This window comes from Pelodiscus sinensis, chromosome 6 (assembly GCF_052426305.1).
Source record: "Pelodiscus sinensis isolate ZL-2025 chromosome 6, ASM5242630v1, whole genome shotgun sequence".
In the NCBI taxonomy this organism is placed as follows: Eukaryota; Metazoa; Chordata; order Testudines; family Trionychidae; genus Pelodiscus; species Pelodiscus sinensis.
Genome location: NC_143057.1, coordinates 13,905,043 through 13,977,131, shown reverse-complemented (window position 1 = coordinate 13,977,131; position 72,089 = coordinate 13,905,043). Strand labels below are relative to the sequence as shown.

The 72,089-nt window shown below is 43.9% G+C and overlaps 1 long non-coding RNA gene across 1 annotated transcript; it reads left to right on the top strand.

The window, feature by feature from the left end:
• The first annotated feature begins 24,480 nt into the window (after nt 1-24,480).
• Nucleotides 24,481-42,504, top strand: LOC142830031 (uncharacterized). The gene is made up of 2 exons (XR_012905045.2): nt 24,481-24,675; nt 41,979-42,504. It is a non-coding gene; the product is annotated as an uncharacterized LOC142830031 (long non-coding RNA).
• The last annotated feature ends 29,585 nt before the right edge of the window (nt 42,505-72,089 follow it).

The window sequence follows — 72,089 nt, the reverse complement described above, 5'->3', positions numbered from 1 at the left end:
TGGCTCTGTCTCCATGGTGCCAAGTGCTGTGGTGTCCCAAGTCAGGGCAACCAAAGCAGACAGAGACAAAAATGCTTTGCTGTCCCTCAGCGAGGTAGGCAAGTAAGCAGGGAAAGCTGAGAACTGGCTGTCCAGGAGGGTCCCTTTAAGCACAAGTCTCAGATAGCCTCAAGCAGCAGCCACACAAAGTAACTACTGACCTGATGCCCTGCTGGACCTGGTTTCAGCTGGCCTTAAATGCGATTCAGCGTCCAATCAGTGTGGATGCGCTATTTCAAAACAGCAAAACTCTATTTTGAAATGCATTTTGTGTGTAGACGTGTTATTTCGAAATATCTTATTTAGAATTAACTATTTTGAAATAAGATATTTTGAAATAACGCTGTAGTGTAGATATACCCTCAGTGATCACCTGTTGAGAGAACAGTGAACCTGTTGAACCACACTGTCCTCTAAGTGATCACCTGTTGAGAGATCCACCCAACTTTTTGAAATCTTTGGTATGAGAGTATGGCTATGGCATTGGCCAATGCATGGATTCTCTCATGTTGTGTAAATAAGTATGTGAGTGTAACACACATTTTTTTTTTAGTTCTAGTTATTTTTTAGTTACTGTTCTCATTCTGTATGTGGTCCTAGAGCATCCAGATCTCCATCCTATTTATTTTTAAATTGTAGCAACACAGGTTAGACTTACTGTTATTTACTACAGAACTATCAATTCATTCACTCATCTGACACATTAAATTATATCAATACTATTTTATAGGTGAGAACAAGAGACTGGGCTAAAATGATTCCCGTAACGGATGTTCACAGAAAGGATCCCACCATTTACACATTCCTTATAGGTCCATTCCACACTGAAGTAAACATTTTTGTTTGGGAAAGGTGGTCTGAAGATGATTCCTTTCATCCTGTTCCTGGACATCAGATAGGTCTCAAAGACTAGATGGTTGGTGACAGTTATTAACCAGTCAATAAAGAGAATGAAGATACTTAAGACAACATAACTGCCAAAAAAATAGGTACACCCTACAAGGTCATAATAATTTCCGAGATTATGAAAATTTCTTGATAAATTTGGATGCTTACCAGAAGTCATCCAGAAACCTTTTTATATTAAAATTACTGTATTTGCACTGCATAAAAGGTCAACGGGTGTTGAAAGGTAGTGGGAGAGGGGAAAAACAGGCAAACTTGTAGGTTTAATTGTTTTTGAATGGGTGAAATATTTCTGTTCTCACCTAAAAAAGTAGTTTCTGATCTTTCCCTGAAAAGCCATAGTGTTTTATTAACTCTTCAAAGTGGGAAATAGGGGTACATCTAGACTACATGACTCCGTTGATGGAGCCATGTAGATGAGGCAGGACGACAAAGGGAAATGAAGCGGCGATTTAAATAATCGCCACTTCATTTAAATCAAAATGGCCACCGTGCTGTGCCAATCAGTTGTTTATCGGCACAGCACGGCAGTCTAGTTAGGGATCTGCTGACCCCAGAACCCTTTGTTGGCAGATCCTGTAAACCTCATTTCATGAGGCATAAAGGATCTGCCGACAAAGGGTTCTGGGTATTTTTGGTTGTTAGCAGGACAGGGAAGGAGGGAGAGGATCTCAAAGGCAGGAAGTATGTGCCCCCCTAAGGACTGTATGTAGGGTCTATATAGTTTTAAAAAAGGAAGAAAATCCTGTTGCGAGACTTTGGGTTAAGTTTAGAGGTGGGCGCAACAGGGGTAAAGTTGTTAGTGTCTGCTATAGACCACCCAAGCAGGAGGATGAGGCAGATGAGTCTTTCTTCAGACAACTAAGAGAAGCTTCCAGATCACAGGCCCTGGTTCTCATGGGGGATTTTAATCACCCTGACATCTATTCGGAGACAGTACATAGACAATCCAGGAAGTTTTTGGAGAATATTGGGGAAAACTTCCTGGTACAAATGCTGAAGGAACCGACCAAGAGCCATGCACAGCTTGACCTGCTGCTCATAAACAGGAAGGAATTAGTAGGGGAAGTAGATGTGGGTGGCAACCTGGGGAGCAGTGATCATGAATGAGATGGTAGATGTCAGGATCCTGACAAAAGGAAGAAAGGAGAGCAGCAAAATACACACCTTGGACTTCAGAAAAGCAGACTTTGACTCCCACAGAGAACAGATCCCCTGCTATGCTAAGATGAAGGGGAAAGGAGTACAGGAGAGCTGGCAGTATTTTAAAGAAGCCTTATTGAAGGCACAGGAACAAACCATATGGTAGGCAACTAGATTGGCTTACCAGAGAAATCCTTGGTGAGCTTAAACACAATATGGAAGCTTATAAGAAGTGGAAACTTGGACAGTTGACTAGAGGGGAGCATAAATATGTTGCTCAAGAATGCAGTGGAATAATCAGGAAGGCGAAAGCAAGATTGGAATTGCAGCTGAGGTGTAGTGATATTCCAGGCTTCGCTTTATTTGCATATTTCTTGTGCAAAACAGTGCATTAAAAACATAGCCCTAGTGTTTTTTTAAAGCCCAAGTTTCTGGAGTGAGGTTTTTAAATGTGAATCTCAGTTTTTATTTAAAAAAACCTCATGGTTATAGAGAAAATTTGGGAAACATGAATCAGGGATAGCCTAATCATTCAAAAAGTGAATACAAATTTCCAATATTTTAAAAATGCTATTTTAAGTCAACAGTGAAATTTTTATAGTTAAAACCACTGTAATTTACATATTACAAAAATATTCAAAAAGCATCAGTATTCCACATTTTGAGAAATTTCATCATACTTTGGAAAATTGACTTATGGTAACATTCAGTTTAGCTCTGAGAAAACAGATTTGGGCTTGCTGAATTTAAAAAATATGTGTAAATTATTTTTTTTCCTCCCAATACTCCTGGGAGCAAGACAACAATTAATTTCAGAAAAGAATCTGTTTCTTCAGAGTGTAGTCTCTCTTAATTAGAAATTTTTGTTAAAATTAGAAAGCCATGTTTCTTGAAACTGAACATTTTTCCAAACATTTTGTTTTGTTTTTTTCAAGTTTGAGTTTTCATGATCAAAGGCACCAAGTTAATGGTGAATTAGCCACTTTCACTGCATATAATGGTGAAGAACTGACCAGATCTCTTGCAAGTGTGCATCTATACTGCACCTGTAGCTCAAAATAAGATACGCAATTTGAGCTATGCAAATTGCATAGCTTATTTTGCATTTATTTCAAAATAACTTATTCAAAATAAATCAATATTCCAAAACATCCCTTAGTCCTCAAGGAATGTCTCCTCAGGAATGTGAGAATAGTGAGTCCATTATATTTTGAAATAATGGGCGCGCTCAAAAGACATAGAATAACTATTTTGGGATATCTCTGGTATCCTGAAATAGCATTGCAGTGTAGACGTAGCCTTGGTGCTCCAGCCTAAGGGTGCGTCTAGACTACATTCCTTTTTCGAAAGAGGAATGTAAATGAAGGAAATAGAAAATATAAATGAAGCGCAGATTTAGACATCTCATGCTTCATTTGCATAATTGCGTCCAATAGCTTTTTCGAAAAAGGTTTAGTCTAGCAGTCTAAATGTGGTTCTTTAAAAAACAACAACCCTTTTTTGAAAGAACCCTTATTCCTGAAAAATGAGATTTACAGGGTTCTTTCAAAAAAGTGTTTTTTTCCTGAAAGAACCTCATCTAGAAGGTTTTGGACTACTTTTTTTTTGGCTTTCTCCCACCCTTTATCACATCTATGGCCAACCTAGGTTATTGAAGGGCCACATGAGTGGCCCTCTATCTCAGTGGGCTCAAAACTGTCATAACCAACACTGTCTCTAAGGATAGGCTAGTCTTGCTAACTGCGCTTTCATACCTAGAATTTGCGGGCTGTGCTAATTGAACAAGAGTAGCACTTTGTAGCACATGGCTCTTACAGACAATGTTGTGTGCAATCAGCATGCCCCTCCCTTCATGATCTTTGTGCATGTCATAACTATGGGGAAAGAAATTAGCAGAATCCTTTGCATATGGTCAATGGCAAACAAAATGTATCGCGGGCTACACATAGAACCCCAATGGGCCACATGCATCCAGGGGTTGCTCACCACTTCTCTATCACTTTCACTGGGAAGGGGTTAGGTGGCAGGAGGGGGTACAGGCTTTGGGAGGGAGTTCTGGTTCAGGGGTGGAGGACGGAGTATGGGCTTTGGGAGCGGGGGTTCAGGGATGGGGCAGGGGATTGGGATGTGGGGTGCTGGCTGTTTGGAAAGGGCTAAGGGATGGGGCAGAAGGTTGGGATGTGTGTGCTGGCTCCAGAAGAAGTTTCGTGACTGAAGCAGGAGGTTGGGGTGCCATAGGGAGTGAAGGGTTCAGGCTCCATGCACCATCTTGGCACCATTTATCTCAAGTAGCTCCTGGTCAGTGACACAGTGGGACTAAGGCAGGCTCCCTATTTGCTCTGGCCCCTTACTGATCCCAGAAAGGGGTGACACATCCCTGTAACTCTGGGGGGGGCAGGGGAGGTGGAACAGGGATATAGGCACACTCCCCCTGCCTGCAGGCACCACCCCTCAAGCTTCCATTGGCCACAATTCCTTGCCAATGGGAGATACAGAGCTGGTGCTGGGGATAGGGGCAACACTCAGAACCCCCTTGTCTCCTTATAGGGCTATTGGGATGTGCCAGACACTTCCAGGAGCCAGTGCATTGTCACACTTTTATCATCCTAAAATCTCCTGATTTAGCTTCAGTAGCCTTCAGAGCATGATTCTGGGAGAGTCCTAGCAAAACCAGGAGGGTTGGCAACCCTATGTGGTAGCTAAAAGCTTGCTTCAACCTGAGTAACTATAAAAACGATTTGTATGCTGAAAAGATGCTAGTAGCTGCCCTCAGGTGAATCTTTGATTCAATGTCAGTCATAGACCTCATAGTAATGGGAGTGACAATCCCTCTTTCAGGCTCTACAGAGAGAATACTGAAGCCTGTTTGATGTTGTAGAGACAACTATAAGGAATGGCAGAACTGCTCAAGACACAAGGCAGGTCTGAATTAAGTCTCATTGGCTGAGGGGTTTGGATGCAAATACTAAGATAGTGGTGGGTAGTCAGAGGCTGAAATCCAGAAAGAGAGGTTATGAACAAGACTTAGGGATGCAGGGAGATTCAAACTTCTGCTAGAGTGGCAGACATGGCAAATTTGTGAGCAAGGAAGCTATATGCTGTTGTTCATTTGTACTGTGATCAGGAAAACAGGACTTTTAGTACAATTTTCGTTTTTTGTCAATTAAACAAGATAACCAAAAAGTATTCATTGCTCAGTCTTAACAGAAACAATCTTGCATCCTGCCAAGTCTCAGTGATTTGCTAATAGCTTAAGACAAAGGGGGAATATAATGCGGGACCAATATAAAAGATATATATAATCTCTATTCCATTAAAAATGTAGAAGGTTTTGTGATATTCCCTTGCAAATTTAAAGTTGAATCATCTTTCATCATTGTTTTGAATGTCATGTGTGTGTTGTGGAATTTCTCCCATTTCCTATTGCATTTAAAAGAAGTCCATTGCATCCTAAAAAATAGTGTCTGACTGGAAGGGGGTTGCAATTTTTCCTAATAAAGATCTCGGAAAGCACCTGATATGTATCTAGGAATGGAACTCAAGTCAATATGTAGGACTGATTCATTTCCCTTTCTCACAATATCCCCATAATCTCCTAAAGTAGCAAAATCATCATACTGATATGAGACAGAAATCTAGCAGTGTGTTAACAGCTGTGCTGCAGCAGACCGTGTTGCCATTTTTGAGTGTTCTTGGCCCTATGCTATTGGTTCATTAGGCAGCAAAGAAGCTGTTAATAAAAAGCCAGATAAAGAACAAAAATCCTGCTAGCAGCAAAGCAAATGTTGCCTTTAGAAAATCTCAAGTTCAGACATATCTTTTTGAATTGGCTGGCAAGTTATCTTTTTTAGATGAAATTTGTGATCTGTCCCATTTGTGATAACACCATGAAATGGCCTTTACATTTAGGGATGGCACAACAGCTGATTTTTTGCCCCCTTACTATCACTGTTTGTTATTAATTACACAAAGCCCCTAGCTGAATGAAAAGTTAATTTAGTTTGCAAAGTCGAACAGTGAGAAGTTAGAAATAAAAGATATTCTGTTTCCTATATAACCTTAATTCTGCTTCCTTTTGCATTCTTCCTGAGGACTGACTGATACTTCCACGCCTGTGGAAGAAGTACTGTGTGCTGATGTAATAAAAACACTAGTTCATAATGCATGTACTCAAGAAGGCCATATTAAGGCTGTCTGAACAACCTTAAATCTGTTTTTTCCTAACTTTTGAGATCCAACACTCATTGCAGAATCAAAGAAGGAGTAAGAAGGATGGTCTTGTGCAGCTGTGGATTGAGGAGGCTCTGACAGTCAATCTCCATCTCAGTCCCTTATGACCCCCTTTTACTCCTTTATTTTCCAGTAGCAGATGGTGCTTTTACAAAGCCTCTGCTGAATTCGGAGTGCAGGGTGCATGGTGCTGTAGCCCCTGGATGATTTGCTGGATGCTTTCTCAGCTGGGGTTGTTGTCTTTGTAAGGTGCTTAAAGAGCCAGGATGGTGTTGAGAGAGGCATTGATTGGGCTCACTGCTTTGAATTGCTGCTAGCAATCAAAACCCTCCTCTGATACTGAAGGGGAATTACTGAGTGAGGGGCAGGGCAGACTAGTGTCAGCTGAGCTTCTTTGGGCACTAGAAGACATGCTGATCTCATAGACAACTTTGTCATTTGCTAGATGTGCCTTTTCCTCCTGTCCCATTGCCTTCAGTTTACTGCTGCCTGCTCCTTCCCCCATCCTATTAGCTCCTCTGACTCTTACTCTTACCCACTTATCCCTCAGTTTTTGCTACTTCTCTCCTCCCTTCTCTTGGGATCCCTATGATTTTCATCCTTCCTGCTGCTGCCTCTATTCCTGCCCCTTTTACTGTTGATTCCTCCCACTCTTTGCTGACCCCACTATCAATTTACTGTCTCCTCTTACTATCACCCCTGGCTACTCCCCCTTCCCATGCTGACTAACCTGTGATTTTGTTCAGGAACCCTGCTGGTGCTCGGGAGCATAAATTGGGATCCGATGGGAAGAGTTGATCCAGCTGCTGTGGCAAGTGGTGGCTATGGCTGGCAGGAAGACATTTCTCTGAGTACAGCCCTCACAGCCTCAGGAGAGGCAAGGCTGACCTCACAGATTGCCCCTATGCATTCAGCAGGGAATTCTGGGGTGGGGACGATTATAACAATTAGGCTAACCACTGCCAAGGGGAGTTGAGGCTGGTGCCTATGAACATTAAAGAGAAGTAACTTCAAACAAAGGACTCCAATTTAATGCTTAACAGAACATTTTCATATCAGAGAAAGAAGTTCTGCAATTTCTGTTACCTAACTACCTGCATGGTTCTCATTAGCATAATATTTCAGCCCCTCTCAGTCATTAGGGTTGTGTGAGGTAGGAAATTGTTACTTCATGGCACAGGATGGGGATTTGAAGAACAGTACAAATTTATAAATTTGCTCAGAGAGAGAGTTTGTCCAGAACTGCTTTTGAGCAAGTCCAGTGTTCTATACACTAGGCCAGTGGTCTCCAACCTTTTTATGCCCAAGATCACTTTTTAAATGTCATGGCAACCCAGGATCTACCCTGCCCCTTCCCCAAGTCCACACCCCTTCCCTTAGGTGCCACCCACTCCATTTTTCCTCTTTCCATCACTTGCTCTCACCCACCCTCACTCACGTTCACTGGGCTGGGACAGGGGGTGTGGACTTTGGACAAGGACCAAGGGATTTGTAAACAGGAGGGTTGTGTCTAGACTGGCCAGTTTTTCTGGAAAATCAGCCGCTTTTCCGGAAAAACTTGCCAGCTGTCTACATTAGCTGCTTGAATTTCCGCAAAAGCACTGACTTCCTACTGTAAGAAATCAGTGTTTCTTGCGGAAATACCATGCTGCTCCTGTTCAGGCAAAAGTCCCTTTTGCGCAAAGCTTTTGCGCAAAAGGGCAAGTGTAGACAGCTCAGATTTGTTTTCCGCAAAAAAGCCCCGATCGTGAAAATGGCGATCGGGGCTTTTTGGCGGAAAAGCACATCTAGATTGGCCCGGACGCTTTTCCGCAAAAAGTGCTTTTACGGAAAAGTGTCCATGCCAATCTAGACGCTCTGTTCCGAAAATGCTTTTAACTGAAAACTTTTCCGTTATAAGCATTTCTGGAAAATCATGCCAATCTAGACGCAGCCGAGGGGTGAGAGGTGCAAGCTCTGGGAGGGAATGTGAGTGCAATATGCTGTCTCTGGGAGGGGGTTCCAGGTTGGGCAGCTTATTTAGGTACAGTGTGCTGGCTCTGGGAGGGGGCTCCAGGCTGGGGCAGAGTATTGGGGTGCAGATGAGGGTGTGGGCTGCTAAGCAAGCACCCAGGCTAAGGAGAAAACCCCTGAATGTTTGTGGGAAGCAAGACTTTGCATTTCCCCCTATCATGCAGGACAGCTTCCCCCAGGCTGGAGGACCTTTGTAAGGTTACCATATTTGAACTTTCAAAAAAGAGGATACTCCTGAGAGGAAGTGTATCTGTATCAGTATCTACCAACTCATGTTGTATTAATGTGTTATATGCTATATAGTACAACATGAATTGGTAGATACTGATACAGATACACTTCCTCTCAGGAGTATCCTCTTTTTTGAAAGTTCAAATATGGTAACCTTACAAGGAAAAGACTATGTGAGTGGGCATGCCACAGGGCTTGATGGAGGACCACATGCCATGTAACGGGGTGGTCTGGGCTGTTGCCTAACTCCATCTGTGCTTCTAGCCAAGGAGTTATCCTAGCAGAGTAAATTCTGTACTCTCATGTGAAACTGAACAATGCTTTGTATATTTTACCAGCATTCAAACCTTTCTCTCTACCCAAGTTGGGGTCAGAACAGAGTGAATTAAGAGAATGACAGTAGTATGAATCTTAACTAAGTAGCCAGGGGAAAATCAATATGTGCCAAAAGGAAAATGCCATATTTTATGTTGTTTAGTATGAATAGGGATAGCATTGTTGCACATGCTTAATCTCATATACTACCTCCTTTAAGTACTTTTTGAATGCAATACCAAGCCAGGACAGTTTGAAAATGTCATTAAATCAGTAGGCCATCAGTCTATACACATCAGAAAGGTTTTCGTAAATGGAATATTCCTTTCTCCCATCTGAAAAATTGGTGCATAGTAGCATAACATCAGCTATTTGGCTAGATCTACATGTTTTTGATATAAAATATGACTGTAATAAATGGCAAGCTGAAAAGATTGATGGACAGTCTGTGTACAGAAGACAGATCATTTAGCGAGGAAAATGGAAGTCTTTCAGCAACTATAAAAACACAGAATTAATTGCTATACGGTGTGGCATTTTTGTTTCATAAAATGTTTGTAGCATTCATTTTTTGGTCGTTCTGATGAAAGCAGATGAATGGGTACCTAAAGATTCTGTGGCAGTGTAAAAAGTGTCTAATCAATTGCATTTTCAGTAGCAATTTGGAACTATAAGTCAAAAATTAAAAAACCACATTGTATATAATCCTATGCAAACATATACAAGCTGCCATGTGCTTCAAGATAAATATTTTCAGCAATTTTGTCATATAATGGAACAAGATTTCAATCTGGTTTCTGTGTAGAATTAACCAGTGAATTAATTCAATCTCAAGTAAAAGTAATAATTTAATGCCAAATATGGAGTGCTTTTCCCCCCAAAATGTTACTTATTGTACATGTCGGCTACGTCTACACTGGCCCCTTCTCCGGAAGAGGCATGCTAATTTCGAACTTTGGAATAGGGAAATCCGCGGGGGATTTAAATATCCCCTGCGGGATTAAAATAAACATGGCCGCTGCTTTTTTCCGGCTTGGGGAAAAGCTGGAAAAGAGCATCTAGACTGGCGCGATCCTCCGGAATAAAGCCCTTTTCCGGAGGATCTCTTATTCCTACTTGAAAGGAGGATCGCGCCAGTCTAGACGCTCTTTTCCAGCTTTTCCCCAAGCCGGAAAAAAAGCGGCGGCCATGTTTATTTAAATCCCCCGTGGATTTCCCTATTCCAAAATTCGAAATTAGCATGCCTCTTCCGGAGAAGGGGCCAGTGTAGATGTAGCCGTCATGTCTTATATTATCAAGTGCCAAACACCTCTGCTCCCACAAATGCCAACAGGAAAGAAGGGTTATCAAAACATTGTGGAAGGCATTTGACAACTTGTAGAAATAAGGTCCCCACCTCCGTTCTTTCACAGCTATTCAGAAAAGACATATCAGGAACTAGATATCATTGGTATAATGCTTTGTTGAACATTGTCCAATGTGGGAAGTTGGAAACAGCCTTACCTGCTGTGGACTTTACGAGGAGTTAAAGGCACTCAGGGTATGTCTACACTACCCCGCTAGTTCGAACTAGCGGGGTAATGTATGCATACCGCACTTGCTAATGAAGCCCGGGATTTGAATTTCCCGGGCTTCATTAGCATAAGCGGGGAGCCGCCATTTTTAAATCCCCGCTGCTTCGAACCCCATGCAGCGCGGCTACACGGGGCTCGAACTAGGTAGTTCGGACTAGGTTCCTATTCCGAACTACCGTTACTCCTCATGAAACGAGGTGTACCGGTAGTTCAGAATAGGCACCCTAGTCCGAACTACCTAGTTCGAGCCCCGTGTAGCCGCGCTGCATGGGGTTCGAAGCAGCGGGGATTTAAAAATGGCGGCTCCCCGCTTATGCTAATGAAGCCCGGGAAATTCAAATCCCGGGCTTCATTAGCAAGTGCGGTATGCATACATTACCCCGCTAGTTCGAACTAGCGGGGTAGTGTAGACATACCCTCTGAAGCATTTGGGATAGCTTAGTGTTCTGCAGGATGAAAACCGAAGAGTTTAAAGCAGAGCATATAAAATATATCACAATTCTCAATATCCATATAATCAGGACTTGACAAACCCCAGTAAGAGCTACTCGTCAGCCCCGCACCGCGCATGCATCAGAGTGGCACTGCGCATGCGCAAAGCACTGGTGAATGGGGCGCATGGAGCGACCGGCTGAAATCTACTTTCCATGGGCAAGTAGATTCAGCGGTTTGTCGAACCCTGCATATAATTCACACATCTTTGTAAGATAATGTCATGGTGAAATTATGCAGTATTTCTGGGAAGATCATTTCTTGATCAAATTATGATCAAGTGATGAAGATTTAAGAACATAAGAATGGCCATACTTGGTCAGATCTATGGTCCATCTAGCCCAGTATCCTGTCTGCTGACAGTGGCCAGTACCAGATGCCCCAGAGGGAGGGAACACAACAGGAAATCATCATGTGATCCCTCTCCTGTCATCCATTTCCAGACAAAAAGAGGCTAGGGATACCATTCCTACCCATCCTGGCTCATAGTCATTGATGGACCTACCCTGCATGAATCTATCTAACTTTCTTTTGAACCCTGTTAAAGTCCTAGTCTTCGCCACATCCTCTGGCAAGGAGTTCCATAGGTTGACTTTGTGATGAATGAAGAAAAAATATTTTTGTTCCTTTTAAACCTGCTGCCTATTAATTTCATTTGGTGATCCTTAATTCTTATATTGTGGGCATAAGTAAATAACTTTTCCTTATTCACTTTTTCCACACCAGTCATGATTGTATTGACCTCTATCATATCCCTCCTTAGTCTCCTCCTTTTGAAGCTGAAAAGTCCAAGTCCTTTTTAATCTCTTTTCAGATGAGACACGTTCCAAACCCATAATCATTTGTGTTGCCTTTTTCTGAACCTTTTCCAATGCCAATATATCTTTTTTGAGAGTAGGCAACCACACCTGTACACAGTATTCAAGATGTAGGCATACCATGGTTTTATATAGAGGCAATATATAACATTCTCTGTATTATTCTCTATCCCTTTCTTTTAATGACTCCTAACATTCTATTTGCACTTTTGACTGCTATTGCATAATGAGTGGATGTTTTCAGAGAACTGTCCACAATGACTACAAGATCTCTCTTTCTCTCAAGTAATTATAGCTAAATTAGTGCCCATCAAATTGTATGTATAGTTGGGATTATTTTTCCAATGTGCATTACTTTACATTTATCCTTATTAAATTTCATTTGCCATTTTGTGGCCCAATCACTTAATTTGGTGAGATCTTTTTGAAACTCTTCATAGTCTGCTTTGGCCTTAGCTATCTTAAGCATGTTGGTATCATCTGCAAATTTTGCTATCTCACTGTTTATCCCTTTCTATTGCTCATTTATAAATAAGTTGAATAGGATGGGTCCCAGTACAGACCCTTGGGGGACACCACTAGTTAATCTCTCTGACAATTTGCCATTTATTCCTACCCTTTGTTTCTTGCTTTTTAACCATTTATCAATCCACGAAAAAAACTTCCTTTTTATCTCATGACAATTTACTTTACTTAAGGGCCTTTGGTGAGGGACCTTGTCAAAGGCTTTCTGGAAATCTAAGTATACTATATCAACTGGCTCCCCCTTGTCCACATGTTCATTGACACCCCCCAAAAAAACCCTCTAGTCGATTAATAAGGCATGATTTCCCTTTACAGAAGCCATGTTGATTTTCCCCCAACAAATTATGTTCATCTATAGAATCATAGAATAATAGGACTGGAAGGGACCTCGAGAGGTCATCGAGTCTAGCCCCCCGTCCTCAAGGCAGGACCAAGCTCCGTCTACACCATTCCTATGTGTCTGACAATTTTATTCTTTACTAGAGTTTCAACTAATTTGCTCGGTACTGACTTTAGACTTACTGGCCTATAATTGCCAGGATTACCTCTAGAGTCCTTTTCAAATATTGGCATCACATTAGCTATCTTCCAGTCATTAGGTAAAAAAAACTGATTTAAAGGATAGGTTACAAACCACAGTTTGAACATCAGCTAGCAAGGCTGGCATGTGTGTTGCAGAAAGTGGCATATTAATAAAGTTAATTGTGGACTCTAACTGGGATGTCACATGCAAGCTTAGAAACACAGAAGTAAAAGACAGGCCAAGTGATCTGTCATAAATATAAGAAGAATGGCCAGATTCCATGGACCTAATGAAATAAGTGAAACATCTCAGATGTGAATGTTGAAAGGACAGTTCTTTTCATATTGGCCTACTTTCTAAATAATATAAAAATTAGCAAATCATGAAATTCACTCCATCCAGAGAGTCAGAACAAGGTCTATATACTAATTATTTCTTCTAAGGTATTGCCTCTTAGAGGCTTCCCCAAGAATGAGACCCCATTGTGTTAGACTCTGTATAAATACTTAGTAAGAAACAATGACCTTCCCCAGAGAATTTATAAGAAATAGACAAGAGTGGCAGGGGAAATAAAACCAAGAGAGATGAAGTGACTTGACCAAGGTCACACAACAGGTAGGATGTAGAGATGGGACTAGAACTCAGGTCTCCAAGCCACAATCAGTAGACCATAATGCCTACCCTCTAGAGGACTTCTGTAGTGTGTAGGTCTTCTGTTGACCTGCTGCATTGGTGTAACTTTTATACAGTGAGAATTACTGAAAAGTCACCTTTACAGATGGCAGGACTTGTTAGAGCAGTCTGGTTGTAAAAGATCATCTCTGATGGCTATCAGATAACCAGTGCACAAATTGTTTAATTAAGGATTCTCTTGCTGAATTTCTCCATTGCTTATGTATGGCCCACTCAAAGTCTCATTGGATATGTTCGAACTAGGGAAGCTAAAGTAGGCATTCGAAGTTGCAAACGAAGCCCGGGATTTAAATATCCCAGGCTTCATTTGTATCTTCCCGGGCGCAGCCATTTTTAAATCCCCCTTAGTCTGAACTCCATGCCCGCAGCTACACGCAGCATGAAGTAGGTAGTTCGAATTAGGATCTCTAATTCTATGTGGGATGAGAGCTCTACACATGGAGTGTCCCTGCATGGAAAGAAATACAACTCAGATAAGTTACTATGTGTTGCCTTATCTAATATTACATGTCAATTTCTAATTATCACCTTTAGGGTTGACAAGAGCTTTGTCCCAGGATCAAGCCCAGTATTCAATTATTCAGAGTTGCAACACACACACTATAGGAATTTTTGTATATTTACAGTCACAAACACTCCAATTTCATAAGATAGATAGACAATGTACATCCATATTTCCATACTATATACTTATATCATTACTTCTCTAACAATCTTCTAGGCCCATCATCTTCCTTATTAACTTCACTTTCCCCATCATCACCAGGGGCCATCATTCTGCCGCCTTCCAGATTACATCTTTTTCTTCTACTGCCCCTCGGCTGGCATGCCACTTTTATAATATGTTATGCTGACATTGATATGTTTGATGCATATTCAGTAGGGGATGCTTCTAATTTTTAAGTGTCCTTTTCCTATAAGTCAATGTATCGTTGATCTCAACTTATTATCATATATGTTGTTACCATTGGCATTTGTGGTCTTCTGCCACATGCTGTGTGCAACCTGATTACTCAGCTTGTCCTGAACTGGTTATTTTTGGGATTTTCCTTGTAATGATGCATCAACTGAGTGTGAGGGTATTTTTCCTACCATCATCTGAACATATGCAAGTCATCTTTGCTATCTGGGTGACAGGACCCAGACTTAAGTTCCCCTTTTCAGTCTAGGGAAGCTATGAATAAGCTATGATCCGTGTCTTGGTGAGGGGTCTCAACCACAGAAATTTACTAACCTTAACTTCAGTTGATTTTGCAAACAGCCTATTACGAACTTCTGCAGCTTTCTTGAATTACAGCTCATAACTATTGCCTCTATACTAAATCTACCCATTAATATATTAATGAATTAATCTGAATCAACACAATCATATTATTAGCATGATAGGCAAGGAACTTAACTCTACAGGCTACAAATAGGAGTAATTTCCTTTTTGTTTTTTTAGTGTGTGGGGAAACTGCTACTGCTGTTTTTTCCAGTTGTTTTTTGGAAGAGACTTTTCCAAAATGTGGCCCATCTACACAGGAAAAAATAAAATGAGGAATACAGGGCTTCCGAAAGAGAGTGTCTACACCGGTCAGCTCCGTAGCATAGACATAGCCTCTCATTCAGTTTGTTTGTTTGTTGTTTTTGAAATCTGTAAGTATCAGAAGCAGATCACATAATGGAGATGATGGAGTTCTTAATGTTGCTATTAAAAACCACGACACCGCTTCCACATTCTTAAACTGAATACCGGACAGTCAACAAAACAATTTCTAGAGGTGACACAGATCAACCTGTTAAGAATGCTTGAAGATCTACTTTTCAAAAGTGAGAAACTTCAGTCTGACTTACCTCTTTGGAAGAGAGATTGAGGTGGTTAGAGAAAAGATTAGCATTCTACACAGCACTGAGAAGAACAGTAAAAACATAGATTGTCTGGAGGAACACTCAAAAGTCTGTGGGAAAATTTCTGGTTACCCACCAAGACTGAGGATGGGTGCAAAAAGAAGAGTTTGTGATTCAGGTTCAAATCCAAATAAAAACTAGAGCTCCAATTTGGATTGCATTAGGTTATAATAAAATAATGGTTCTGGTGAGAGTTTGTAATACAAATATGCTGTAGTAGTTTGAGCAATAGGGCTAAACAGAGAAAGCCAGGGATTCCTGTCTGCAAATAATGACTTTGATGTTAGCTTCTGGCTTTGGATAAATCAATAAGCATCAATTATGGCCACCCTGATATTAAAGGCACAATGTGTCTCTAGGAATTAATGCTATAATTGCAGTTCTTCCCCTTTCCCCAGAGCATCACTGTCTCTGAGGCAGACTTTTTATATTAGGGAAGAGGAGTATTTACCTGTCTCATACAGTTGGTGTGAGTATTAATTTGTTAATATATTTAAAATGCTTTGAAGTGCCAGGTATATTTATTTTGTAACTTCAATCAAGATTGGCATTTCCTGTGAGAATACTTTTTCAATACTTTAACAAAAAAAGTCTATAATTTCTTTTAACTTGCATCACCGATCAGGGCACTAAAATAATTTATACTTTAAAAATCTCTGTGAAAATGACAGGATCGCAAAACAGCTACCACAACAACACCTGAGCTGTAAAACGACTTGGACGTATAGGATGTATTTTATTATTATGCACACTAGGCAGAATGGTTTATCAGATGAACATGTGATGTTTTGCAGATGTATGTGAATAACACTGTCAATAACAAAGCCAGTGTCCATGTTCATTGCACTAAAGCCTCATTAAAGTTACCCTGAACCTTTTAAACTGTGGAAAATCAACTTTCAACAGCCTTTTCTGTTTAAGTTTTTATTCCCCACTTTCCCCCACTGCCTTTACTCATGGAAAAAAATTAGAGATAATTGGGAAATATACTCTCACAATGTTCATTGATTTGGAAAAGGCCTTTGACCCAGTTCCAACAGAAATTATCTACATGACTAGGACCTCCCTGGTCTGGCAACATCCGTGCTCCAGCACCAATCACAGATGTTCCTGGACCACACAGCCCAGGAACAGAGAGGTCTGGCAGTGGGGCAAAAGCACTGGAGGAGGCATTGGTGAGCCTCCAGTATGTGTGTGTGTGGCGGGGACAGGTGTCACAGCAGGGAGCTCTGGCCCCAGCAGTGGCCAGAGAGCTCTGGCTCCATCCCCAGCAGTGGCCAGGCAGCTTTGACCCCGGCTGCGGAACCAGGTTGTTGTGGAACTCTACACTGGCTGTGTAGCTCCTGCTGTGGTGCTCCAGCCCCAGCAGCAGTAGGGCAGGAGGCATAAAGAGAGTTCCAGGAGACTGGGGCAGCAGCGCAGACAGGCTGGAGCTCTAACCTGGTGGCAGGAGAGGCGGAATCTCCCCTGGTCCAGCAAATCCCTTCATTCAGGACCACTCAGATTCCAAGGGTGCGAGTGAGGTCCGAACTGTAGTAAATAAGGGGAAAAAATAGTACCAGAATCTTCTGTGAGGCTTCTGTTAGCCAACTGTGCCAAAAATCTAGCTGTGAGACAGATGAACTATTGGTAAAGGTGGGAATGCATTAGGAGTCAGTGCAGAGCAACTTCTTGGGAAACAAACAGGAATAATTAGAGGACCTGGGCACAGTCAAAGAACTATGAAGTGAATGAAATAATGGAGACTCGATGGGATAACACACATGACTGGTGTAGTGTCATGGAAGGGTATAAACTGTTCAGGAAGAACAGGAGGGGGAGAAAAGGAGGAGGAGTTGCACTTTATGTAAGAGAGCACTATGATTGCTCAGAGCTCCAGTATATAGAGCCATGGTCCCCAACACGGTGCCCGTGGGGGCATTTGTATGCGCCCGCCAAGTGCTCGGGGCTGGCTTGGCCCCGGGCACATGGCACATGGTGAGTGCAGGCCCCAGGAGCACCGCGGATTGGCCGCCCATGCTCTGGGTGCGCGGTGCTTGCAGGGGGCGCCGGGCACGCGGCGCTTGGGGGGGAGAGAGAGCTCCGGCCCCGGACGCGCGGCGCTTGGGGAGGGTGAGCGCCGGCCCCAGGCACGCGGCGCTTGGCAGGGGGAGCGCCAGCCCCGGGCGCACGGCGCTTGGCGGGGGGAATGCCGGCCCCGGGCGCGCGGCGCTTGGCGGAGGGAGCGCCGGCCCCGGGTGCACGGTGCTTGGGGAGGGAGAGCGCCGGCCCCGGATGCACGGCGCTTGGGGAGGGAGAGCGCCGGCCCCGGGTGCACGGTGCTTGGGGAGGGAGAGCGCCGGCCCCGGATGCACGGCGCTTGGGGAGGGAGAGCGCCGGCCCCGGGTGCACGGTGCTTGGGGAGGGAGAGCGCCAGCCCCGGGTGCACGGTGCTTGGGGAGGGAGAGCGCCGGCCCCGGACGCGCGGCGCTTGGGGAGGGAGAGCGCCGGCCCCGGATGCGCGGCGCTTGGCGGGGGGAGCGCCGGCCCCGGGCGCGTGGTGCTTGGGGAGGGAGAGCGCCGGCCCCAGACGCGCGGCGCTTGGGGAGGGAGAGCATCAGTCCCGGACGCACGGCGCTTGGCGGGGGGAGCGCCGGCCCCGGGCGCGCGGCGCTTGGAGGGGGCACCAGCCCTGGGCACGTGGCAATGGGGGGGCCCCGCCCCTGGCCATGCGGCTATGGGGGGGGCCACCCTTGGGCGCGCAAGTGACCCTGCCCCCTGGCGCCCGGCGGGCGCCCGGCAACCTCAAATGGTTGGGGACCACTGATATAGAGGGAGAAAAGCCTATTGAGAGTCTTTGGGTTAAGCTTATAGACAAGGGCAACAGAGGTGATGTTGTGGTGGTGTCTGCTATATACCACCAGTTCAGAAGGATGAGACAGGCTTTCTTCAGACAACCAAGAGAAGCTTCCAGATCACAGGCCCTGGTTCTCAAGGGGGGCGTTAATCACCCTGACATCTGTTGGGAGAGCAATATAGCAGTACACAGACAATCCAGAAAGTTTTAGGTATATGTTGGGTATACCTTCCTGGTACAAGTGCTGAAGGAACCAACCAGGGGTTATGCGCAGCTTGATCTGCTACTCACAAACAGAGAGGAACTATTAGGGGAAGTAGATATGTGTTTTAACCTGGACAGCAGTGATCACGAGATGGTAGATTTAAGGATCCTGAAAAATGGAAAAAAGGAGAGTAGCAAAATACATCATCCTGATGCACAGTAAGAAAAGCAAATATGTTAGGCGACCAGATTGGCTTACCAGAGAAATCCTTGGCGAGCTTAAACACAAAAAGGAAGCTTATAAGAAGTGGAAACTAGGACTAAATATATTGGAATTGCAGCTAGCAAGGGATGTGAAGGGTCACAAAAAAGGTTTCTACAGGCAAGTTAGCAACAAGAGTGTGAGCAGAGAGTGTGTGGGGGCCCTTATTTGATGAGGGAGGTAAAGTAGTGACAGGTGATGTGGGAAAAGCTGAAGTACTCAATGCTTTCTTTGCCTCTGTCTTCACAGACAAGGTCAGCTCCCAGTCTACTGCACTAGGCAACGCAGAATGGAAAGGAGGTGGGCAGCCCTTGGTGGAGAAAGAACAGGTTAAGAACTATTTAGAAAAGCTAGACATACACAAATCCACAGGTCTGGATTTAAAGTATCTGAGGGTACTGAGGGAATTGGCAAATGTCATTCCAGAGCCTTTGGCCATTATCTTTGAAAACTCAAGAAGATCAGAGAGGTCCCGGATGATTGGAAAAAGGCAAATATAGTGCCCATCCTTAAAAAGGAGAAAAAGGACAATCCAGAGAACTACAGACCAGTTAGCATTACTTCAGTCCCTGGAAAAAATCATGGGAAGGATCCTCAAAGAATCCATTCTGAAGCACTTGGAATACAGGAGAATGACCAGGAATAGGATTAAATTAAATCTAGTAAAAAAATGCCTGATTTAAATGGAGAGAGGTAGGCAGTATAGTATGTGTCAGGAAGAATAAATGGAAAGGTCTATATAATGGAGTTCTTTCTAACTGTAATGTCTGTCACTAGTTTTTGGAAGCAAAGAAGAAATATGATCAAATTATCTCTGCCATAGAAATGCAAATGTTGAGATGTCTAAAAGGTATAAGCAGGAAAGACAATGAGAGGAATGTGTATGTTTGAGCATATTGGAAAATACCACCCATTAAGAAAAAATAACTTTCAGGCTTAGATGATCAGGTCATGTAAAACTCAGTCCTGATGACTGTGGGGGAAATAAAGACCCAAAAGATCAAAATTCAAGGAAATCCAGAGGCCAGCACAAGTAGAAGTGGTGGAATTTCATAAAGGAAAATGAATTAGCAAGTGAAAGGATAAAAAGTAAGTTACTGAATTCCTTGCAAGGAAAGGAGATGCCTATTTCCTAGAACAGACCTTGAAAAGCTATCAAGTCCAGTCCCCTGCCTTCACAGCAGGACCAAGTACCATCCCTAACAGATTTTGCCCCATCCCTACATGGCCTCATCAAGGATTGAACTCATAACCATGGATTTAGCAGGCCAATGCTCAAACCACTGACCTAGCCCTGCTCAGAGTAGAGCCTTCTTTATAGGATCAACACAAGGGGGAAGATGGGTTTTCTTTCTCTCCCCCCCCCCCTTGCCAAAATGCCTCTTTTCTATCAACTTTGCTTTCTTTCTTTATGACAGTTCATATGCATAGAGGCTAAACAGAATGCAAGTCCATAAAATGAAAGCATTGCAACATGGTGTAGAAAGTACAGTAGAACACTGTCATTTATAATGGCAAAGTCAATGAGACGTGAACAATGTCTCTCTGGTTTAAGACTTTTTTAAAATTGGATTTGAATCAGTCTTGTTTCTTTTTGTTTGTTTTAAAATCTTTCTATAGCAACACCTCAAATGTAATACATATGTTTCTTTTTTAATGTCTCTAGTTTCAAAATGTGTTAAGAAAATATTGACCACATTGACTCATGTCAGATCTCCTTTTCACATTGCAGGACAATAGCAGTCTGCAATCTCTGTCTGTCTACAGTTCATTTCCAACCAGTTCTTTCATACCAAACAATTATTTCACTAGGGCTGAATGTATTGGCTATATGCAGCAGACAATTCATTTCAGTATTATTAACTATAGCTTATGCAATCTGCTAATTGTTTACAATGAAATATTCTTTGAAGTACTGAGCACCTTTCAGTTTCACTAACGTCAATGGAATTGAGTTTTCAGCATCATCTTGAAGGAAAGGATGATACGTCAATAGACTGCCTTCAACAGCAGAGCTTGCAAAAGCAAAAGGCTCTATACTACGGAACAACATTCAGTAATGGCTTCAAATGACAAATAAGGAAGCACAACAAGATTCCCTCTCAGTCAAAACATGGGCTGCGTCTAGACTGGCATGATTTTGCGCAAATACTTTTAACAGAAAAGTTTTTCCGTTAAAAGTATTTGCGCAAGAGAGCGTCTGTACTGGCATGTGCCTTTGAGCAAAAGATTTGCTTTTGTGCAAAAACATTAGTGCCAGTGTAGACGCCCTCTTGCGCAAGAAAGCTCCGATGGCCATTTTAGCCGTTGGGCTTTCTTGCGCAAGAAATTAACTTGGCTGAGAGCAAATAAGCTTGTCTCTGGGAGTGCCAGAGATAGGTTTTAAAGAGCTTATTCTGCCAGTCAGCCCCCCCCATATTTGCACGCAGAGTGTCAGATTGGGAGATTGAGCCATGACAGTAGGTGTCATGTCTCAAAAGGTGTGCTGGGTGGCAACAAGACATAGTGTCAAACATTTTTAAAAAGTTACTATGACAGCAAAGTCTGGGAGGCCTCATACAAGTTGCAAGAATGGTCATCTCCTCAGAAGTACATAAGGGAAAAACACAATTGCAGTTAACACTTACCATTTGGAACCAAGCCAACAATTGCAAAATGACTGCTCTGTAGGTGCTGGTCTCAGCTAACATTAAAGAGCCAACACTTTGAAATGCATAATGAGAAAAAAAGCAGCCGTACCATGGGGATTTTTTTAGGAGCAGGGAGTCAAAGAACACTAGGTTGTGAAAATCTTACTTCCATTGTCAAGCAAGTGTATGAATAGTTATATTGAAATCAATAGGGTTTTGGTTTAAGTACCAGTGCAGAGACATTTGACTGGTTCTGAGCTTAAGATGTCCCCCCCACTCTTTGATCCCATGGTCTCCCCAGAGGAATTACTTAGGCTGGGATTCCATGCTGCACAGCTAGTAGAATCAGCAAAGAACTCTCAGTCTAAGGAGAGCCAGGGGAAAAAAATGCCTTACCTTTTTACCTCCCTTATTTTGGGAGATGATGAGGCAGCCCCTTGCATAACTAAAGAAGTCCCAAGTAGTGTTCTAAATTATAGCAGATTTCCCAGACTAGGGAGAAGTAATGCCAAGAATGCTCATAATGCATGCTACTGCCACCACTGCTCCCAGCTCCATCTCCAATACAGTAGTATGGTATTTCCATGCCAGCTCATTTTGCCTACAGATGACTGAATTTTTCTTACAAAATAACATCCTTTCAATATAGATTATTGTCCATAGCAACGTTTCTTTCTCAGGTACCTTTGTGAGTAATTAATGGAACCCAGCTCCAGAACAACAGTAATGACCTATGTCTGTAGTTACTTCCCTCACTCTGCTGTGAAAGTACTTTTGCTTTTGACTTGAAAGGCACTATTATAAAAAGTTTCAATTACAGCCAAAGGAAACATTTTCATTTTTTAAAACTTTGCAGAATTTTACATTTTGAATTTTCAAAATTAAAATGAAAAAGATAGGAAAATATGCAGCACAATTTCAACCACTATCAAGCTGCTCAACATTTTTTAAATCTTATAATTTAAAACAGTATGACAATTTTAGAATTAAATATATATTTCTAGTGTTGCAATTCTTGCCCCTCCCACCCTGATTTTAAAACCATCTCTAGTTTCAAGTGGTTCTCAGTGAATACATGCGTTGGCAGAAGACTGGAACCTCTTGATTTTTTCTCCTCGGTTTTATAACAGATGAACCTTTTAAGGATATATTCCTTTTAACCGCTAATGTTTATCTAGCATGAGACAAAGTTAGATTTCAAGGAATGTTTATACTCATTTTGGAGTTACCAGTTGTTCTATAGCTAGCTAGAGCAGTTTCTTGGGCAAGCTGATGGTATATAGATATTTTACACCAATTACAAATGAAAGGCATCTGTCTTTATTAGCAATTGCAACCAAAATAAACTGTTTGTTTATATTATTTATATTGACTTTCCTGATTTCTCAGGGTACTAGGCTAATTAGATAATCACAAAAGGCCCAACCTGTAAATAGGTATGCTAACATGGAGATCCACGGGGCTTATGGTAGACCACATATATTCACAGGATATATGTAATTCCATGGCTGTGGAAGAACAGAAGCAAGCAGTGAGTCAATGATAGCTGGATACAGTGAGAATAAGCACAAGTTTTCTCTTCTTATTTTTTAAATTTTTGTTCATTAATATCTTGAGCAGAGTTTTCAGATGAGTGTCAACAAAAGTAAATATAAAGCACAGTGAGGCCATGGCCAAGCTAAAGAGTAGAAACGTCTGAATCTGACAGATTCTGGTGTTTAAATAATCAAAAGCACCAGAATTGCTTTCAGATTACTATAAAAAATGCTGAACACAAATAAAGAAAGTCCTCTGTGAAATCCAGAGAATTATTTTTGCAGACTTGGTGGAGTTGGAACAACGGCAGGAACTTCTCATAAAATAACTGCTGTAGTAAATCTCTGTCACTGGCTACACTTGGGTGAAATCCTGTCTCTGCCACAAGCAATGACTAGACTACTATTGAATTCAAGAGGGCCAGAATTCCAACTCTGGGCTTTTAGGCCTGACTCAGTTTTCAATTAAGTCAAAGATAGCCTTTCAATTGATTTTAGTGGATAGCAAAAGTACAACAGCCCAAATGCCAGGGGGCATGATACAATGTCCATTGCAGTTAATATAAAGACTTCCATGGACTTACGTTCACAGGGCAACACTATTCTGAGATAATTTACTTCGTGTCTACACTGCAGGCAGTTATTTCAAAACAGTGACAAAATACTGTCAAGCTAGAGGACTTTTTACTCTGATTCCTGTAACCCTCATTGTACAAGGAATACAGGAAGTCGGAGGTAGAGTGCTCTATTTCGAAATAAGTGCTGTGTAGATGCTCCCTATTTCAAAATAAGATATGCAATTGAGGTAGCTCAATTTGCATAATTTATGTTGAGTTAAGCCCTGCAGCTAGATGCATTCTAGGCTATTCTGACAAGTCCCTTAACCCTGGTGGAAGGAGGGTTGTAGAGATGTCAGAATAGTGCATCCGTTATTTCAAAATCTATTTTGAAATAATGGAAGTGTTTAAAGATGTGGAATAGCTATTTCGGGATACTTCTAGTATCCTGAAATAGCTCGGATGTCTAGATGTAGCCTTAATGAGTGCTGGATTTATCCTTTAATCTACAGAAGATTAAATATTTGACATACCATTCTGAGGACAAATAACGAATGCACTAATAAAATAGTCTCAGATATGGAAAGGGCCAGAAGCAATGTGAAAACATGTCAAGGTTTAGTAGCTGTGACATGGCTACCTTTCCACATTCTGTATCCCACAAGACTAATCACGAGTTGCAGCTGTATCACAGAAGTCGATGGAAGCTTTGCAGGCTCAGGAGGAAGGGCCGTGAATACCATTCTCTTATAGAGCTGAAGGTGGAAAATGCTGTATTAGAGAAAATGAATCAAGTCTCATCAGTATTGTCCGACTGGGTGAGGGAATCTGCAGACGGGGCCGTCCTTAGGCGTACGCAGCTGCGAAGGGCACCAGACTTTCTGGGGCACCGCTCTGCCAGACGGACGGGAAGCAGTGAGCAGGCAACAGCAGGGTCCTAGAAAGAGCCTAATGCTCTGCCTGCAGGCTGCAGCACAGTCTGAGGGAGAGGGTTGGCAGCTGCGGTCTGTTGGAAGGGGAGGGACAGAACTCACCTGTGTGGCACTCTCTTAAGGTGAGGCAGGCTGGCCGGACGGCTCTGTGGCAGTATCCTTACCTTACTTCTCCCGCCCCTTCCCCTGCGGAGCACCGCTCTCTCCCCTCCCCTCTAGCAGGGCTGGGCTGGGTTGGGTTGGGTGAGGTGCTGGAGGGGGGAGCTGGCTGTGCGCCAGACAGGAGCTGCGCTGCGCACGTGGAGGCTGCGCCAGTAGGATTATCAGGTAAAGCACCTCCCCCCAAAACGGACACAGTTGGGTTGACGGGAAGCAGAGCAGGGGGCTGGCCTGATGGAAGGGGGGTGGGAAGCGGAGCTAGGGCGGCGGGGAGAGGTGCAGCGGCGCTGGCCCGGGCAGATCACAAAGAGGAACTGGCCGGCGGGAGCAGAGCTGGGGTGGAGGCCACAGGGTGGGGCTGACCAGATGGAAGGGGGGGCAGGAAGCAGAGCTGGGGGACGGTGCAGCGTGCAGGGGGGCTGGCCGGAGTGGGACTGACCCCGGGGCGCTGCCTGTCCCGCTCAGGCTCGCAGCGATGCACGAGCGAGGGTGAGGCTTTCCCTCCTCCCCACTCTCTTGGGTAGAGATATTATGCAGGTTGTGATTACATGTTATGTCCCTATGAGCGTATCTGGATCTTTAAGTGGTAATTTCGGGTGGGGGGGGGGGAGTGGAGATGGGGAGAGGTTACAAAATACAAGAAAAATGTGCATGTTTTATTTATACGATAGAATTTTTCAAAAATGTAGGGGAAAAGCCAAAAAGGATGCTTGTATTAATATCAGAAGGAAAGTGATTATAATATCTGTGGTGTAGTGGGGGGGCTGTCTGCTCTGTGACCCAGGGTCCCCTCGCGTTGTGATGTGAGATTCTCACCGACTCTCCCAAATGTGGAGTAACCCAGACACCCAGGCTCAGCCTCCCAGGGAGGGAGACAAAGGAAGGAGGGCGAAGACCAACACCTGGCTGGGGGGCAGGGCTAGGAGAGAGTTTGAGTTTCTGGCTGGAATCATGGAGGCAGCCTAAGCAAAGGGGGGCTGGGATTTAGGGGCCCAGTCTCCCCCATCTCAAGGGGGACTGAGGCATCATAGGCCTGGCCCTGTAACTGGATTGCATCTATACTGTTCTGTATCCTGGAAAAGCAATAAACTCCCTCTATTCTACTGGCTGGTGGAGTCTGCTCGTGCCACTACAGGGGTGCAGCAGGCGGGGGAAACCCGACGTGCCGCCACAACATCAGCTATAGTTTTTTGGTGGACAATATTTGCAAGTTTTCTGTCTTTTGCTAGAATAAAAAAGGGTGGGGGTACAGGAACGAGGTCAGGGGGCTGGGAGAGTTGGGGAACTCAGGACGGGGGTGGAAGGGTGCTATAGTGAAGGCAGGAGGTAGGGGGCTGAGGGCACAGGGTTTGGTGTCGGACATTAGGGTTGGAGTATAAGGTTGCAGGGCTGGAGTCAGGACAGAGATATGGGGGACTCTTGGTAAGGGGTAGCGGTTAAGATGTGTGGGTGTAGATAAATCCCTGTCCTTTTAAATGTATCTTTAAGTGTTCTTATAGAATCTCTGTAACATTTCTCCTATAACTTTGTATTAAGATAAACTTTCCTTTTTAAGAAAAAAAATGTCTTTTGAGCTCTCCCCTTTCCTTGATTGCCCTGTTGAAATGAACCTGGTGTGAATGGAGAATGAAAGGTGAGCACCTCCAGCAGCAGTTGCAAGGGTGGAGAAGGTCTGGGAGCCAGATCCAAGATAATACCTGCAAAGTGAGCTCATTAAAAAGACTGGACATACAGAGGCCTTGGGAGTCAAGCAGCAAGTGCCCGGCCTTGGAAGAACTCTCTTTGAAGCAGCATTAAGAAAGGTGAAGTGATGACTAATTGGCTGCATGAGGGGGATAAATAGGAGATGTCTTGCAGAGGGACCCCAGGTTTTCCTCTTGTCCACAGAAGCCTGGCTCCACCCCTCCCCCATCTAACTCACCTGGCCAGTGCAGTTAGGGGGAGCAACTTTTGGTAACAAGAAGACTGTGTGTGCTTGTGTGTAAGTGCATGAGTGTGATGTGTCATATGCATATGATAAATATTGATTGATCTATGTATGTTCAATAAATGTGGTGTTGCCTTATCCCCCTGAAAAAGATCCCGGGTGCTTCTTTTAAGCATAACAGGGGGAGGAGGCTGGAAGATGTGTGGGGGCAGCTCAGGACAGAGGGTGATAGAATGAGGGCAGGAGGGGTGAATTCAGGGCACAGGGTCTGACGAGGGGGGCTCAGTGTCGGGAGGTGGGGGAGCAGGAGTCAGGGCAGGAAGTAAAGGATGCAGAACTCATGAGGGAGCTGGAGAGATTACTGGGCTTACAAGGGTGACAATGCTGTGCTGACAACTCCTCCCAGGGGGACAGAGCTTCTCTTTCCCGGGACTCCCTGTGCCCTCCCCCCACCCCGCAGGACAGCATTGCGGAGGTAAATTGCTGGGATGCAACAGCCCCTGCTGCTCAGGCAGCTTGCATGACAGCTGTCTGGGGAGGGGGAGTGCAGTCGCACACTTCCCAGAGGTGCTGCAGGATTGCCAGGAACTGATTCCAGCTGTCCCTGTCCCCTGTGCAAAAAGGAGCTGTGTAGTCGCTTCCCTTTTGTGCAAATAACCCCTCTTGTGCAAAAATAGCTGCTAATTAATTATGCAAATGAAGCAGTGATATTCCACACCATGCTTCATTTGCATAAGCTTTTCCAGAAGAAGGCTACAGTGTAGCTGTAGCCTCAGTTTCACTGCTTAGGAAACATGATTACATTATTCCAGTTGCTTAGTAGAGACATTCAACTTCTTCCTTATTTATTAATGCTAATTTCCTTGGCAATATTACTAATGTACAATTATGGTGCATATGGATTTTAGAGCACTTAAATATGCTGCTTGTAAACCAGAAATTTTAGTTTCAAGGGGTCAAATCTTCTACAAGCAACCCCTGCTGAATATAAGGACCATGCACTAGATAAGGCCTCTGAAAACTGCCAAAGGTAGAGCGCTAAATGTACAATACATGGGAGATAATCGAGTGCAATGACCAGATATGTTACTTTGGGCTACCCAGTTACCACCAAAATTTACTGTCTGTTGTTTCCAGAGAGCACATGCACTTTTCACTCTTTTAGTATTCTCACTTTGACATGTACTGATCTGGAGTTACAGACTTTGCCCTTAATAACTTCATCAACATAACCTCCCCATCAAAAAATGGGGAAGGAGGGTGCCATGGACTAGCTGAGTATAATGCAGAACAAATAAGATCACTTTGGGGTGCATCAAAGCAATAATTTGAGCCACAGGAAATCTCCAAAATGTTTGACTGATTTTGTAAATTTCTGGAACGTGGGGGAGAAGTTGGTTGCAGAGAGAGCATTCCAGGAACCATTGGTCAAATAACTCTAAATTTGGTTCACTAATCCCAACCCGCAACTCATATCACTCAGCAAACCCAAGACAACCCAAGAAACCACATGGATAGTAAGGCATTTAGAATAATCATCCTTTAAACTAAACCAAACTCCAGCAGATGTGCCACTTCACTATAATGATTGTGATGGAACTGTTCAAGAGTTACGTGGCTGGTGCTAATGTTGAACTACATTCAGATTACATATAATAGAAGCTTCTGGAGGATGGGGGAATCCTATGAGCAAATAGTTTGTATGCCCCTGCTTAAGAATAAGCATCATTTTTACCTGTAGCAAATATTGCTACCAGAAACTGATGTGTAAGTTGTCCCAGACGCAGGCCAAAATCGCTTTGGGCTTTTCTATAAATATTGCAAAGTTCACTGGAAGGTTATGATTTGTGAAGCACTCTAACATGTTGTGTTCTTACCGCTGTGTGTAGAGCCTGCTGACTTGCCGATGGTGGGCTGCCTCACAGATTTATTACTTTGAGTCTGTGGTATGGTGCCTGCAGCTCCCATTGGCTATGGTGCACTGTTTCCAGCCAATGGGAGCTGTAAGAAGCACTGTAGGCCACAGGGAAATGATGAAACATGGCCAATGGGAGCTATGGGCAGCTATACCTGTGGAAGCAAGGTGAACAACCTGTCTGGTGGCCCACCAGCAGCTTGCTCTGATGAGCCATGTACAGCCTACAAGCAGCAGATTACCCACTACAAAGAACTCACTTCTCATTAGTGTAACCTATTATCATAAGTCTTGTCTGAGTAAATCATTTCCCCAGCATTCAGCCTTTCCTTCCATTGCATTAGGAATTCATGTCCTCCCATTTCACCTCTTGTCTTGATATGCAAACACATCAAATGTGGTCAGAGGAAGCTCAAATTTCAATTTTGTCTGAGTTGGCCTGTATTTTTTTCCTATGCTATCTCAAGATTGTTAGGAAGGCAGCATTCATCACATTTTATTCTTCTGTATTTTTTAAGTAGAAAACAAATTAAACAATTCACTGCCCTGCATAATTTGTACTATTTTTCATTCTGCATCCCAAAAGATCAGTAATGACTTTAACCAACACAAAATATAACAGGTCAGGTAGGAGCTAAAAGCTTTCTTATCAGGTAAACCCTTTCCTTCAATATCTTTTCCATTTATTTATTTATTTATTTATTGTGGGGTGGCATATATAGAATATATGCCCATCATAAGAAATATTTCATAATACAAAAGAACCTGCAGAGACCTCTGAGATTTAAGGATGTCTTAGGACTTATCTGCATTCAGAGGTTACATGCAGGTATGTAATTTCCAAAATGCTTTAATGGGTGCATGTAAACAGTTTGGTTAAGTTTAATGTAGTGCTGTTAGAAATAGTACCATGCTAAAGTATACGAGGAAATCTTCAGTACACGCCAATGGGGTCTGCACAAACTAATGAAAGTGCTGCACATTACTGGGCTCTGGAAATCACATCTCCTTAGAACACATTACCACACCATGTAACAAATCTTAGGGGCACTTCAGAGAGAATAAACCTGACTTGTTTTTGTTTTAAATCAGGGCTCAGAGTATCTGAAAGAGAAGTCAGCAGAGGCTACGTGTGCTAGGGCAGATAAGACTGGCGTCATATACCAGCTGTGTGTGTGTGTGTGTGTGTGTGTGTGTGTGTGTGTGTGTGAATTTGTTTTTTAGTTTATCTTATGAAAAGCCATAGGGTATCACTTATTTCACTGACCAAAAATTATTCTTTGGCCTTAGCTATAGAAGTCATTCAGACATTGCCAGAGCTAATTGTGTTGAATCAGGTCATTTTTAGACTTGAAACTAACCACGGGCACTAATCCATAGATGGGAGCTACTTTAATATCCATGAACAAAATTCTGAACAAGTATAATCAGGTGCAGATCTACTGAAACCTATGGAGGGTCCACAAGACATTCAAGTACATGCAACCTAAGCTAATTTACACCATCTGATGATCTTCTTTATTTCTAAATTGGTATAAAACTAAAGGAGCAAATGAAAATTCATTTGTAGATACAATTGTACATACAGAGGTTTCATTTCTCTTAAATGTAATTTTTATCATAACTAGTATGACAGAAATAAGTATAAAACACAAATCAGACAAATAAAGCTATCTCATGCTTTGAAAATTTGTTCTGACAACTATCAGATTTTTCACAGAATCATGCAATATTTCACAATGTTCTAAACTTTTGGATTAAAGTGATCATTTAGCAAAATGATGGAGACGTGAAAAAAAAAAATTATCCCACATCTCTAACAATAGCCCCTAAGTTCACTGCATTCAGACCTATGGGCACGTCTACACTAGGAAATTATTTTGAAATGAAATAATAACTCCCAGAATAACTATTTCAAAATAAGTGTTATTCCTTGTGGAAACCAGGAGCTATCATTTTGAAATAACAGGTTGTTAGTGTGGATGCTGTGCTTGTTATTTGAAATAAGGGGAGTTATTTTGAAATAAATCTCCATTGTAGACCAGGGGTAAATGGAAAAAAAAATCCTTTCTTCAAGTTAGCTTTGCCATTATAAGTTATTTTCACACATATACACCTCTGCTACACATGTAGTACAAACTTACTAGCTATTCAAGTTTACCTTTTGAGTAGTGAAGAAAGAAAGAGACAAGTTATTTTGTTAGTTCTTTAAAATGTTTGGATGCATTCAGATGCATTTATGGTATTAGTACATGGATGGATGTATTAAATGGATTTCAGTTGTTTAGAAATTCCTTCCTTATCTTCTAGTTTCTAATGTTTTCCAGAAATGCAGCTTACCTATTTCATTAACAGCCTCTGTTCTAATTTACTGTGTCCAAGTCTTGCATTATATGCTTAAAAAACCTGTGGGGCCATATTTAATGTGTTCCCATGTTTCATAACCACTTGTGGAACTCCATATTTTGGATTTCCTTTTGGCAGAATGTCATAGCCAACATGTTTGTTTTGTAGACCGACAAGATGAAAAATATTATATACATGTGCATACCCCTGTGCAAGAAATCACAATAGATATTATAAGGAAGATGCATCCTTTCTTGACACATGTGGCCTGTCACACAATTTCCTATGCATTTCTCATGTGAAAACAGTATTGCTTCTTTTGGGTACACCTAAAGTCCCCGTAAAATGTTAGCAAATAGGCTGTGTCTAGACTACATGGCTCCATCGACGGAGCCATGTAGATGAGGGTTGTAGACAAAGGGAAATGAAGCGGCGATTTAAATAATCGCCGCTTCATTTAAATTTACATGGCTGCCGCGCTGAGCTGACAAACAGCTGATCAGCTGTTTGTCGGCTCAGCGCGGCAGCCATGTAAATTTAAATGAAGTGGCGATTATTTAAATCGCCGCTTCATTTCCCTTTGCCCAATAAACAAATCTACATGGCTCTGTCGACGGAGCCATGTAATGTAGACGTACCCATAGTGTACATGACTACCTGATTCCTTAGTGATACCTTTTTGAAAGCATTATTCCACTGTTGTTTCAGAACTGACAGTGACTTCTAATTCATTTCAAGGTATGGATTTTGATTTATAAAATCTTTCATGGCTTGGGTTCTGGCTGCTTGAGAATGTGTCACTCTTTGTGCCTTACCCCTGGCAGTTTGAGAACAACTGAGACTCTCTAGGTGACACTTCCCTGTAGAATTTAGTGCCATTTCTGGAACAGTCTGATTTTACCTTTACCCCTTGTTTTATAAAACCTCTGTTTATTTTCCATCAGGGTTTAAAGTTTTATGAAATCTTAGTTCTGACATAGAATCATAGAGTACTAGAACTGGAAGGGACCTCGAGGTCATCGAGTCCAGGCCCTTCTCCTCATGGTAGGAACAAACAGCAATCCCTGATAGATGTCTATCCAACCTGCCCTTAAATATCTCCAGTGATGGTGATTCCACAAGCTCCCTAGGCAAATTATTCCAGTGGTTAACCACCCTGACAATTAAGAAGTTTTTCCTAATGTATAACCTAAACCTCCTTTGCTGAAATGTAAACCCATTGTTTCTTGCCCTAGCATCAGAGGCCCAAGGCTATGTCTTCACTGCCAGTTTTTTTGGCAGAAAATATACTACTGAGGAACTCATTAGCATAAGCTGCAATCTCATTAGCATATTTTCTGTCAGTTTCTTTTTGTGCAGGGGGTTTTTGTGCTAAAAGAAGCAGTATAGACTTTTTTTTTTTCACAAAAACCCTGTTTTGTACAAGGTCCTTATGCCTCTCCAGGACAGGCATAAGGATCTTGCACAAAACAGGGGTTTTGCATAAAAAACCCAGGTCCACACTGCTTCTTTTTGCGCAAAAACCACTTGCTCCAAACCAAATGGCAGAAAATGTGCTAATGAGATTGTGGCTTATGCTAAGGAGTCCCTCATTAGCATATTTTCTGCCAAAAAAACTGGCAGTGTAGACAAAGCCCAAGAGAAAAAATTTTCTCCCTCCTCGTAGTAACACCTTTTTAGATATTTGAAAACTGCTATCATGTCCCTTCTCAGTCTTCTCTTTTCAAAATTAAACAAGCCCTATTCTTTCAGTCTTCCCTCATAGCTCATGTTTTCTAGACCTTTAATCATTTTTGTTGTTCTTCTCTGGACCCTCTCCAATTTCTATACATCTTTCTTGAAATGTGGTGCCCAGAACTGGACACAATACTCCATCTGAGGCCTAACCAGCGCAGAGTAGAGCAGAAGAATGACTTCTCATGTCTTGCTCACAGCACTCCTGTTAATGCATCCCAGAATCATGTTGCTTTTTTTGAAACTGTGTCACAATGTTGACTCATATTTAGCTTGTGGTCCACTATGACTCCTAGATCCCTCTCTGCAATACTTTGCTAGACAGTTACTTTCCATTCTGTATGGCTACGTCTACACTGGCCCCTTTTCCGGAAGGGGCATGTAAATTTCACTAGTCGTCGTAGGGAAATCCGCGGGGGATTTAAATATCCCCCGCGGCATTTAAATAAAAATGTCCGCCGCTTTTTTCCGGCTTTTAAAAAAGCCGGAAAAGAGCGTCTAGACTGGCCCCGATCCTCCGGAAAAAGTGCCCTTTTCCGGAGGCTCTTATTTTGAAGTAGGAATAAGAGCCTCCGGAAAAGGGCACTTTTTCTGGAGGATCGGGGCCAGTCTAGACGCTCTTTTCCGGCTTTTTTAAAAGCCGGAAAAAAGCGGCGGACATTTTTATTTAAATGCCGCGGGGGATATTTAAATCCCCCGCGGATTTCCCTACGACGACTAGTGAAATTTACATGCCCCTTCCGGAAAAGGGGCCAGTGTAGACGTAGCCACCGTGTGAAACTGATTATTCCTTCCTAAGCGGAATACTTTGCATTTCTCCTCCTGAAACTTAATCCTATTTACCTCAGACCACTTTTCCAGTTTGTCCAGATCACTTTGAATTAGGACCCTATCCTCCAACGCACTTGCAAACCCTCCCAGCTTGATATCATCTGCAAACTTAATAAGCGTACTCTCTATGTCACTATCTAAATTGCTGATGAAGGTATTAAACAGAACTGATCCCAAAACAGATCCCTGCGGAATCCAACTTGTCATGCCCTTCCAGCATGACTGTGAACCATTAATAACCATTCTATGGTTATCCAGCCAGTTATGCACCCACCATAGAGCAGCCCCATCTAGGTTGTATTTCCATAGTTTATTGGTAAGAAGATCATATGAGATCATATCAAATGCTTTATTAAAGTCAAGATATACCACATATCCACAAGTCTTATTATTCTGTCAAGGAAAGCTATCAGATTGATTTGACATGACTTGTTCTTTATAAATCCATGCTGACTGTTACCTAACACTTTATTATCTTCCAGATGTTTGCAGATGGATTCCTTAATTACTTGCTCCATTATCTTCCCTGGCACAGAAGTTAAATTCACTGGTCTGTAGTTTCCTGTATTAGTAAGATTTCTCTTTTTATAGATGGGCATTATGTTTACTCTTTTCCAGTCTTCTGGAATCTCTATCCCAACTTTGATTTGTCAAAAATGATAGCTGAAGGTTCAGATACCTCCTCTATCAAATCCGTGAGTATTCTAGGATGCAGTTCATCAGGCCCTGGTGACCTGAAGATATCTAACTTTTCTAAGTATTTTTAATTAGTTTTTTTTTTATTTCAACTTCCAAATCTATCCCATTTCCACTAGCATCCACTAAGTTAGTCATCCTACCACCATCAATCTTCCTGATGAAAACCAAAACAAATAAGTTTTAAGCTCCTGTGCTATTTCCAAGTTTCCTGTTATTGTTTCTCCCTCTTCACTGAGCAATGGGCCTACCCTGTCCTTGGTCTTCCTCTTGTTTCAAATATATTTGTAGAATTTCTTCTTGTTTCCCTTTATGTCTGCAGCTAGATTGAGCTCATTCTGTGCCTTCGTCTTTCTACTCTTGCCCCTGCATACTTCCAGGCTGTGTCTAGACTGGCAAGTTTTTCCGCAAAATCTTCTGCTTTTGCGGAAAAACTTGCCAGCTGTCTACACTGGCCGCTTGAATTTCCAGAAAAGCACTGACGATCTCATGTAAGATCATCAGTGCTTTTCCGGAAATACTATGCTGCTCCCGTTCAGGCAAAAGTCTTTTTCTGAAAGACTTTTGCGCAAAAGGCCCGGTGTAGACAGCACAGTACTGTTTTCCGCAAAAAAGCCCCGATCGCAAAAATGGCAATCTGGGCTTTTTTGCAGAAAACCGTGTCTAGATTGACCATGGACACTTTTCCGCAAAAAGTGCTTTTGCGGAAAAGCATCCTGCCAATCTAGACATGGTTTTCCGAAAATGCTTTTAACGGAAAACTTTTCTCTTAAAAGCATTTTCGGAAAATCATGCCAGTGTAGACATAGCCCCATTGTTTGCTTATATTCATCCTTTGTAATTTGACCTAGTTTTCACTTTTTATACAACTTCTTTTTAATTTTTAGATCATGTAAGATCTGCTGGTGAAATCAAGCTGGTCTCTTGCTATACTTTCTATCTTTCCTACACAGTGGAATAGTTTGCTTTTCGGCACTTCATATTGTCCTTTGAAAAACTGCCAACTCTTTTCGGTTCTTTTTCTCCTTTGACTTGCTTCCCATGGGACCTTACCTATCAACTCTCTGTGTTTGCTAAAATTTGTGTTCCTGAAATCCATTTTTTCTATTTTGCTGTTCTTCCTTCTACCATTCCTTAGATTCATGAACTCTGTGATTTCATGATCACTTTCATCCAAGCTGCCTTCCCCTTTCAAATTTTCAACCAATTTCCTTATTTGTTAAAATCAAACCTACAACAGCTTCCCCTCTCCCCAAGTTACTCTTTCAACCTTCTGAAATAAAAAAAAAAAATTGTCTCCAATGCAGTCTAAGAACTTATTGAATAATCTGTGCCCCACTGTGTTAGTTTCCCAACATATGTCTGGATAGTTGAAGTCCCCATCACCTCCAAATCCTGTGCTTTGGATTATTTTGTTGGTTTTTAAAAAATGCCTCATCCACTGCTTCTGCCTGGGTAGGTGGTCTTTACTATACCCCTAGCATGACATGACCCTTGTGTTTTACCCCTTTTAACCTAACCCAGAGACTCTCAATAAGTCTGTCTCCTATGTCCATCTTCACCTCAGCCCAGGGTGCAGACATTTTTAATATATAAGGCAACACCTCCTACCTTTTTCCCCTGCCTATCTTTCCTGAGCAAGCTGCACCCTTCTATATCAATATTCCAATCATGTATATTATCTTACCTAATCTTTCTTTAAGGTCTTCCTGCTTATTCCCCATATTTCTTGCATTTGTATATAGGCATCTTAAGATACTGATTTTATTTTGCCCCCCAGTTCTGCATTGTGCCTCCCTTATCTCTGTTGTTATAGCCCATGCTCCCTGCCATTTCTGACCCATCTCCCAGGTCTCCATGTTTTTCACTTACCTGTGGGCTTTGGTCACCTGCCCCCATCAAACCTAGTTTGAAGCCTCCTCACTAGGTTAGCCACTCTGTATCAAAATACTCTCTTCTGCTTCCTCGAATGGTGGACCCCATCCCTGCTTAGCAGTCCTTCTTCTTGGAACAGCAACCTGTGGTCAAGGAAGACAAAACCCTCCTGGCGACACCATCTTCGCAGCCAGGCATTCACCTCCAGGCATTCACCCTGTCTCTGCCTGAGCCCCTACTTTTGACAGGAAGGACTGAAGAGAATACCACCTGCACTCCACACTCCTTCAGCTATACTCCCAGGCTGTGTCTACACTGGCATGAATTTCCAGAAGTGTTTAAAACAGAATAGTTTTCGTTATAAGTATTTCTGGAAAAAGAGCGTCTACAGTGGCAGGATGCTTTTCCGGAAAAGCCCTTTTTCCGGAAAAGCGTCTGTGGCCAATGTAGACGCGCTTTTCCGGAAAAGAGCCCCGATCGCCATTTCCGCGATTGGGGCTTTTTTCCGGAAAAGACTACTGGGCTGTCTACACTGGCCCTTTTCCAGAACAGTGTTCCGGAATAAGGACTTATGCCCGAGCGGGAGCAGAATAGTTTTTCCTGAATAGCGGCTGATTTTGTACAGTAGAGCATTGTTGCTTTTCCAGAAATTCAAGGGCCAGTGTAAACAGCTCGCAGCTTATTCTGGAAAAGCGGCTGATTTTCCGAAATAAGTGGCCAAGTGTAGACACAGCCCCAGAGCCCTGTAGTCACTGTTGATCTGCTCAAGGTCACATCTTGCAGTATCATTTATGCCCACACAAATGAGTAGTAGTAGTAGTAGTAGTCAGAGGGCTGGATAATACTCGACAATGCCTCTGTAACATCTGACACGGGCCCCTGTCTGACAGCATACCTCCTGAGCTGTCATGTCAGGGTGACAGATGGGTGCCTCCGTCCCCCTCAGCAGAGAGTCTCTAACTCTGCCATGAGCTCAACTGTAATTATTCAGAAGATTTTAAGTAGTGAACTGCAGTGTGCACTTGACTGATGCACAGGACACCTGGGTTCTATTTCTGGCTAGCCTAAGGAATGTCACTTAACCTGTCTTTACCCATTTCCCCCTCTGCACATTGGAGATGATGGTACCTCCCTCCGTTGGTAAAGCTCTATGAGTAAGGCTACAATTTTGGCACAGGTATATTTATTTGCAATCATCGGCAGGACAGAGGAGAAATAAACAATAAATCACAGCTTTATTGAGGCTTTGAAGGCTGAGCCTTGCCATCCAGGGGAGAAGCTGAAACCCAACCACCACTACCCAGAGCTGAATTATTGCAATTTTCAAGAAGTCATAAGTGTCTCATAAAATCAGTGTCTGCCATGTCAGATTCATAACATTGCTCATGAGAAATGGTATATAAGAGCTAGACACTATTATTAATAGAGCTCTAGGAAAGCCCACTTTATGCATTTAAAGAACCTTTTGCAGATGACCAGCATGAGGCTTATACAGCATATAAATTCCATACAAGTTACGGCTTCAAAACATGTTTTAACATAGGGTGAAAGAAGCATTTGCATAATTTATCTCATGTGCTTCTGTGTGTACCCATACGACCCCACTCAATCTGTCATTAATATCAATTTTCAAGGCAAATGAAAAAACTGATACTCAAATACAACCTCTTAAATTCAGTAAAAGGGGGAGTGCCACAATGGTTTAGAGAAAGAAGTCACTGGGAAGACAGAAAATCAATTAATTATTCATGAAGCAAGGCAGCGGATGGAAAAATCTCGTGCAACCATTTAAATCCTTTATTTGCCTCATTGGAAAATAGAAATGAATGTGCTTATTTGCAATGCAATCCACTTAACACACAGGGGAGCGGTCTATGGTGCTCTTTGCAATATTCACCTCACATCACTCTACCTGAAAAGCCACATTAAACAGGAGGTGAGATATGCCTTGAAAGTCACAGTCTGACTTTGCTCAAAATGGGGCAAAATATGTAAAGCACGGGGGGGAGGGGGCAGGAGGGGAGAATTGCACAGATCATAAACTACGGAAATGCATTTTCCAGAGGATTTATAGGCAATTACATAACACAGTGTTGAAGAGCTTTGCTACTATCCTGATTTCTATGCAACCTTAAAAATGCATGCTCAGAATAACAAGATTAGGTACAAATAAAGGCACTGTGTTGAGGATATATAACCACAATGCTTTTGGAAAGGCTATTTCCTTATTTGTTAAAATTATTTCCACAGACATTTAAAAAATCAACACCATGATGAAACTGATAAAGTGTTGATGTTAGCGATCTGAGTACACTACACGTATTCATCTCCTTCATCTGTCATGTTGTTCTTCAGCTAACACTTACAGAATACCCACAACTTCAGTGCCTTAAAATTCAGCTGGATTCATTATTAATGACTGTTATTTGTGGTAATACTAAAGTAACCCCTGGGAGCCCTAGTCTTGGACCAGGACCCTGTTATGCTAGGAGCATTCTTCATACACAGAACAAGAACATCATTCCTGCCACAAAGATTGTACAGTCTAGATATTAAGTGTCAAGGTGCTTGCTGTCCAAGACCTGATGCCACGCCTAGCAAAATCAATGAGAGGACTCCCTGGTCCACCAGCACAGACCCTGCCATGCTGAGCCCTACCAAAGTTAACAGGACTGGTTGCCAGGATCAGCACTGGCAGATATCAATGCAAAACTGGGGCATAAATAAACAATACATATGTTCCTCCTTTTAATTAATCCTTGAGTTTCTTCTTAAGTATACCTACTTAATCTATACCTACTTAATCTATCTGCCCTGATGTAACATACCATACAATTTTCCATTAGCAGTATTTTCAATGGCTTCTTAATACCCTTCTCACCCCATTCCATACTAATTCACTATCTCACTCCATTTCATATCTATCCACATTCCTATTGGAACTTATAAAATGAAAATATCATACCCAGCAATAATGCAGAAATCCTACAAGTGCATCCTAGTAATATTTTGCTCAAGGAGTTAGCATAAGTCTTGCCTACAGGCCTTAGTATAAGTAAAATTAATTAAAAAAAACCCTTAAACAACAAAGTCTAGAAGAACCTTAAAGACTAACAAAACATGTAGATGGTATCATGAGCTTTAGTGAGAATAAACCACTTCTTCAAGTGACTGGGATATTAAAAATTAATAGGTAGTAACCAACATTTATGAAGAACTTAAGAAGTTTGGTTTAAAGTAATAATTTTGCTAATAATGTATGAAATGACCAACATGGAATATGAGTTTAATTTTGGGATAAGAATATTCACACATATGTAACCACAGGGTTATAATGGCTACTAACAGATTGCATAGGATAACAGGAGCAGAATAATTAGTATGTTTACCTATAGGAGAAAATCACCCCAGTATTACCAGGACGAGGAAGTTAGTTTTGGAAAGAGACAATAAAACATTTATATCAATATTCATGGCTGTCACCCTATAAGCCAAAACACATGAGACCATGATCTTCAGACTCACTTGGTATGTCAAATACAGGATAGGACCCTGGTGGATCACTACCTGCCTTCCCTCACTAGGCATCTGCAAGATATGTGTGACTATGAATATGGGATAATGTGTGATGATCACCTCATATTGCACTATAGTTACATTGTCATTTGGCTTGGAACATTAGGGTTTTTACTGATGGGATTAATAAAATATTTTAAAATCTCAGCTCTTGGATGAGTGTCTCCAATACACATCAAAATCATGTGATATTACAAATCACAACTTTTTCCTTTCACAGTTACTATATTTCAGGGCCTATCCAGTCACATTCCTTTCCTCACCCCCATTCTATCTACTCTCCGACAATAAACCTCAACTTCTCTCCCCCCATTTCCTTCCCAGCATCACTCTCCTGTCTCTGTGGAAATTATTTGCTCACTGACTCACAGTGTCCAGTCACAGTTTGCTATCAGAAGAGCTGCTAAGTCCGTAATCATGGTTCCTGCTCCTGCAACTACTACCAGAAGAGTCCTTCCATAGGAGACCTTTCTAGGCTATTGTTGAGTGATTCTGCCAATATGATGGTGCTGTCTGAAAGAGAACACTAAAAGGTCCTAGTTCTCCTCATTTGCATCATCTGCTTAGTTTGAGGTGGAAGACCTACACACTCACTTTTATTTCCTGTTGCTGCTTCTATAGGTTTTGCTCTTTCAACAACTGTTTCCTTAAGTGTGTGAGGACCTTATTTTGTCCATTGCTTTCAGAAAGGACCTAGACAGTCTCCAAATACAGAGGATATGGGAATGAACAATACATTGTTTCCTATCTTCTATGCCCTGGTGTGAAAACTGTTCACTCTGGGGCTATGTCTACACTTCAGAGTTTATGCACAAAAACTCGTGGAGCGAGCACACTACAAGCGCATTTGTGCGCAAGAAAAGGTACAGTAGGTTGTCAGAAGACAGGATTCTTTGTGCAAGAATTATAAGGAATAAACCTTTTTGCTCTTGTGCAAAAAGGCGTATGTGGGCAGACAACAAGCCTACGTCTATACTGAAGGCTTCTTGCACAAGAACGGATGTTCTTGAGCAAAAACTTGCGGAGTGTCCACACTACAAGCCCATTCTTGCGCAAGAAAGTTTACAGTAGATCGTCAGAATAGAGGGCTTTTTGAGCAAGAGTTAGTCTCCCCATGAGGAATAAGCCTTTTTGCGCAAGAGCTCTTGCACAAAAAGGGTAGTATGGATGCTCTGCAGGGGGGTTTTGCACAAGAACTGGCTTCTGGGGAAAAGCACATGTGGCCTGCTGGACAATCCTGAAAACTCATCACAGCTCTATAATTCCTGTCTGCTGGCCCCTCTTAAAGGTGCAGGCCCTCTGCAGAAGCCCCGTGGCAGGAACTTGTTCCAAAGCAGCAGCTTATCTGTACATGCGGCTGTCCTGGCCACAGCCAGGATGAGTCATGTCTGCCCCTGAGGCCTCCCATGATTCCCCTGGCCCTCATGGGGAGTAGCTCCAAGGGACCCAGCCAGGGGAACCAAGAGGTGTGTACCCGCCTGATCTGGGCCTGAAATCAAGGCCCTCTTGGAGTTGTGGGGACAAGAGGAGGCCCTGCAGGATCTCTGGGCCAGGCGGAGAAATGCCAAGATCTTCGGCTGGATGGCAGAGGCCTTGGCCGACTGTGGCCACCCACTCTGGACCTTCGAGCAGGTCCGGAGTAAGGTGAAAGAAGTCCGGCTCACCTACATGTGGGCCAGCGAGCACCTGGGGGCAGGGCCCCACAACTGCTCTTACTAAAGCCAGCTGCACCGTATCCTGGGGGATGAGGAGGAGCACACCTCCTCCACGCTCATGGACACGGGCCTGGGGAGCCCCGTCATCACTCACCCAGAGCAGGAGCAGGAGGATGGTGAGGGCCAGCTGGCCACCCCAGCGGAGGACGAGGAGACCAGTACCACCGTCACCTTGTCCCTGGAGCCGGTGCCTGCCAGCCAGGACATCTCCCAGGCCTCCTCAGAAGCCAGGAAGGGATTCTTAGATGAGTGGTGTCTCTCTCTCACTCAGATGGCGGCAGGGGGGCGGGAGGGGCTGGTTGTGCAGGGGGCGGAGGAGCAACTGTGTACAGTGTCGTTCGTGCTGCTCTGGCTGGGCAATGGGCTGGGCAATGGGCTGGGTTCTGCGCATGTGCAACCTCATGCTCTGTTACTGTGTCACATGTGGAGGCAGCAGGCAACCCCTGAGCATGCCTGGGATCCTGCTGGACACACATGTCCGACCTGGAGGGTGGTTCACGGGCTGGGAGCAGGCTAGCCACGAGGGTGCAGGCCAGACCCCACACACCCCGTGGAGTGCCGCACGCACTACGGGGCCATGCCTGCCAGTGTGAGACAGCAGTCGCATCCATACACATCGTTGCAAGGTGCCCCTGTGCATGTGGCCCCCAGGCTGCTCCCAGCTCCTCTGCCACCCCAGAGTGAATCCCCCTGAGGCCACACTTTCCTGGTCTACTTGACTGTGAGTGGAGGGGAGGAAGCAGGCAGCCCGTTCCTCTGAGCCGCAGACTATTGGTCACTGCTCACAAAGGAGGCCCCAGGGACCGTGTCTGCAGGGATGACTTGATCACCTCTCTCTCTTGTGTGTTCTCCACAGACGGGAGTGAGGGGCCAGCCAGTCCACCGATGCCACCTGCCAGGTCGGGGGAAACAGAGTCGTGCCAGGCTCCAGGACCAACTCATGCAGCACCATGTGACCGCCATCGAGGAGATGCAGCAGATGCTGGTGGAGAAGGTCCACTCCGACCAGGAGTGGTGCTAGCACGCGTGGGGACAGTTTATAGAGCACTGTGATTGCTTCGGCAATCTAATGGCCAGCATGGTGACTCACATGGCCCATGCTACTTCCCATGCCTTCCTCTCTCTTCCTGCCGCCAACTCCATGCTTTCCCCTCCTGAACCAATGCCCCTCCTCCCTGTCCTCACCACTTCCCTGTGCTCCCCGCACCCACCTGGCCACTAGGCCAATGAGGCTCCCGCACCCGAGGTGGCACAGGCATCCGTCCCGGGCAATCATAAGCGCCCCTCACAGTTTAGAGCCCCCTCCTCCTCCCAGTTCACAGCCCCCTCCCTCTGCCCACCTTTCATTCAGCTTAAATAAAATAAGTTTTGTTTGGTTTCAAGACAGGCCTCTTTATTGGGAAGCGGGGGTTGTGGTGGGGAAGGGATGTGGCCTCAAGGCAGGGTCTCCTTGGTAGTAGGCCTTGGGGACAGTTACAGGGGTGCTTGTGAGGAAACTCTCCCTCAGGGCCTCCTAGATGAGCATCGTGGCCTGGTGGGCCTGCCGGATGGCAGCTGTCCGGGGCTGCTCAGACGCACAGCCCACTTGGCTGGCATATGCCCCCCAGCTTGGGAGAAAGGCCTCTCCCTTCCTCTCCACAATGTTGTGGAGGACACAACATGCCATGACTACCTCAGCGATGTTGTGCTCCCCCATGTCGAGGCAGGTCAGAAGACAATGAAACCTTGCCTTCAGATGGTCGAAGGCGCACTCCACCTGGTTCCTGGCCTGGTTCAGGTGGGCATTACATTGTTCCCTGCTGGGGTCTAGGTGTCCAGTGTCTGGTGTATGGCTTCATAAGCCATGGCATGAGGGGGTAGGCCACATCCCCCATGATGCACAGTGTCATCTGCACATCCCCAATGACGAATTCCCAGTGAGAGAAGAATATGCCTACCTCCAGCCTGCGGTACAGGCTAGAGTTTCTAAATATGTGGGCATCATGTGCCCTGCCCGACCACCCCACAAAAATGGGCATAAAGTGTCCACGGTGGATGACCAAGCCTTGCAGCACCATGGAAGCAGGAGCCCTTTCTGATGGAAGCAGCAGCCCTTGATGAAGCAGGCCACTTGATGGTTGGGTGCTCAGATAGGGATGTGTGTCCCATTGATAGCTCCCCCGCAGTTGGGGAACCCCAGAGCAGCGATTCCAGCCACAGTGGCATCCAGGTCTCCCATCCGGATGATCCTTTTCAGCAGCAGGAAGTTGATGGCCCTCACCACCTGCAGAAGGACACAGAGAAACACAGAAAACAGAGGTTGAGAAGGAGGGGGAGCATGAGCCCTCATGAGGTGCCTGCCCCCTCCCGTACCCTTTCCTCCTGAACCCCCCAGGAGCACCCCCCAAGTCTGCCCTCCCCTAAGCAGCAGGATTGTGTGAGGGTGGGATGGCACAACCCCCCTGGGAACAGGTCTTCCCCCACCCCCACTCTGCCCCCCACAGCTGTCCAGGGGGGTCCCTTTAAGCACGCGTCTCTGCAGGGTTCCGGCACCAGTCCTCAGAAGCAATTGGTAACTTTCTGTCCTACCTGAAGTGTTTCCGGGTGGCCTTTCTTGCACAAGAGCATTCACACAGTGTTTCTGGTGGACTCTCTTGCGCAAAAGCACATGAGAGTGTGGATGCACTCTTGCGCAAGAACTTTTTGCAGAAAATCTCTTCCGCAAAAAGTTCTTACGCAAGAATCCTGCAGTGTAGACGTAGCCCAGGGGTTTCTTGCACAAGAAACCACTATCGGAGAAAGCACAGGTGTTCTGATGGCCATTCTGTGGATGGCCATTCTGTGAATGCAATCGGAGCTTTCTTGCGCAAGAACATCCATGGCAGTGTGGATGCTGTCTTGCGCAAGAGTACATCTCTTGCGCCAAAGCACATGGCAGTGTGGACGCTCTCTTGGACAAAGAACTTTCTGCAGAAGATCTCTTCCACAAAAAGTTCTTGCGCAAGATGTCTGCAGTGTAGACGTAGCTATACTGAAGCACTTTGGATTTTCCAGAATTTGATTGTAGGTCTGTTCAAAATTCATTACAAAGGTCCATGGTGCCCTTGTTCTGAGCCAGTCAGCTGGATGCCAGCTCCTACGGCAGTAATTGCTCAAGAAAGAATGAAACAGAAAGACAGGAAGAACATGGCATAAAATCTGCTGACAAAAAATCATGAGCTATTACAAATTGCTACTTTTTCCTTTCACAGTCACTATATTTCAGGGAAGCACATATTGGGAGGAAATATAGCTTTGTTTAAAGCAAAAGTCCAAAAGTCAGGTGATCTGGGTTCTGTTTCCAGCTCTGCTACAGATCCTCAGTCTGTCCCCCCAGCTCTGTGGCTCAGTTTCCCCATCTAAAAATTGAAATAATTGTCACCTGACAAAATCTAAAACACACACCCTCTCCAGGAGCTAGGGTCTGAAAGGCTCCTTTCTGCGGGGCAAGACTCTACGTCAATGTTTGAGTGCTGGAGGTGCTTCGTAGCTGTTCCTCTTCCAGAATAACTGGAATATTTTACCCCAGGTATGATTTCAGTTCAGTTTAACCTTTTCCATCTTCTAACTTACCTCTGTGCTGGAGCTGCAAAAGGGAAGTTAACAGGTGTAATAATGGTTGCTCCTTACCTAATCTTATTGTGTGGGGGGCACCAGAGCTGCCGAAAGGGTCAGAAGCAGTGTTTGTGGGAGGACTGGGGGTATGTCTACACTACAAAGTTAGTTCGAACTAACGGACGTTAGTTCGAACTAACTTTAATAGGTGCTACACTAGCGCTCCGCTAGTTCGAATTTGAATCGAACTAGCGGAGCGCTTAGTTCGAACTAGGTAAACCTCATTTTACGAGGACTAACGCCTAGTTCGAACTAGCTAGTTCGAACTAAGGGCTGTGTAGCCCTTTAGTTCGAACTAGTGGGAGGCTAGCCCTCCCCAGGTTTCCCTGGTGGCCACTCTGGCCAACACCAGGGAAACTCTATGCCCCCCTCCCGGCCCCGGACCCCTTAAAGGGGCACGGGCTGGCTACGGTGCCCGTGCCAGGTGCAAGCCTGCCAGCACCCAGCTAGCAGACCCTGCACCTGGCACGGCACAGAGCCACCCACCCGATGCCCCCCAGCCCACCCCCTCTTGCCGGGACCAGGCTGGCGGCTCCCGGGAGCTTGCCCTGGACCGCAAGAGGCGGGCACCTTCCTGGGCTAGTGCGGACATCGTGGACCTCGTCCACGATCTCCGCACTAGGCACAGGAAAGTGGCTGTCTAGGGCAGGAGAGCTGCCAGCCTGGCCACCCAGGACCAGGTGTGCATGAAAATCAAGGGGGTCCACTGAGACCCCCGACACTGAGCCCTGAGCTTACAATGGCCGTACTGGGTCAGACCAAAGGTCCATCTAGCCCAGTAGCCTGTCTGCCAACAGCGGCCAACCCTAGGGACCCTGGAGGGGATGGACCGAAGATAATGACCAAGCCATTTGTCTCGTGCCATCCCTCTCCAGCCTTCCACAAACTTTGGGCAGGGACACCACTCCTACCCTCTGGCTAATAGGACTCCATGGACCCAACCTCCATCACTTTATCTCACTTCCCTTTAAACTCTGTTCTAGTTGTAGCCTTCACAGCCTCCTGCAGCAAGGAGTTCCACAGGTTAACTATTTGCTTTGTCAACAACAACAACTTTCTCTTACTAGTTTCAAGCCTGCTACCCATTCCTTTCCTTTGGTGTCCTCTAGTCCTTCTTTATGGGAACTCAGGAAGAACTTTTCTGAATGCACCCTCTCCACCCAACCCCTGCTTTTAGAGACCTCTATCCTGTCCCCACTCCGTCTCCTCTTTTCTAAGCTGAACAGTCCCAGTCTCTGTAGCCTTTCTTCATCTGGGACCTGTTCCCAACCCCTGATCATGTTAGTTGCCCTCCCCTCTCCCAGCCTTTCTCTTCCCCTCTCCCACCTCCTTTTCCCAGTGTCCCCCAGTTTTTTTCAATAAAGACAGAGTCAATGTTGGAAGAAACGTTATCTTTATTTTGTACATCAATAAGAAGGGGGGCTAGGGAAGGGTAAGTGGAAGGAGGTGAGGGAGGAATGGGGTACGAGCCCCCGATGGGGAGGACTGGGCTGGCTCTGCGGGCTTCTGGGGGTGGAAGCTCTCCTGCAGCCCCCCAATTACTCCCTCTCCCCAGATGGCAGCCTGCGGCAAGTGCAGCCGGGCTGATGGCCGAGTGGTGTGATGTGCCCAGTGTGGGCACTCAGGGCACTCCAAGCCAGAACTTCTTTGGAAGCGGGGCACCCCTTAGAACTGTGTGTCCGGGGTGGGGGTCGGGACCCTTTAAGCGCAGCCCTCGGCTAGCCTGAGACAGCATCTCCATGCTCTAAGTCCTCCTTTTATGCCCTGCCGGCACTGCTTCCGGCCATCCTTAAGCCCTGTTCAGAGTCCACTCAATGTGGACTTACTAGTTCGAACTAGCAAAACGCTAGTTCGAACTAGTTTTTAGTTCTAGACGCGTTAGTTCGAACTAGCTTAGTTCGAATTAACTAATTCGAACTAAGTTAGTTCGAACTAGCGCTGTAGTGTAGACGTACCCTGGGTGAGGCTGTTTCTCCTTTTTCTTTTATAGCTGCACTCTCTCCCAAGTTTTATTCTGATGAGGTCAACCAGCACAGACTGTCATGTATTATTGTCAGGGAAGAACACAGAGTTGCTCTCCTCAGAAACAATAAGGAGGGCTACTGTTACTAGGAGCTGTATCCATGACACAAAGATGTGTTTCTTCTCTGAATTGCTGCTCCCCGCAGCCTCCCTAGCTGGTCCTCTATATTTCTGCTTGCCTTCCTGCTATTAATTTACATAAGTAGTTTACACCAACCCCTACTCGTCATTATCTAGCAAATACTATCGACAGCACCAATTACTGAAGTATCTTAAAAGCACTCAATATACAAGGTATGGCATTATCGAAAGAGGTCATCATAATGGATTCTACTTTTAACCTCTATCAATAAGTTCAATAAGATTTGATTTCTTTATGTGACCTTTCATATTTAGTATGTGCATAGTTGTTCAGCCAAGCAATGGCATTTTCAGTGGTGCAATGACGTTCTTCTAGACCACCACTGAACCCAAGCAGCAGGCATTCATTGACAATGCCCACCACAGCTGCCCAAAGAGCTGTCATAAAAGCCTCAGTGATTTTGGTTGGCTGCACAGAGACCTTGCTAGGTCTGGAACCTGTACAGCACAGGCCATTGGCAGGTCAATGGGGCAGGTCAAAATCAGGTGGGCAGATTGTGAAATTGGCAGTGAGGGACTGGTTCGGGTTTATAACACATATCCTTTGTTCTTGCCAGAGTGTTTCCACGCTAATATCTTGGCATGGTAGATGAGATCATAATGGGCAATGTGATAGCAAATATGCAGCTGCTGGTTTAAAAAGATCTTTTTGCTGCAGCAGGCTTTATAATATCTCCTCAAAACAGGCCCACCGATGGGGTGGGATAAAGGGGACAGCTGCCCTGGGCCTGGCAATGTAAAAGCGCATGGGGTTCTGGGTATATTGCCGTCATAGCACCAATGGCAATGACTGGAGCCCCAAGCCCTTTAAATTGCAGCCAGAGCTCAGGGCGGTGTCCACCAGATAGAGCTGGCTTAAGGAGGCTAGCCCCCTGTCCTACCTTTCTGCCCCACGCCCTGCCTCTTCTTTGCCCAGGGATTGGAAAAGTCTGTCAGCTGTCCTGCCACAGAGCAGACCAATTGAATAGCTATGAAACTATATTTGGGTTTGTAAAGTGAGTGCCTAAACTTCCTCTGTACCTATGATAGCAAATTCTTTTTCAAATTCTCAAAGCAACAGAAGCAATTTCCCTAGGCAAAGATTTTCAAAAATAGGTTTGGAGCAGGCTTTCAAACATACCGCATAGGTATGTTTACCGCATAGGTATACCACACTACAGAGTTTTTCCGAAAAAACTTTAGTTACGTTCATACTGCAATCGCGTTCTTCCAAAATAAAATTGAAAGAACAAAGGGTTTTTTCTAACATTCGTAATCCTTCCTCTAAGAAAAAGAAGCCTTTTTCCAAAAGAGCTCTTTCGGAAAAAGGCGTGTGTGGATGGAGTAAAAGGAGTTCTGTTCATAGGTGATTACAGCTTAAATGCAAGATAGCATCCATTCAGTGCTTTTGCAGTGTGGATGCTGTCTTTCAGAAGAAGTTTTTTTTTTAATCTCTTCCAGAAAAGCTTCTTTTGAAAGAAGCCTGGAGTGTAGACCTAGCCTTAGTAACTTAAATAGGTGGGTCCAGTTTTCAAAAGCACCAAGCATGCAGCAGCCACCTTTGACTTTAACCTAACTTTAGGTACCTACTTTTGGACATTTTTGCTATAATGCACCAAACAGCAGAGCCTTTTTTGAGCTGAAGAACCAGTGCACCAATCCTAGCTTGTGTGTGTGCTTGATGCAGTTATTGTCTCTGTGTAACCCACATACTTTCTTGTGTGATACTGTCCCACCTAGTGTCACTGAGAACACTTACAGACAGAATAATGAGTCTGCTCAATAGCCTGATTTTATAGCCAGCTGCTTTTATCTTATGCAGTAGAGGCCCATGCAGTAAACTCCAGAGATCACAGGTTCAATTCTGCCCACAAAAGGCTGTGATCTACCATCATTACATCTGAAGCAATAGGTCTGGTCACAGTATATTAATGTGTGTGCACCCTGTAGGTTTTTTCTTTTTAGGTTAGTGAATTTAGTATTTATGAAAGGAATTTGATAGGTTGACATAGAGGTGAAGTATGTACCAACTCTTTACATGTGTGTTTAAACAGGAGAGAGGAGGGTAAGTGAGACATATTCAGCAGCTGACAGGAACTGAGAAGAGAAAGAACAGATCTGAAGGATATTATTTGTCATGGACCCTGTTATATGAAACACACAAAGCTGTATTGGTTGGGCTTTTTGTTTTTGTTTTCCTTTTTAGATTTATCTGAGTATGGTAACAAGGGGAAAAGACCATGCAACAACTGCATTTCAAATAGGATCAAAGAATAAAGTGACAGGCATAGGAAACCCATTAGTACCATTTGGAGTGAAGAAGCAGTTATCCTCAAACGATGACTTACTGACTGTCTATTCAGTACTTAACATCTGCCAGAAAAGTTGCTAATTAGCAGCAGTGATTTTCCTTAGGGGAGGTGGACTAGACATAAAGAACTGACCTGACGTAAAATATATCCATTGGCCATTCATTTGATGGTAAAAATGTTTGGGCACAATTGGTCTAAATTGGATTGGAACCAGCAGCCTAGAGATGAAAGAGAATCCATATTCCCTCACCAATTCCCAAAGCTATCCAATCCCCACAAAATCAAAACTGTGCAACATCAAACTATTATGATGACAAGGCCGTAACACCAATGAATTGTATATAGAACATTTCTATAATTACAGCATAATGACTTAATTTTGCAAGCCTTTCATTTTTGCAATGCCCATTTGAAACCAGAAAACACGGAAGATGTGCAGCATTAGGTCCTAAATAAGACATTGTTCAGGAAACAGAGAAGGAAGCTGATGTTGGAAATTATATAAACTCATGCGATTTTGTTTAAACTCAGCGTGTCCTATTTCTTATATATATGTATAGTTTGTCAGGTTTTTTTTAACATTATGGGATAGATCCTCAACTGCAATTTAGCTTGGTGAACCTAAGAGAATAACACCCATTTACACTAGGTGAAGAGCTGGCCCAATATATTTATGCCATAATGCAAGTGAAGTTGTACCTTAGATGTTAGGCCATTGCATTCAAACACATTCCCACCATAAATCCTTTGTTCAAACAAATACTACTTCAAGAAGGGATAATTAGTCCAAATCTTAGGTCCAAATCCTGCTCAACAAATTCACATTAAGAATCCCATGAAAGTCAATGGGACAGCTTTGTGTAAGATATGCATGATTTGTTTTTAATGGCAATCATTAATTTCCACTGTATTTTCTGATACATGGCATTTAGCTATTAACAAAAAAGATTGGGAACAAATGAACAAGAAAAATGGAACAAGATAAACATTCCCGGTCATGAATAACTTATTTTTTAATAGTTATTTACAAAGGAGCTGACAGATTTTAATGCACAGTCTAACCCAAATCATTAACTATTCCATAGGAAACCGTGAGCGGCATATGCCTGCAGGAAACTACTTAAAGCAAAATGTCAGATTTCATTTTACTGTGACAGTACTACCTTACATTACTTGATGGGTGGAAGTTTTTCATTTACTACATTATTTTTAGATATCATAGCATTTTATTTTGTGTTTTTGCTAGCTCTTCAGTAGAACAAAAAAGAATCTCATGTCCCATTATCCTTCAAAGACCTTCAGTATGATTCCTACAAGGGTCAAGAAAACAATTTTTCAGCTGCTATCGTGAAAATCAAGCAAGTACTGATTACGAATCACAGGAGAGTATCTTCTGAATTCATTTAATCATTATTTTAATGGCAGAGTAAAGGAGCATTGTTTCAGAAGAAGCAGAGTAGAGCTATCTTATGAAATAAGAAGGTTATATAAGGATCTTTTGGCAAGGTTCAAGGAGCCTTTGAGAAAGTTTTATTTGATTTTCTGTTCTCTTAGGTGATTTTCTATTTTCTTCAATCTAAAAGGTTGAGATACAATTTACATAAAATCCTTGAACATCCATTTTGTGATGTGGTGTATAGTTGCTGGTGAGAATTTGCTTGAGGGTGGCAGGTTGTCTGTGGGCAAGGACTGGCCTGACTCCCAAGGCCTGTGAAAGTGAGGGATCATTATCCAGGATGGGTTGTAGATCACTGATGATGCACTGGAGAGGTTTTAGCTGAGGACTGTAGCTGATGGCCAGTGGGGTTCTGTTGGTTTCTTTGTTGGGCCTGTCTTTTAGTAGGAGGCTTCTGGATACATGTCTGGCTCTGTTAATCCGTTTCCTCACTTCCTTGGGCAGGTATTGTAGTTTCAAGAATGCTTGGTGAAGATCTTGTAGGTGCTTGTCTCTGTCTGAGGCGTTGGAGCAAATGTGGTTATACCTTAGTTCTTGGCTGTAGGCAATGGATTGTGTGATGTGTCCGGGATGGAAGCTGGAGGCATAACGGTCAGTAGGTTTTCGGTACAGGGTGGTGTTTATGTGACTATCAGTTATTTGCACCGTAGTGTCCAGGAAGTGGATCTCTTGTGTAGACTGGTCCAGGCTGAGGTTGATGGTGGGGTGGAAATTGTTGAAATCGCAGTGGAGTTCTTCCAGAGCCTCCTTCCCATGGATTCAGATGATGAAGATGTCATCAATGCTAGCAACTACACACCGCACCACAGTAACTCTAACTCAGGAACCAGTCCCTGCAACAAACCTCGGTGCCAACTCTGCCCACATATCTACACCAGTGACACCATCACAGGACCTAACCAGATCAGCCACACCATCATGGGTTTATTCACCTGCACATCTACCAATGTAATATACACTGTCATGTGCCAGCAATGCCCCTCTGCTATATATATCAGCCAAACTGGACAGTCCCTACATAAAAGAATAAATGGAAACAAATCAGATATCAGGAATGGTAATATGCAAAAACCTGTAGGAGAACACTTCAAGTTACCTGGACACACAGTAGCAGATTTAAAGGTAGCCATCCCGCAACAGAAAAACTTCAAGAACAGACTTCAAAGAGAAACTGCTGAGCTACAGTTCATCTGCAAATTTGACACCATTAGTTTAGGATTAAACAAAGACTGTGAATGGCTAGCCAACTACAAAAGCAGTTTCTCCTCTCTTGGGGTGTGTCTAGACTACATCCCTCTGTCCGCAGAGGGATGTAAATGAAGCACTTCGAAAGTGCAAATGAAGCAGGGATTTAAATATCCCACTCTTTATTTGCATAATCACATAATGGCGCTCTTTCGAAAAAGCGCTATTTCGAAATTAAAACCACAGTCTAGACTGTAAAAATGAGGTTTACAGGATCTTTCAAAAAAGCGCCCCATTTTTGAAAGAACTGCATCTAGACTACGCTTTCAATTTCGAAATAGCATTTTTCAAAAGAGCGCCATTACGTGATTATGCAAATGAGGGATGTAGTCTAGATGTAACCTTGGTGTTCACACCTCCACACCAGCTGCTAGAAGTGGGCCTCATCTGAATTGACCTCGTTATCTCTATCCTTACTCTTGGTTGGTACTCTTTTCTTATGCCTGTATATTTATACCTGCCTCTAGAATTTCCACTACATGCATTTGACAAAGTGGGTCTTTGCCCACGAAAGTTTATAAATCTGTTAGAGTATGTCTACACTGCATTTCTCTTTTGAGAGAGGAATGCAAATGCAGACGAACGAAATTGCAAATCAAGCACGGATTTGAATTTCCCATGCTTCATTTGCATAATCGCATCTGGCCGCTATTTCGAAATACCCTATTTTGAAAAAAGAAATGCTGTCTACATGCAGTTATTTCGAAAGAAAACCCTCCTTTCGAAATAACCCTTTCTCCTTATAAAATGAGATATTTTGAAACAAGGTGTAGTGTAGACATACCTTAACCCATCTCTTCAGTAGCACAACTAATATTTTGGCTATTTCAGTCTTTATCCACAATCAATACTAACTCAAAATTAGTGCTACTAACCAATGGGCAGTTTCAATGCTTTTTGCTCACTTACATAATTTTTGTTTAAAAAACCAGTCCAATCAAAAAGGATCTGGAGCATGAGTTCTCACCAGCCAAAGTGCTGAGTTTGATATCGTATTATTTATCACACCACAGAAGTACCTATCTTCCTTTATGGCATTATTATCCTAGCTCTAATTTTCTCCTCCTTTGCTCTGGATTCTGGAATCCAGATACTTATTTAAAAATACATTGCCATGTATAAATTATCCCTCCACATATTTGGATAATAAACCTATGGTAAGTAAGTGCCTTACTAATTGATCATTTGGCACAGTTTGGTGAAGAACTGCCCCTATGCAATTCAATCAGTATGTAATTGTAATGCATTTTTTTATATTTTGTCCTGTTCACAGGCTAGAAACACATACTATATGTATTAGCTTCCTGTCTCCAGCATCCTCTTTATTAGACAAAAAAAGTCTAAAGCATCAGGAAAGGCAATTTCGTCAGCATAAATTTAGCCTCTGATTTTTTTTGAAAGAGCTGTTTCCTCAAATCCTAATCACCTGTCTCATTGTTCTCATGGTACAGTTGAACGTGTGATAGCTGACATACTACACAGTGCATTAAAGTATGAGTGATACTTCCAAATCAAAGAGATAATTATTCATTCCTGATGTATAATTAATATTCCCTTATTGCTAGAGCTTCATGGCACTGAAGTATAATGTTCCTTACAGAACATTCACTGTAAACAATGTCAAACAGCAAGAAAGCTCTGTATTTGCTCATATTTTGGGCACAGCTTTGGGCACATTTTTCATATGGAGGGAGTGATGTTGCATGCACATATACACACATTTATGTGTGCAAAATGTATTTTCATTCCTAAGATGGATAATGGCCTGCAAAATATGGGCACTTATGTACCTCAGGGCCAGGATGCAGGCAGAACTACAGGTCTAAATACGAATACTTTTGTAGAGCAGACATCTGCATGAGGCTAACTAAAGAATCCTGGGTTTGTGTGACATAACTTAAGCACCTGTGTTTGAGAACACAGCCCAATAACTGTCTGTAAGTCACTCAGTGCATTGGGAACCTATTTATTTTAGGTTACATTTCCCCACTGGGCTATTTATATTTGCATATGGCAAGTGGCAAAGAAAAAGGGACAAAAGCATTAGATTGGGCAAGTGTCCATAATTCTTTTATCAATTGAAAGCTACAAAGCAATAATACTGCATCTTGGCAGGGGGCTATCCTAGACAAACTTTGCAATCCCTTCTAACCATAGGATTCTAATACAACATCAAAACAAAACAAAGCAAAACAAAACAAAAAACAACCTCTCTAGGCAATAGTGAAAGCAGGGAGGCAACTGACACCCCAGGCAGTATGGTCTTGGTCCACATGGGTCCAAAATGGGAATAAAACATTCATTGAAATAAATTTTCAACACTTGGCTACTGCCATAGCTGGACTGCCAGTCAACTAATTCAATGCACTGCTAATAAGAATATTACATTATTGTTGCTCTTGTTCAGTGTACCACAGACAGCTCAAAGCTCAAACTGGTCTGACTGGTCACTCATATGGACAAAGAAACCAAACTAGCCCGTAGTGTCAAGGTCATCTTTGAACCTGAAGGACAAACCCTACTTTAATGTCACAGTGGTGGTTGGAAAAAACAGATGCCAATGTAAGCTGTCTAATATTACAGAAGAGTGCTTCCTTGATTGTCAGTACAGGTAATTCAAATACTTACTTAAAAAAATGCAAGAAACTAAATTTAGTAGGCCTCCAAAAGAAATGGAAGAGATTATTCTTGAGAGACTAAAATAGACAGATCGGATGGCCGGAATTTAGAGTCTCAGTCTCTGACCTAAACCAAGTCAGAAACAGATTCAGTCATGGGAAAGGAATTTACAGTTTGATTTAAATGAAGAAGTGTGACAATATTTTAGGCACTTCTACAGCCTTCATCATTGTAGAATTTGGGCACAAACATGAAACTGATTTTATCCTGAACTACTCCTGTGGGACAGGGAAATGTTACCCTCATTTTACAGACATGGAACTGAAAAATGGGACAGAAAACCTCACTGGAGCAATATCACTCAAAAATCTATGGGTGAACTAGGAACTGAAGCCAGGTATCCCTAGTCCAGAGGCTGAGCAAGTCAGGTACTCACCAACATTCTTGAAGGCTATATGTTTGCATCTCACTTGATCTCACATTAAAGGCTACCTTTACTTCAGCCATTTAGCGAAGACATACCAGATCCATTAGGTCAGGGCACTCAAAGACAATTGGTCATGATGCTGGCCACATCATTCCCTCATGTTCCATTTGATGGGATCCTTAACCAGGAGACAAGGTGGGTGAGGTAATATAATTTATTGGACCAACTTTGGTGAGAGAGACAAGTTTTAGAGCCATACAGGAGTTGCCCCAATAATATCCAAAACATATCCCCAAGGATATCCCCTCATCGAGGTAGACAAGCAAGCGGGGAACCCTGAGAACTGTCTGTCCGGGGTGGGAGTCGGGTCCATTTAAGCACAGCCCTCAGCTAGCCTAAGGCAGCAGCTCCACACTCTAAGTCCTAACCTGATGCCCTGCCAGCACTGGTTCTGGCCAGCCTTAACTTTGGTTCAAGATCCACTCAATGTGGACATTCTATTTCGAATTAGCAAAACGCTAATTCGAATTAGTTTTTAGGTCTAGAATTACTAATTCGTATTAGCTTATTTTGAATTAACTAATTCGAATTAAGTTAGTTTGAATTAGTGCTGTAGTGTAGACATACCCTGTGGTATTTATATGACCCCTCCCCCACCATTGGAACAGCTCAAAATATTTCATGTATTTATCCACAGTACCTCAGCAAGGTAGGGGAGTGCTTATGTCCATTTTACAGTATTTAGTAAAATCAGGTCCAAAGTACTTAGAAATCAGCTCTTTATTATGACATAAGTGGGCTTTGGGTCACGCATTTAAACTTGATGTGACAAGAAAATGCTGGTAATTTCAAGGTAAGATATATTGACAACTGTGTTAGTTGTCACCTTAAAAAGGACTTTGAGGAAGACAGAGGTGACACTTTCCACTGTTTGTTGCTTTTTGGAAATGGAGAAAAAGTCAAAAGGATATAGATATTAAAATTATGATTCAATCTCACTTTTATAGATCCATAAATAGCATGAAATTGTGTCTCTGAGGAGACACTGAAGAGAATAAAATTGTCTTTAGATGACTCCCTTAAATGTAGTGTTTTCCACATGAGGGATTTACAAGTTTGAGGATAAATTCAGTGTTTTTGTACTTGGGTGCCACTCCACTAATTTCAGTGAAGTTACACTTTTTCACATCACTGCTGCATTTCATAGGCAGTGACTCAATAGGTCAGCTTAACTGTTTTCCTCCTCAGTCCAGCCTGACAGAAGAGGCATGGCTGCAACTCTTCACACCACTTTTTACATATGATATTGTGAAACTCACAGTAAGCACTCCTAAACTGGATGCCAAGGAGATAAGTAGAAGAGAGGTCAGTGCAATGAGGTACTCAAGTTCAAGGGGAAACATAAAAGTTATTTATGGTTTGGTGGAGTTCATTAAATGTGTTAATATGATTCTTTTCTTTATTATTTTTCACTTTTTATCTTAATATCACAGCCACACTTTCTACCTTGTCCTTGGTTATTTTTATCTCAAGGGATTGTCATGGGTATAAATTTTTTCTGGCAATAATTATGGTAGTTCTGATCACAACTCCCAGTTGAAGTACAAAACTTAAGTAAGCTTAACACAAAATCTTGCCAATATAGATGTAGCCCTGGAGTATTGTGTCCAGTTCTGGGCCCCCAACTACAGGAAGGATGTGGACACATTAGAGAGGGTCCAGAGGAGGGCGACCAAAATGATTAGCGGGATGAAGCATATGACCTATGAGGAGAGGCTGAGGGATTTGGGTTTGTTTAGTCTGCAGAAGAGAGGAGTGAGGGGGGATTTGATAGCAGCCTTCAATTACCTGAAGGGAGATTCCAAAGAGGATGGAGAGAGGCTATTCTCAGTAGTGGCAGACGGCAAAGCGAGGAGCAATGGTCTTAAATTATAGTGGGGAAGGTCTAGGTTTGATGTTAGGAAAAACTATTTCACTGGGAGGGTGGTGAAGTACTAGAATTAGTTACCTAGGGAGGTGGTGGAATCTCCATCCCTACAGGTTTTTAAGTCCCAGCTTGACAAAATTCTGGCTCGGTTGATTTAGTTAGGATTGGTTCTGCTTTGGGCAGGAGCTGAACTCAATGATCTCCTGGGGTCTCTTCCATCCCTAGGACTCTATGATTCTAGGATTCTGTGAGACTAAATATTACTCCACCGGGGCTGGTGGAGGACAGTGGGAAAGATAGACCTAAACACGATTCTGAGTTTGTCAGCCATAGAATAGTGCAACAGCTTTCCCATACTCAAGGAAAGTGAGCATATAATTTGCCGCTTTATGTTCAGGTTAGGTTTGCTGGGGAAATCTAAATAGCTTTTTTTAATTAAACTTTTATTTCTTGAATCAAACAGGCTGTGCATTAGGAAACTGCATATAAAAGGCCTGGTACTGAGAGGCAGACTGTTTAGTCCTATCATGCATCAGCTGACCACCATGGTTACTTCATGATGCAGAGTGAGTAGAGGCTGCAGTCCGTTGCTCCCATGTTGTTTGTGGGTCTTTTGTACTACACACAGACCCACTCACTATTCTCCCAACCGTGTAAAAAGCCAATGTGATGTGCCACTCTATAGTGCTTAGAATGTAGTGTCTTCTCATAGGGCCTCTTCATTGTTTGGCCCCTATTCAATAGATATACTTAATTACTCTGATGTGCTCCAAATCTGGAGAGGTAACACAAGGCCACATAGTATTCTCCCTATCTGTGTTATAAGTAGGAACTTGCCCACATACTATGCATCAGGGTGCAAACATGTTCTGAATTTCCACTTACCACTATACCACTATCAACAAGAGGAAGTTTTTCTCCACTCTGCACTCAGTCCTACCCTAGGCCAAAGCCTGGGAAAATGGGCATTGTATTCTCAAGGACAGCAGTCACAAGCAGTGCATGCACATAAGAATATCTATGAATTACAAATAGATGTGTGTCTGAACTGAGATATCTGATTGAAACAAGAACATAAGAACGGCCATATTGGGTCATGCCAATGGTCCACCTAGCCCAGTATCCTGTCTGCCGACAGTGGCCAATACCAGATGCACCACAGGAAGAGAACACAACAGGTAATCTTCATGTGATCCCTCTTCTGTCATCCATTTCCATACAAACAGAGGGTAGGGATACCATTCCTAGCCACCCTAGATTCCTTCATGAATCTATCTGGCACTTTTTTGTACCCTATTAAAGTCCTAGCCTTCACCACATCCTCTGGCAAGGAGTTCCACAGGTTGACTGTGTGATGAATGAAGAAAAACTTCCTTCTGTTTGTTTTAAACCTGCTGCCTATTAATTTTATTTGGTGACCCCTAGTTATTATATTGTGGGAATAAGTAAATAACTTTTCCTTATTCACTTTTTCCATGCTAGTCATGATTTTATAGACCTCTATCATATCCCCCCTTAGTCTCATCTTTTCTAAGCTGAAAAGTCCAAGACTTTTTAATCTCTATTTATATGGGACCCGTTCCAATCCCCTAATAATTTTTGTTGCCCTTTTCTGAACCTTTTCCAATGACGATATATATATTTTAGATGAGGCGACCACATCTGTACACAGTATTCAAGATGTGGGCATTCCATGGTTTTATATTGAGGCAATAAGTTATGTTCTGACTTTTTCTGAAATCTGGGGTTTCAAAGCATGTTTGTAAGCAGGGTCTGAATGACAGCTTGAAATTCAGTCAGTTGACAGGAAAGAGCAGCCCTAGGGGTGGGTATACTTTTGCAAATTGTTTAGCCCTGCAAGATAATCAGCTGTTGATATGTAAATACAGCTCATGCCAGGATGGGGAAGGAATTCCGGGGTGTGGTTATGTAAATCCAATTTAGCCAGGGCTGATGGAGGGTGAATTGTTGGAAAGGAATGTGGTGTATTGTAACTAATTTGGCTTTTGTAGGGTCACAAACCATGCTACCCCTAAATGTAGGAACTGTAAAATATGACACCAGTGCTTGCAGGAGATACACCATCATTGTATAGGGTCTCAGACGAACACGCCTCCTCCTTCCAGACTGGAATGGATAAGTTGGAGGGGGGGGGGGGTGAGGGGCAAGGGGCTTGAGCCAACCAGCTTCATGCCTGCCAGGTATGAGCTGTAAGACTATCTCCTTTCCCCCCTGTTCTAAGGATAGACCTAAAGCAGACTCCATAAGGAGTCTCTTTATTATTCCAGTGGAAGCTGGAATCTTTTGGCCAGCCTAGGTGGTAGCTAAGAGTTGAAATCACTAAAAGCTGAAGTCACTGGTTTGGCCTGGAGCCAGACCCATTGCGACGGGTGGTCAACTGGTAGGAGCAGTGGCAGGCAGCCAGCAGAATGGCTGGTGGGAGCAATCAGCAGGCGGCTGGCAAGAGAAGTGGCAGGCGGCCAACAGGGTTGCTGGCAGGAGCAGGCTTCCAGCAGGAGCAGCACAAAGGTGGCATGGCCTCAGGCTCAATGAGTGGAGTCATCAGGGTGATGTGTCTGGGTCCGCACTGACTGGACAGAGCTATAAATGGGGCGTTTGAAGTGGGGTACAGAGAAAGTTTGAGTAGGTGAATGGGACCCTTCATTGTTGGACTAGTGAGCCTGAGAGGCAAAGGACATTGCTCAATCCATTTGAGCTGGGAGGTTTACTCATTGTTTGGTTATGAACTCTGTCTGTGTTTTTTTCCCAAGTTAATACCATGTGACTTCTCTCCCTCTTTCATTAAAAGTTTATTTTCTACGCTCAGACTCTGTGCTTTCGAGTGGGGAAGCATTGCCTCTCAGAGGAGCCCCGGGGTGTATGAATTTCCTAGACTACTGGATGGGGAATCAACCCGGATCTGTGTGAGATGGATGAAAAGGAACCCCTAGATATTGAACCTGGCCCTGGCTGCTGCCGGTGCTGCTTGGCAGAAGAGTTACATGTTTAATTATTTGTGTTACTTTCTGGCTTGATTTGTTGATCCCAAGTAAAAGACCTAGCTATGCTCCCTGTCCAAAAGGAGTCCTTATGTTGGAAAAAATCATGGGCATCAGGCTTAGAACTAACTCTTCTTCTTCACTAACCAGGAGATTGTTTGTAATTCAGGATCTTAGAGCCATGCCACTCATAGATTTGTGAGAGGCTAGACTAGCATCTTTGTGATAGGCTCTTCTTTATATCTGGGTATAAAACTTTACCAGCCTGTAATCTGGCACCCTCCAGGGTACATCTATTTACACTGTAGTGTGCAATATCAAGATTCTGTCAGCTCTGGGCTATATATTGCTAAATAGCTAACAACCACAATATTAAAAATAATTTATGTCATAAGAAATACCAAACAGCATAAAATAAACAGGGGAATCCTATACTAATGTCTAGGTGGTCCCAAATACAGGCAGCTCATCTATCTACAATTCTCTACAACCAACCTGACTGTTCACTTATGGCTCCTGGGACGTAGAGAGGTGGCCATAATCATGCCTTAGCTATGCCCCATCTGATTTCAGGGAGAAAGTGGGGTGGTCTATGTGTTATGGAGGTCTGTAGTTCTATGTTTGCTCTACACCACTGAACATGTCCTATATAGGGATCATTTTATAGCTGCTTTTTTCTTTTCTTTTTTTTTCTGAGGCACAAAAGTAACCACAATATAACCCACTACAATGCTGCTACAGCACAAATATTTATAATAAAGCACTGTGCACAAAGAGATGACATTAGTGATAATCTATAATCCTAAAGAGTAGTTATAACTGTAGTTAATAACTTAACGTTAACTTACCCAAGTATAGCTGACACACCAGACTTGAATTAAATGTAATTGCATGAAGAATCTGCATTCTGTTAAAGTTTTTTGAGGCAAAGATGTGTTTCTGAAGTCATTTTAAATTAATCTTAATTCTTAAACTAATTAATAGATTTGCTTGTAAATATTCTCAGAAAATGTATACTGTACTCAAATTAAAACCTCTCAGCTGGGAGTAGTTACTTTTTTTCTTTCAGTTATAAAACAGAAATTCGATCCTAAGCTTACTTTTGCGTTAAAGTATTTGCACAAGAGAGCGTCTACATTGGCATGTGCTTTTGCGCAAGAGATATGCTTTTGTGCAAAAGCATCCCTGTCAGTGTAAACGCTCTCTTGCACAAGAAAGCTTCGATGGCCATTTTAGCCATCGGTCTTTCTTGTGCAAGAGATTCATGTTGCCTGTCTACACTGGCCTCTTGCTCAAGAACAGTTGCGCAAGAGGGCTTATTCCTGAGTGGGAGCATCATAGTTCTTGGGCAAGAAGCCCTGATTTAATACATTAGAACGTCAGTGTTCTTGCGCAAGAACTCCCCGCCAGTGTAGACAGGCAGCAAATTTTTGCGCAAAAACGGCCACCTTTGCGCAAAATCTTGCCAATGTAGACACAGCCCAGATGTGGCCTCACCAGAGCCGAATAAAGAGGAATAATCACTTCTCTGGTTCTGCTGCCAATGCTCCTCTTAATGCAACCTAATATGCCATTAGCCTTCTTGGCTCCAAGGACACACTGTTGACTCATATCCAGCTTCTCATCCACTGTAATCCCCAGGTCCTTTTCTGCAGAACTGCTACTTAGCCAGTCGCTCCCCAGCCTGTAACAATGCTTGGGATTCTTCCGTACCAAGTGCAGGACTCTACACTTCTCCTTGTTGAACCTCATCAGATTTCTTTTGGCCCAATCCTCAAATCTGTCCAGGTCACTCTGGATCCTATCCCTGCCCTCCAGCGTATCTACCTCCCCCTAGCTTAGTGTAAGCTGCAAACTTGCTGAGGGTGCAATCCATCCCCTCATCCAGGTTATTAATAAAGATGTTGAACAATACTTGTCCTAGAACCGATCCTTGCGGCACTCTGCTAGAAACCAACCGCCAACCTGACAATGAGCCATTGATCACTACCCGCTGGGCCCGACCTTCTAGCCAGCTATCTATCCATCTTACAGTCCATTTATCCAATCCATATTCCCTTAATTTGCTGGCAAGAATATTGTGGGAGACCATATGAAAAGCTTTGATAAAGTGGAGGACCATCCACTGACTTTCTAATATCCACAGAGCCAGTTACCTCATCATAGAAGCTAATCAGATTGGTCAGGCACGACTTGCCCTTCATGAATTCATGCTGACTATTCCTAATCACCTTCCCCTCTTCCAAGTGCTTCAAAATGGATTCCTTGAGGATCTCCTCCATGATGTTGCCAGGGACTGAGGTAAGACTGACCGGTCTATAGTTCCCTGGATTATCCTTCTTCCCTTTTTTAAAGATGGGCACCACATTTACACTCTCAGTACTCTTGGATGCATTAAATCAGGACCCATGGATTTGTATATGTTTAGCTTTTCTAAATAGTTCCTAACCTGTTCTTTCCCCACCAAGGGCTGTCCACCTTCTTCCCATATTGCGTCATCTAGTGCATTTGTCAGGGAGATGACCTTGTCCGTAAAGACAGAGGCAAAGAAAGCATCGAGTACTTCAGCTTTCCCCATATCATATGTCACTGGGGGTATGTCTACACTACAGCGCTAATTTGAACTAACTTAGTTCGAATTACTTAATTCGAACTAAGCTAATTAGAGCTAACGCATCCAGACTAAAAAACTAGTTCGAATTAGCGTTTTGCTAATTCGAACTAGCATGTCCACACAGAGTGGACCCTGAACCGGGGTTAAGGATGGCCGGAAGCAGTGCCGGCAGGGCATCAGATGAGGACTTAGAGCGTGGAGCTGCTGTCTCAGGCTAGCCGAGGGCTGTGCTTAAAGGGACCCGACCCCCACCCCGGACAGACAATTCTCAGGGGTGCCCCGCTTGCAAAGCAGTCCTGGCTTGGATTGCCCGGAGTACCCACACTGGGCACATCACAGCACTTGGCCATCAGACTGGCTGCACTTCCCGCAGGCTGCCATCTGGGGAGAGGGGGCAATCGGGGGGCTGCAGGAGAGCTTCCATCTCCAGAAGCCCGCAGAGCAAGCCCAGTCCTCCCCATCGGGGGCTCGTACCCCATTCCTCCCTCACCTCCTTCCACTTACCCTTCCCTAGCTCCCCTTCCTGATGTACAAAATAAAGGACAATTGTGTTCAAAAATAGAATCTCTCTTTATTGAACAAAACTGGGGGAGACTGGGAAAAGGAGGTGGGAGAGGGGAAGAGAAAGGCTGGGAGAGGGGAGGGCAACTACAATGATGAGGGGTTTGGAATAGGTCCCATATGAAGAGAGGCTAAACAGACTGGGACTTTTCAGCTTAGAAAAGAGGAGATGGAGGGAGGATATGATAGAGGTCTATAAAAGCATGAGTGGGGTGGACACTCATGAAAAAGTTCTTCATTAGTTCCCATAATAGAAGGACTAGAGGACACCAAAGGAAAGGAATGGGTAGCAGGCTTCAAACTAGTAACAGAAAGTTGTTCTTCACAAAGCAATGAGTCAACCTGTGGAACTCCTTACTGCAGGAGGCTGTGAAGGCTAGAACTAGAACAGAGTTTAAAGAGAAGTGAGATAAAGTCATGGAGGTTGGGTCCATGGAGTGGTATTAGCCAGGGGGTAGGAGTGGTGTCCCTGCCCAAAGTTTGTGGAAGGCTGGAGAGGGATGGCATGAGACAAATGGCTTGGTCATTGTCTTCGGTCCATCCCCTCCAGGGTTCCTAGGGTTGGCCACTGTCGGCAGACAGGCTACTGGGCTAGATGGACCTTTGGTCTGACCCAGGATGGCCATTGTAAGCTCAGGGCTCAGGGTCGGGGGTCTCAGTGGACCACCTTGATTTTCATGCACACCTGCTCTTGGGTGGCCAGGCTGGCAGCTCTCCTGCCCTAGACGGCCACTTTCCTGTGCCTAGTGCGGAGGTCGTGGACGAGGTCCACGATGACCGCACTAGACCAGGCGGGTGCCCACTTCTTGTGGTCCCGGGCAAGCTCCCGGGAGCCACCAGCCTGGTCCCGGGAAGAGGCGGAGGGCTGGGGGGCATCGGGTGGCTGGCTTGAGCCGTGCCAGGTGCAGGGTCTGCTGGCTGGGTGCTGGCAGGCTTGCACCTGGCACAGGCATCGTAGCCAGCCCGTGCCCCTTTAAGGGGTCTGGGGCCGGGAGGGGAGCATACGAGTTTCCCTGGTGTTGGCCAGAGTGGCCACCAGGGAAAGCTGGGGAGGGCTAGCCTCCCACTAGTTCGAATTAAGGGGCTACACACCCCTTAATTCGAACTAGTAAGTTCGAACTAGGCTTAGTCCTCGTAGAATGAGGTTTACCTAGTTCGAACTAAGCGCTCCGCTAGTTCGAATTAAGTTCGAAGTAGCAGAGTGCTTGTGTAGCGCCTATCAAAGTCCGTTAGTTCGAATTAACTTTGTAGTGTAGACATACCCTAGGTTACCTCCCTCATCCAGTAAGGCCCCTACACTCTCTCTAATCACCCTCTTCTTGGTAACATGCCTGTAGAAACCTTTCTCGTTACCCTTCACATCCTTTACTAGTCACAATTCCGATTGTGCTTTCGCTTTCCTGATAACTCCCCTGCATTCTTGAGCTATACATTCCTACCCCTCGCTAGTCATCTGTCCAAGTTTCCACTTTTTGTAAGCTTCCTTTTTGTGCTTAAATTCACCAAGGATTTCACCGGTAAGCCAATCCAGTCTCCTACCATATTTGCTTCTCTTGCTGCACATCAGCATGATTTCTTTCTGTGCCTTCAATAAGGATCCTTCAAAATACTGCCAGCTCTAATTTGTCTATCGCTACCCTCCAACGTACCTACCTCCTAGCTTAATGTTGTCTGCAAACTTGCAGAGGGTGCAATCCATCCCCTCTTCCAGGTCATTAATAAAGATGTTGATCAAAACTTGATTGAGCACTGACCAATGCTTTTTTTGTGATGGTACTGCCCGGTACGCAGAGCTCACCTGGAAAGAATGGAGGGTATTGGCATCTCTGTAATGAAAATGGCTGACAACTCAACAACTTTTCCCCTGGAGTACTGGCACCTTTATTTATTTTTTTTAACAAAAAAAGCACTGACGCTGACTATATGTTTATCTATTAGATGGTGGAGGTAAACTCTAGAATATATCTTCGAAGCGACTTTAATTACATGAAATTGAGGTCACTTGAATTTTGTTTATGGAAGTTCCTCATGGAAGTTTAAAGCAGTTTAATTAATCTGCATTAAAATTATTTTGGATTACCTTTCCTGAGTGTTTCTGTGAAGAAAAGCCCCATGCATATTGTTGACTCACTCATGACACTGGGGCCACTTACATACTTAAAGTTAGGAAAGTGCTTCATTGAACATAGAATCTTAGGACTAGAAGGGACCTTAAGAGGTCATCAAGTACACTCATGGCATGACCAAGCACCATGTAGACTCTAAAAAATCGCCAATGATGAATAATCGACTACCTTCATAGGCAATTTATTCCAGTGCTTAACCACCCTCATAGTTAGGTAGTTTTTCCTAATGTACAACCTAAACCTTCCTTGCTGCAATTTCAGATCATTTCTTCTGAATCCTCAGAGATTGGGGGTATGTCTACACTACAGAGTTTTTTTCCCCGGAAAACGGCCGTTTTTCCGAAAAAACTTCAGTTACATCCACACTGCAATTGTGTTCTTTCAAAAGAAAATAAAAAGAACCAGAGGGTTTTTCCCAGCATTGGTAATCCTCTTTCTACAAGGAGAAGCCTTTTTCTGAAAGAGCTCTTTCACAAAAAGGTGTGTGTTGACGGGAAAGAAGGAGTTCTTTCGGAAGAAGAGGAAAAAGCACGGGTGCCCTGGTGGCCACTCCGTCCATAGTAATCACAGTTTAAATGCTTTTATAATGTGCTTTGGCAATGTGGATGTGCTTTTTTGGAAGACTTTTTTTGGAAGATTTCTTCCAGAAAATAGCCTGTAGTCTAGATAGCCTAAGAGAATAATTTTTTTCCTCCTACTTGTAAAAACTTTTAGGTATTTGAAAACATTTATCATGTCTCCATGATGCACAGATTAGACCTCCATTGAAGTATTGTGGCCAGTTCTGTTTGAATTTTGATTCTGATTTCAGGTGACTTCAGTTTCAGTTACTGTGGCAGTTGGGACTGAGTGCCTGACCTTTGTTTCCTTGATTGTTCCCTTGACTGCCTTTGATTGTCCTTCCCATGTGTGACTCACGAGCGGGGTAGGCCTCCCCTAGGCAAGCAGGCTTTCAAAGCCAGAGGCAGAGAGACCAGGGGAGCGAAGAAGACAAGGGGCTACAGACAGGAGAGTTTAAGAGGGAGTTTGACAGAGTGAGATCTAACATGGTTAGGAAGACCCATAACACCTGTGCCAGCACTGCTTCTGTCTCCTCCACCAGCACCTGTAGCCAGACAGAGTGCCTGAGCATGAATGCCTCTACCCAGATCTTGGTGTGGTTTTGCAGGGACTGTGGCTTGCAATTCCCACTTACTGATATCCAGGCTAGGGGGACCATCCAGTGTGAAAGATGCCTGCTAGTGGAATATCTCAGGCAGCAGATGGGAGAGCTACTGGAGGAGATGGCTAGGCTGAGGAGCATCTGAATCCATGAGCAATTCCTGGACAGTATTCATGTGGAGACAGCTGAGGTGGCAGTCCCACTACACAAGACTGCTAACACAACACTGGTGGAGGAGGAGATGGCTCAGGGGGGTCACTGGCAGCTGGTCACTTCTGGCAGCAGGCAGTGCTCCACCCCTGCTCCCAAACCTCCCACCATGGTACTGGGAAACAGTTATGCTCTTCTTGATACGGGAGATAAGGAATAACTCCCTACAGCAGGAGAAGCCTCGTACCCCCAAGGCTGGGAGGTCTGCTGCCACCACTGCAAGGAGGAAATATAGGGCAGTGGTGGTCGGAGACTCTCTTCTGAGGGGGGCAGAGGAGCCTATCTGTCACCCTGGCATAGCATCTCAGGAAGTATGCTGCCTATGGAGATGCTACAGAGGCATTGTCGAGGATTATCTGGCCCTCTGACTACTACCCCATCTACTCATCCATGTGGGCACTAATGATACGCCACATCTACTGTTTCTCCCCTATCTACAAGGCTTGTTCCCTGCCAAAGAAAGCTATCAGGTTGGTTTGATATGATTTGTTTTTGACACCTTAGAATCTTCTGGATGCTTGCAAACGGATTCCCTAATAGTTTCTTAATTTGTAATTAATAATGAATTATTCCTTAATTATTTGTGTCATCATAGCCAAGTAGAATCAACAGTCAGAATGAAAGCATCGTAACTGAAACTGTTTGACAACTTTTATTTCACCAAGCTACAAACTTAGTCAACATTTAAACTTTTTAAGAGCAAACTTTTTACTACTTGGCATATCACCTATTATGATGTCTTGTGCTCATCATATGAGCAGAGACAATAAAGCAAAAAAAAAAAAAATGGAAAGTGTGAAATTGTTTCTCACCATTTCAGGGTCTCCATCATGTTAGAATTAATTTTAACTAAAAGATCAAACATAGGTTTAAATCATGAACCCTTTTCCCAGGATGATTAGTACTGAAGTGAATGGATGCACTTGTGGAGGTATTATTCAGTGATCGTCATAAAGTAAATTCAGACAAGAAGTTGGACCATTTTCACCCCCTCCCTTGTAGTTATGAACTGAAATAACAACAAACAATATTTTCTTACTGAAGGACACAGACTGTTAAATTTTGTAGGTGCCAAGTTGCCAGACATAGGGATATTTTATGACTGTATTTATTTGTAGGCTTCTTTTTCCTTTTCCCCCTAGATTTTTACAAACAACCTAATTACAATTAATGAACCATACAGTAGCAAAACAGGTTAAGAGAACATACTGCTGGAAGAGAAATTTTAGCTGTCGTCATAATCTGGGGCAATTTTGATTCATCCCATTTTTATTTCTGTGTTCAAATCAGGTTTCATATTTAAGAAATATCATAGCAGCTCAGGCCAGGAGCTGAGTTGAAGGTGCCTCTGGAGTTAAGAAATAATGATATTTCCTAAATTGTGTCAAACTGTTGGATTAAAGGAGATCGACAGCAGAGCCTTCCCTTGAAGAATAAGAAGTCATGGATATGCAATAAATGATGCCTTTTTGCCATCTGCAATTCTACCCTGTCTCCTGATAACTTTTCAGCAGGAAAGAATTATATTCTATGACACTGTCAGTCATTCTCTCTCAGACATGCACATAAGCATGCACACTCACATACACTGCCAGAGCTAGCAGAGGTGTATGAGCAGGATGAAAAAGGAGACAATCTAGTTAGGAGTGACATAGCTCCCATGCTCTCTCAAGCCACAAAGCACTGAATTATTACTTCTTTTGATTATTGGAAAGGGCAGACAAGCCCAACCTCATCTTTTAGGGTTTGGGCATCTCTTTCACATCATCACCCATGAAGATGGGTGCAAAGAATTTATTTCATTTCTCCACAATGACCTCATCATCCGTGAGCACTCCTTTAGTATCTTGATCATTCAGTGGCCCCACTGGTTGTTTAACAGGCTTCCTTCCTGCTTCTGATGTACTTAAAAAATTGCTATTACTTTTTGTGGTTTTGGTTACTTGTTCTTCAAATTCCTTTTTAGCCTTCCTAATTATATTTTTGTACTTCATTTCACAGAGTTTATGCTTCTTTCTATTGTTCTCACTAGGATTTAACATCAACTTTTTAAACGGTGCCTTTTTATATCTTTCTGCTTCTTTTACTTGATTGTTACATCACAGTGACATTATTTTGATTCCCTTAATTTGGGGTAGAAATGTTAAGTTGAGCCTCTATTATCGTGTTTTTGAAAAGCTTCCATGCAACTTGTAGGGATTTTACATTTGGCACTGTACCTCCTCATTTTCCCCTTTCTGAGATTAAATGTCAGAGTGTGGGGATGTTAAATTTAATTATATTTGGTCACTATTTCTGGGAGCTAAGGGCATTTCATAGTATGTTAATTAATGTTATCTAACACTGCTGCTAAGTTCTCTCTCTTTCTCCTTTTTCTAGCTTAGACAGTTTCTTTATGGATAAACACTTTCTTTCATTTGTAGAATTCCAAAGTGTTCATTATCTATATACAAATTGTATTTGTTAATATGAAGTTCTGCACCTAACTAACACAGATGGAGTCCTATCTTAATTCAGGTACACTGGTACAATCCTACCAATATGGATACATTGATACTACTACTCTGTAGTCTGGGACTCTCTGGTCTGGCAACATCCATTGTCCGGCATCCTCAGGCAATCCCTGAATGCTCCAGGGTTAGAGAATTCAGAAGAAAAAAAAACCCATGGCAGCAGGACCAAGGATGTTGCTGGAGCAGAAAGTCCCAGTGGCCAGGAGCCTGAAGCCAGGAGCCAGGTGGGCTGGTACAGAGCTTGGCAGGGGGGTCTAGTGGCTGGGAGTGAAGCCAGGCCTGTGGCATGGGAGCCAGCCAGTGACTATGAGCAGAACCAGGCTGGGGATAGGAAAGGGGGGGGGGGCGCAGTAGCTTGGCAGCAGGGAGGGGCCAGGAGCAGAGCCCTTAGGCTAGCAGCAGAGAGGCCTTCTGTCATGATCAGGAGTGCTGACCAGCACCTGGTGACTAAAGGGTTAACTCAGGTACCTAGCAAAAGTGTCGGCTCGGGGGGGGGGGGGGGGGGGGAGGGGAGAGTTTCCGGCAATCAGCCAATAAAAATGCAGGTAGGAATTTCAAACTGGAAAAGAGGGTTTCTCTCTCCTGTCTTTGTTTGAGATCAGAGCAGTTTCTCTTAGGTGTTGAGGGAGATGGGAGAACGGACTTCTTGAAATGTGTAAGTAGCTATGACAGGGCATGCAGGCCCTGCACTCAGGAGCAGGGAAGTCCTACTCTGTGGGGTGAGCAGATTACCCCCTCCCCCCAGAACTGCTGCCGCGCATGCTCCCACCGTGGGCTGCCAGATTTAAATCCTGTGCCGGCTCAAGCAGGGGCAGGCGAAAGAGGCCCCGCCGTCAGCCTTGGGGGAGGAAGGGTCGCTGCCCTTGCCCTGATCTGGGAGGCCAGAACCTTGGCCGGCCTCAGACCCACCGCCCTCGCAGCAGGAGAGACCAGCTGTTCCCGCTGCCTGACCCTGCCTAGCCTCAGGGCCTCTCATGCCATCGAGGCATGCTCCAGGCTTGGGCCTGAGCCTCCAGACCTTCCTGCTGCCACAGGAGGTTAGCCCATCTCCAGACGTCCTAAGGGTTCACGTTCGGGGGCTGACCTGTTCGGCGTCTCAAACCCAGCCAGGGTGGTGTTGTTGCAGGACCATTCATTGGCCCTACCCCAATGCCATTGCCGGAGACTGCAACGATGACAGCAGATCTTTCTTCGTGGAGTACTGGGGACCCCCTGGACCGGATCCGACCACCACAGGACGAACCTCGACCCCAGCAATTACTTTGCTCACACCACCCGAGCCCGGGAAGGGGAATCCAGCCACAGGACATCGACGAGTAGGCTCCCGGCATCGGTAGGAAGTGGCCCAGGGTGGGAGACGAGCCCAAGTAGTTATAATAATAATGGAGATTGCTTATCTCCTAGAACTGGAAGGGACCTTGCAAGGTCATCGAGTCCAGTCCCCTGCCTTCACAGCAGGACCAAGTACCATCCCTGATGTTGGTGGTGTCACCCCCACCAACCAGGTTCCCTACCCTTAGCGCCCTGGGCTGGGACATGGTGGAGTGGGAGGGCCTGGGTCCCCCTACCTCCACTAGTTGCAAAAGGGGGCTCATTCCCTTCCCTGAGGTCTTAAAGGAAGGGCCAGATTGTGGACCCTGGTCACAAGACCATATACCCCCCCCAGCTGTGTCTACACTGGTATCCCTTTCCGGAAAAGGGATGCTAATGAGACACTTCAGAATTGCAAATCTGCGGGGGATTTAAATATCCCCCACGGCATTTGCATTTACATGGCTGCTGCTTTTTTCCGGCTCGGGGTTTTTGCCGGAGAAAAGCGCCAGTGTAGATGCGATTCTCTGGAAAATAAGCCCTTTTCCGGAGGATCTCTTATTCCTACTTGAAAGTAGGAATAAGGGATCCTCCGGAAAAGGGCTTATTTTCCGCAAGATCCCGTCTAGACTGGCACTTTTCTCTGGCAAAAACCCCGAGCCGGAAAAAAGCGGCAGCCATGTAAATGTAAATGCAAATGCCGTGGGGGATATTTAAATCCCCCGCGGATTTGCAATTCCGAAGTGTCTCATTAGCATCCCTTTTCCAGAAAGGGATGCCAATGTAGACACAGCCCCCTGGACTCTTAGGTAAGACTGTGGACCCTGGTCATAGAACCATATTTTCTCCCGTGACCAAGGGCTGGATCTTGGGCCCTGACAGTAGGGCCATATTTCCCTTGGGCCCTGACAGTAGGGCCATATAAGGAAAGGCGAGACTGTGTACCTTGGCTGTAAGGCTTATTCTCCCACCATAGGGTGTAGATCAGCACTGGGGGGTAGAAAAGCCGTCTATGCCCCGAAGGAGAGGGACCGCCTGAAGTGTGTTAACTGACAAGTCTCAGGTGCGTCCTCCCCTCCCCCGGAGGAGGGGCCAGAGTAAAACTAGGAGGGTCTCCACAGGGAGTTGACCCAGTAGACTGTCCCCTGACAGTAGGGAAATGTTTAGATAGTCCGTCAGGGTTTATTGTTTTCCTTGTCTGGGGGTTTGGAAATCATGTCTGAGCTGGCTAATTGTTTTTCTCTTTTGTAACTAAGGAATACAGCCAGGGGCTTTCCCTGAGTATCTATATCAAATGGTGTCTCTTTCCATCTAGCCAATTTACTATGCTTACAACTGTAGTTTTGTTTTGATGATAAAAGATTGGGGGGGAGGAGTGTTCTAATTAACTGGTATTGGTTGATTCGTATGTCCTGGAAGGTCTGTCTGTGTGTATCTGCATGCCTCTGACTGAGGGGTCAGCTACCAGAGACCACAGCTTGTTTTTCTCTTTTCTTTTTTAAGCTCTTTTGGGGAAAAAGAGCTTAGTGTACCTCTGGGGTTGGTTTCAAGTGTCCACCCTGTTTGTATTTTTATTTTGGTAATCAAAAGCACTTGATGGTAGCAGGAAGTCCCCCAAAATCTGGGTATTAGGATGGGGGGAGGCAGGGTTTTGGGGTGCTTTTGCGGGCCCCCAACTTCTGCATTCATAGTGCCAGAGTGGGGAACAGT